Source organism: Coptis chinensis, chromosome 5, assembly GCF_015680905.1.
Source record: "Coptis chinensis isolate HL-2020 chromosome 5, ASM1568090v1, whole genome shotgun sequence".
NCBI classification, from domain to species: domain Eukaryota; kingdom Viridiplantae; phylum Streptophyta; class Magnoliopsida; order Ranunculales; family Ranunculaceae; genus Coptis; species Coptis chinensis.
In genome coordinates, this window is record NC_141460.1 from 90,397,966 (window position 1) to 90,469,196 (window position 71,231).

At 36.7% G+C, this 71,231-nt stretch overlaps 4 protein-coding genes and 1 pseudogene across 7 annotated transcripts; 4 read left to right on the forward strand and 1 right to left on the reverse strand.

Moving 5' to 3' along the window:
• Positions 1–9,316: 9,316 nt before the first annotated feature.
• On the forward strand, positions 9,317–19,788 carry LOC147499959 (putative ion channel POLLUX-like 2). Its single transcript, XM_086561704.1, has 24 exons — positions 9,317–9,651; positions 9,718–9,785; positions 10,025–10,134; positions 11,171–11,466; positions 11,724–11,795; positions 11,893–11,968; positions 12,049–12,147; positions 12,237–12,391; positions 12,489–12,593; positions 13,033–13,119; positions 13,774–13,858; positions 13,981–14,128; positions 14,286–14,362; positions 14,450–14,530; positions 15,162–15,350; positions 15,443–15,556; positions 16,953–17,045; positions 17,130–17,256; positions 17,321–17,397; positions 18,396–18,443; positions 18,544–18,613; positions 18,716–18,789; positions 19,278–19,388; positions 19,509–19,788. The coding sequence occupies exons 1-24, from the start codon at positions 9,557–9,559 to the stop codon at positions 19,599–19,601; spliced, it is 2,550 nt and encodes an 849-aa protein (XP_086417830.1). The 5' UTR covers positions 9,317–9,556; the 3' UTR covers positions 19,602–19,788.
• Positions 19,789–28,702: 8,914 nt separating this feature from the next.
• On the forward strand, positions 28,703–44,723 carry LOC147499960 (putative ion channel POLLUX-like 2). The gene is made up of 25 exons (XM_086561705.1): positions 28,703–29,057; positions 29,124–29,191; positions 32,967–33,076; positions 34,500–34,795; positions 35,134–35,205; positions 35,379–35,454; positions 35,550–35,648; positions 35,734–35,888; positions 35,987–36,091; positions 36,824–36,910; positions 37,657–37,741; positions 37,857–38,002; positions 38,258–38,259; positions 39,379–39,455; positions 39,543–39,623; positions 40,205–40,393; positions 40,486–40,599; positions 41,977–42,069; positions 42,154–42,280; positions 42,345–42,421; positions 43,420–43,467; positions 43,566–43,635; positions 43,772–43,845; positions 44,334–44,444; positions 44,566–44,723. Exons 1-25 carry the CDS (start codon positions 28,963–28,965, stop codon positions 44,656–44,658), a joined length of 2,550 nt encoding a protein of 849 aa, XP_086417831.1. The 5' UTR covers positions 28,703–28,962; the 3' UTR covers positions 44,659–44,723.
• A 783-nt stretch (positions 44,724–45,506) lies between these two features.
• LOC147499961 (putative ion channel POLLUX-like 2) lies at positions 45,507–56,880 on the forward strand. 4 transcript variants are annotated; one of them, XM_086561706.1, is made up of 24 exons: positions 45,507–45,711; positions 45,778–45,836; positions 45,999–46,189; positions 46,344–46,639; positions 47,119–47,190; positions 47,364–47,439; positions 47,535–47,633; positions 47,719–47,873; positions 47,972–48,076; positions 48,805–48,891; positions 49,638–49,722; positions 49,838–49,985; positions 51,354–51,430; positions 51,519–51,599; positions 52,287–52,496; positions 52,574–52,684; positions 54,060–54,152; positions 54,237–54,363; positions 54,428–54,504; positions 55,523–55,570; positions 55,671–55,740; positions 55,877–55,950; positions 56,397–56,507; positions 56,603–56,880. In XM_086561706.1, exons 1-24 carry the CDS (start codon positions 45,617–45,619, stop codon positions 56,684–56,686), a joined length of 2,631 nt encoding a protein of 876 aa, XP_086417832.1. In that variant the 5' UTR covers positions 45,507–45,616; the 3' UTR covers positions 56,687–56,880. The 4 variants fall into 4 exon arrangements, with proteins under 4 accessions (XP_086417832.1, XP_086417833.1, XP_086417834.1 ...); XM_086561707.1 differs by having other exon boundaries at positions 45,508–45,711; positions 52,287–52,481; XM_086561708.1 differs by having other exon boundaries at positions 45,508–45,711; positions 45,999–46,108.
• Positions 56,881–57,271: 391 nt separating this feature from the next.
• Positions 57,272–59,007, reverse strand: LOC147499962 (putative E3 ubiquitin-protein ligase ARI7 pseudogene; annotated as a pseudogene).
• Positions 59,008–66,032: 7,025 nt separating this feature from the next.
• LOC147499963 (uncharacterized) lies at positions 66,033–70,651 on the forward strand. Its single transcript, XM_086561710.1, has 8 exons — positions 66,033–66,366; positions 66,453–66,582; positions 66,655–66,779; positions 67,015–67,153; positions 68,103–68,208; positions 69,061–69,124; positions 69,211–69,498; positions 70,218–70,651. Exons 1-8 carry the CDS (start codon positions 66,172–66,174, stop codon positions 70,221–70,223), a joined length of 1,053 nt encoding a protein of 350 aa, XP_086417836.1. The 5' UTR covers positions 66,033–66,171; the 3' UTR covers positions 70,224–70,651.
• The last annotated feature ends 580 nt before the right edge of the window (positions 70,652–71,231 follow it).

The following is a 71,231-nucleotide window of genomic DNA, read 5'->3' on the forward strand; positions in this document are numbered from 1 at the left end:
TTAGTATTGGACTTTGATGGTGAATTGAGTTCACATAAATATATTGAATGAATACCTTACATGATTTAGTATTATTATGAGTTGCTACTTAAATAAATGGTAGTATTTATAAAGGCTTGAGATATTCCATATGGTGTAGTGCAATATATGATTGACACGTGAAATAATAAGTTTTGAGATTTGATATAGAGATACTTGGATATCATGCAATGAATAGTATTGGCACGTGATAATGTGGATTTTATTATAACGAGAAACGTTGAGCTTCAATACAATTAAGTATACTGGCATGAGATAGAACAAGAATTATTATTGAGATTTTCCAAATATGGTGGCTTAGTGCAATAATTTATTTGGCACGTGATAGAGTGAAATGGTTATGAGATAGTAATGTATGACACCTGAATAAATTACGTAACAAAAATCCTAGAACCTAACTACCACAACTCATGTGATTTGGCCCTAGTGATGGGCGTATGTGATACGATTGGCCCTTCGGGTGTTTCAGTGAATCTGCATGGCCCTTCTGGCGTAAGTAATTTGATTGACCCTTCTGGCGTTTCAGTGAATCTGAATGGCCCTTCTGGCGTAGCCGAATAGTGGCTTGATTATTCTGTTCGCAAAATTAGAAGTAGACGCACGATATTTTATGCCGAATAGTGGCAGTACTTACATAATGGCTTTTGTGTGAGGGTTAGTGTAACGCCCGTATTTAAAATACGTATTTAGTTATTAATTTATTAATTAAATTATTTATTTAAAAAATTCGCTGGATTGGATTTGGGATACGTGGGCTTGATTTATGGGCCCGAGTCTGTATTGGGCTTGGATTTCAAACCCAAATATATAATCACTTTTTCTAGAGAATAAGGTTTTGAGAAAATAAAATAAAATAAAAATGGAGGCGGCTCGTTTGCTCGAGCGTTGGAGCGTGACAATTCGGACGATGAGGGATTCATCGAGTTTTAATACAGGTGAGTAGTTAGTTTTCTACCTCACCGGTATACAGAAACAGATTTACGGTCCCATGTTTTCATTCAATTTTACTGTCCATTCTTCTTCGTCATGTATCGTATTATTAAACTGGCTAAATATTAGTATATTGTTTTGGTTATCTTTGAAAATGTCCGAACTGTTGGAACTCGGAAGAAGTCGCCAATGGCGGCGCGAGACAGAGAAGTCGCCTCGGTATGTTGTTTGAACTTTTATTATGTTTTGTATGTGGTGTGTTGGTTGGACGTCGGGATTGAAAATTGGGGGTGGACTGTTGAAGCTTTGAACAGGGGTTAATGGAGGCGCGAGCTCATATTGTTTTCTTTAATTTATCTTTGTTGTTGTTTTGTTGGGTTTGGTGTTGATTGAATTGTGATTAGGGAAGGGGCTGTAATGCCGTCGAGATTAATTGGTGTGGAGATTAGTTGGAGAGGAGTGGGGCAGTTCATGCTCTGCTGAAGCTCTGTAAAAAGTGCTAATGGCGGTTAGAGGAAATCGCACAGTAGATTAGAGTAGGTGAAGTGTTATTGTTTTGGTTGTTGTTAGGAAGTGTCGGGTATGTGTTTTGACGTCGGGAGGAGGGTTGTCGAAGCTTGTAGAAGCCATTAATGGCGGCAAGAAATTTCTAGATCTAGGTTTGATGAAGATGAGGGATTAAGGAGGTGAGGTTTTTGGCTTTGTTAAAGTTGTAGGGGTTGTTATGGGGATTGAAACCGTTAGGTTGAAATGGGCGGAGGAGTAGAGGTTGGGGTGGTCGATTTTGGCAGCTGGTGGTGGCTGTGAAGGAGATGACAGAGGGAGAGATCCAGTGCTCCCCATCTCACTAGTACAAGTCTATTTCGGTTGGGCTTTGGGCCTAAACATTTTGTTTGGTTGGGCCAAAACTCTAATTTTATGTTAGGCCGATTCTATTTCTTGTTGGGGGCCAGTTTTAATTGTGTTTTGGTTGGGCCGGTTCTGATTTCCGTTTTTGGGCCTAAACACTAATTAGTGGTTGGGCCGGATTAATCTTGTGTTTTGGGCCAGTTCAGTTTAAGTTTTTGGGCCAGTTTCTAATATTGCTTGGGGCCAGTCCAGAGGACTTAAAAATAGAGATTCAAATGGGTCTTTCAACATTTAGACTTTCGGGTTCTAAGGTTTGGGTTTGGGCTCGGCTAGTTGGGTCCGAACCATTTTCTTAGTCATGAGCCCATGAGCTATGCACATTTCCCTTAGCCATGAACTATGGTTATGACCCTGAACCTGTCGAACATGGAAACGACAGTTTGACTTTGACCATGATGTGTTGACTGTTGACCGTTGACTTTGACCGTTGACCGTTGACTGTGGAATGTGGACTTTTTCCAGATTTTCACATATTTAAGAATATGGACAAATGTAGTAATAAAATGTTATCGAAATTGTATAACCTTGTTTGTCATTATCTAATTAAGATTTGACGTGAGTATGTAGTACGTAAAACATATAAATATTTGGCACATAATAATAGGGGAATTCTGATAATAAGACTTAGATATATATGTTTTTATGAGAATTAAATTATATACGGACTTAGATTCATGGACTTTAGATTTTTTTGGGATTTGATTGTGGACTGTGGACTGTGGACTGTTTAATTGTGCTACGTTTTATGTTGTAAATTGTATGGACAAATCAAATGCTAAAATGCTGTGGAAGCTTGTATAAATTTGGTTGTCATTATCTAAGAAAGATTTGACGTTGATATTGTGTATATTTTGACACGTGACGAGATAGAAACTTTATGAGATATAATATTCCTAAAACGCTATAAAAATGTATGCGATACGTTTGAAGCCATTGTGACATTATATAATATGTTGGGTTATATATATTAAAGGCAATAGTTTTTGAGAAATAAATGTATAAACGCTCCATTATTTTATCTGTGAGATGCTACTAGGAGGTAGTAGAGTATTTGTGGATATTTCCCACGGGAGTGTGGCGTAGTGCAATAATATATTGGCACGTGAAAGAATGAAAGTGGTTATGAGATATAATTGAGATATTTCTAAATATTGTGGCTTAGTGCAATAAGGTATTTGACCTGCACGTGATATAGTGGAATTATTCTGAGATATAAAGGTATGACACCTAAATAAATTACATAACGAAAATCCTAGAACCTAGCTACCACAACTCATGTGATTTGCCTTTGTGATGGGCGTATGTGATATGATTGGCCCTTCGGGCGTTTCAGTGAATCTGAATGGCCCTTCTGGCGTAAGTAATGTGATTGGCCCTTCTGGCATTTCAGTAAAGCTGAATGGCCCTTCTGGCATAGCCGAATGGTGGCTTGATTATTCCATTCGCAAAATTAGAACGAGACGCGCGATATTTTATGCCGAATAGTGGCAGTACTTACATAATGGCTTTCGTGTGAGGGTTACCTGGTGTGCGGCATCCCGCTCAGGGAGGCATGTGGATGTATATGTTCGGCGTTGGGAAGCGATTGTGGTGGCCAGGGAAACTAGGTAAGACATAGATACGACGTGATTTTAGGGACACGCAAAGAAAACCTGAAATAATCTAATTATGGTAATATGTTGGTTAATAATATACCTTTAAATATATGATTGTATATGGCTTTGCAGAAGAGTGGGTCAAACTAATTACTTGGGCAGAGACGACCCACTCTATAATTGAGCATGAAATGCAGTACGGATATAATATGCTTGGTTGGTTATTTGTTTAGTTAGAACCTAAGGCGCCTCGATGGAGGAATTACATGCCTTATTTATTATGCGTATAGTTTGTTGTGTGGTTAGTGGGAAGTTAAAGGCCTCGATTGGAGGAACTACCTGCCTTAATTATTATACTTAAGGATGTTGTATTAGTCGTTGGAAGTTAAGGCGCCTCGGTGGATGAACTAACTGCCTTATGGATTGTGTATATATTTGTATAAGTATATGTTGTATTTTAGAGCTAATCACACCAAAGATTTTTATAATGTCAATCCCAATTTGCATGTTTGCTTATCGGGTGTGTTCATTAAATGAACATAGTTGATAAGTCTTGACAGGTTTAGTGTTGAAGAAGGTTGGCTGCTGCTTGTGGTTTGCGTTAGCGTCACATTTCAAGATAAGTTTTGTTTTCCCTTGAGGTGATATAGATTTTCAATCTAGACAATGTTTTACGTATTTTCATTTATAATTTTAATTAAAGAGTTATTGAAAAGAGATTTGTAACCTAATCTTATTTGTGAATTTTTGTAATGAAGAGGACTTTTGTTTAATTGAAATTTTTATTGGTTTTTGATTATCCGCATATTTAAACTGTTTATGGGTTTTTGGGAGTTGAGAGTGCGTCACACCACGAAGATCGAAGAGTCGGGGACAAATAACGTTTTCAATTCATCGAAATTGGGTGTGGCCGATTACTGGTGTCGCGCATCCCGCCGGTAGTAGTTACGCACGGAGTGGTTCATTATGTAAGGGGAGGCATGTGGATGTACATGTTCAGCATTGGGTAGCGATTGTGGTAGCTAGGGAAACTAGGTAAGACATAGATATGACGTGATTTTAGGGATACGCAAAGAAACTCTTAAATAATATAATTATGATAATATGTTGGTTAATGATATATCTTTAAATATATGATTGTATATGGTTTTGCAGAAGGGCGGGTCAAACTAATTACTTGTGAAGAGACGACCCACTCTGTAACTGAGCATTAAATGCGGTAAGTATATAATATGCTTGACTGGTTATTAGTTTAGTCAGAACCTAAGGCGCCTCGGTGGAGGAACTAAATGCCTTTGTACTATTGTTGGGAAGCTAAGGCGTCTCAGTGGAGGAACTACCTGCCTTAATTATTGTACTTAAGGATGTTGTATTAGTTGTTGGAAGTTAATGCGCCTCGGTGGAGGAACTAACTACCTTTTGGATTGTGTATGTATATGTATAAGTATATGTTGTATTTTAGAGCTACTCACACCAGCATTTTTATAATGCTGACCCGATTTGCATGTTTGCTTATCGGGTGTGTTCATTAAATGAACATAGTTGATAAGTTTTGATAGGTTTAGTGTTGAAGAAGGTTGGTTGCTGCTTTTGGTTTGCGTTAGCGTCGCATTTCAAGATAAATTTTGTTTTCCCTTGAGGTGAAATAGATTTTCAGTTGAGACTGTTATTTGTAGTTTCATTTGTAACTTTAAATAAAGAGTTATTGAAAAGAGATTTGTAACCTAGTCTTATTTGTGAATTTTTGTAATGAAGAGGACTTTTGTTTAATTTAAAATTTTTATTGATTTTTAATTATCCGCATATTTAAACTGTTTATGGGTTTTTGGGAGTTAAGAGTGCATCACACCTCGAAAATCGAAGAGTCGGGAACAAATATTGTTTTTCCGAATTCTGTCGAAATTCGGGGTGTGACATGATGATTGCATGAGGAAGCTTGGATGTGGGTAGTGGTCAAATACTCCCAAGCTTTAACATGTTAGCGTGTAGTTGGATTGTGTACATTTGTTAAGTGAAACACGCTAAACCAGTCTCAGAAATATTGACTTCCAATGAACACCAAAAAAGTGTGAAAGAAACCGATAGTATAACTCAGTCGGTTCAGTTCGGTTGGTGTAACATACAAACTGATAGGACCGGTTTGGTCATCTATTTAGTCTTAAACCCGACCCGAACTGACCCGTGCACACCTTTACTACCTAGTACTCAATGGACAAAACTCGCTAAATTAAACTACCAAGTACCAATAAGGCAACAACATTTGGTTTATGCTTTTATATTATCGAGATCATGGAGCCAACAAAAATATTTTGATATGTTGTGACAGACACATAGCGGAAACAAGTATTCAATAACATGATCAAACACAAATGTGTAGTGTGACCTTTAATCAAGACAAGTGTTCTAACTATACCCAAACACAAACGTAATATCTCTTTCAACTAGCAAGGTATAAACAAGTAAAGAGATGTAACAAAGAACACACACCACAAGACAAATATTTAAAGTGGTTCGGCAATATGTTTGCATTGTTAAATTGCATGTTAGTGGTGATGCTAGGAGAGTTGTTATATTGAGATATTGAAATAAACCAAGAAGAAGGACAATGGAGAAGAATAGAGATTGATTAGGGTTAGAGTGATTGAGTTGTTGTTCTCTACCCAGAGTTACATATTTATATTAACCTAAAATATAATAATAGAAACTACTAGATATGGATGTCACTTATAGAAACGTGGGACTTTACATATATGATATATTCTAATACTCCCCCTCAAGCTGTAATGCCACAAACTATGCAAATTATAGCTTGAATGGCAGAAAGAAAATATAAGAATACAGCTCCCCCTTTCACATAGCCTTTAGTTGAAGAACTCAAACAATTGTTGAGATGATGAGACGTTCTGGAAAGTGAAACTGTCGATGTAGACAATGGCCTAACTTGAATACTGAAGTTGTACCACATGCACAAACTGGAAACAGAACACCTGTGAGATGACTGCAACCTAAAAGATGAATCTTAGTAGTGTAGTGATGATTTGACTGCAACTTGAGAGATTGATGAAAACTGAATAGGGCAGTGATGATGTGACTACAACCTGAGAGATTAATAGAAAGCTTGTGCTTTTTAGCCAAAGAGCTCAACAAGAGATAATAAGAGTCAATGAAACACCTAAGTATCGGGCACCACTGTGGCATAAAAGGAATCAAAACCTGAAAAGCTGAACCATCAATGATAGCAGCATATAATAAGCTCCTCAATAAGAAGGCTAAAACATAAAGCCGGTGAAACACCATAGAACTCATAACCATGACATGAAAGGAAGTCAAACCCTTATAAAGGAAATAACTTATCAACCAACCAATAATCAGGAATTCTACTAAATCATATTAGTTGAGACGAGAAGAAATCGCCAGGAATGAAAAAGACCAAATGAAACGATGACGATGAACAGAGAAAGATAGAAAGAATAATTCCTCGTGAGATAGAGGACGTGTTCCCCTATAATACTTCAAACAAACAACTTGAAACATATAACAAATACTTTGAACTGAAAAAAACACAAACTTAGGTTACTGGAGGTCAGGGCGCAGGCGCGCTCTGAGATAGCGTAAAGTAGGCGGCGCGCCAATGGAGAATAATGACAGCAACTACGAGGTATAGAGATGAGGGCGTGCGGGCTTAGCAGAAGGCTTAGACTGAGCGCGTATGCGCCTTCCACTAGAAACGAACTTTGAATACTGAAGAGGGTGTGCACGCCTGTACGAAGACAATCTTGAGCGCGTGTGTGCCTTGATCAATATGGAGACAGAGAGATTACCTAGCTTTCGAACCATGGAGAATAATGACACAGAGAGATTGCGGAACCTTGAATACTGACTTCGAACTATGGAGAATAATGAGACGAGAGATTGCGAAACCTTGAACATGACAATGAACAATACTTGTGAACAGTAATGATAAATATTGGTTATGAACAGTGATGATGAATAGTACCGTGAACAGTGCCGGTGAACAGTAAATCCATCTAGAGAAAGATTGAAACTTGAATCGAGATAGAAGAATTTCTTCTTGTGAGAAAGATTGAAACTTGACTTGAATTGAATACTGAAAATTGAAAAAAAAAAATTGATTTTGATTTTGATTGTTGGTGAGGTATTCCTCTCCTAGCATATTACTTAACTTTGATTTGAACTTGACGCTCTGATACTATGTTAAATTGCATATTAGTGGTGATGCTAGGAGAGTTGTTACATTGAGATATTGAGAGAAACCAAGAAGAAGAACAATAGAGAAGAAGATTAATTAGGGTTAGAGTGATTGAGTTGTTATTCTCTATCTAGAGTTACATATTTATATATACTAATCTAAAATATGATAATAGAAACTACTAGATATGGATGTCCACACTTATAGAAACATAAGACTTTACATATAGGACATATTCTAATATACATCCACACGACGAGATCGATGATTTCATTAGATGAACAAGAAGATTACAAGAGGAGCTATTTGATTGTACACAACAATCAACTCTCAATTACTTACGAAGAATGAATCACTCACAAAAAATGCTCTCTCAAATCTCTCTTTTCTTTTCTCTTGAAGTTTAGTAGGTTACTTAAAAAATGAGGAGAAAATGGATGGAAAAAGTAGTTGGCCAAAAGTTTCGACAAATTTCAACCTGCCCGTGACATATCGCAAAACACTGGAACTTTGCGCACTTTGCAGTTTGCAGAAGTTGGGTCAGTGAATATGCCTTGGTGTACGCGCCTCATGTTTAGGCGTGCCCAACCCAATTCCCATTTTCCAACATGTTACCCAAAAAAAACATGATATTTATGTGTAAATTAGATTTTTCATGACTGGAAGACACAAGGTGTCTGTCAGTCTGTAGTCTGTACCTACAACGATGAGTGCCATACATATATGCTTTAGATCGGGTTGCATTGATTTTATATTGCGGAATATCTTCCATATGGTACACATTTAAAATGTGTTGGGTCAAGTACGGACCACTTACATCTCGCTTGCTTCGTGTCTTCATCAACTAATTACGTTCTCTCATTTCTTATCCAGTACGATTTTCCCTTTTCAGTTCCATGTATGATGACTGATGTATCAAACTCTTCTCTAAAGCTTGAAAGTGAATATTTCAGCAGTACACAATAAAGTTGAGCTTTACCGAAAAAAAACACGTAAGAAAGTTGAGATTACTTCTTTGAGATTGCATTGATTGGGAAACTTCAATTCGAGGACAACATGTGTTGTGTACGTTCTTGCTTGGAAAGTTGTAACTCAATGGTTAAATGCCCTATATCATATTGTCTAATAGCACTGTAACAGTAGTGTAATGCAAAGTAGATTTTATAAACTTAATTTCAACTGGAAATTAACAAATACATACAAACTCATGTGGACACTAAAGGTAGAAAGACAAAAAAATATCAACTTCACCCACCCAAACACTAACACTGGGGTTTATGAATGTATGAATGGTATGACAAATTAGATGAAATTTATCAAATGATTGCTGCTAATGGTAGCGGTTACAATGAATATTTAAGCTCTTAATAAAAAGAAAATACTTGTACTAGGAAGCTTTGATGCTATTAATCATTTAATTGTCATCTAAACAATCCTCCAATCTACAAAAATCCGTAAAGGCAGGTAAATAGGTTAGGTCATGAGTCTTGACACAGTGTTTGAAGTTAGAACTAATTAGTGATACCTAATTAGACAAATCAATTATTTTCGGCAGAGGTGCACCAGTGCAACTCTTTTAAGTACGAGAATTATGTCCTTTTTACATAGGTGCAACCGTGCAAACTAACTCTATTTCGACTTGGAGTGAAACAGAGAGATTGATTAGCAAAAACAACAAACGAGAGTGAGAGTGAAGCAGAGAGATTCAGGATCACACATTCACACGTGGGTCAGAGTTAGAAACCAGAAAACAGACGGAACGAACTTTTTCTCTTCATTATGAACGAAACAAAACAGTCTCTCCACTCTCCACTCTCCACTCTCACTCATCTTCTTACATTTCTTCATTTCAGAGTCAAGAAAAAGAGAGAAGATGATTCAACACTTGTGTACAACTCATTCCTGGACTGCCCCTCGTATTTCAACTTCCAATACAAAACCTTGTTCACCTTCTTCTTCTTCTAAACGGTAATCTTGAAGCTTTCAATAGTTCTATATTGTAGATTTCTATTCATTTCTTTGTTTTGTTTCCAGAAAGTTCCTGCCACTCACTTGCTGGTTCATGAGGTCTCCAGTTCTGAGATGCAACACAGGCAACATAAGTGAGATTTCAGACTCTTTTTGAAATGCATAAAACTACAATATAAGATTTTGCACAGGGCATTATATATAATCATTTATGTTGAAAGTCTTGTGACATGATAGTGGCCTGACCACTTTAGTCCTATGTGGCTTATCCAGGGTTAACTATTTTTAGCGACTATAAATTTTGGTGACTGGTCTGTCTGTGTTTGTGACTTTATGTACATTGATCTGATAAACTGTAGTTATCTTTTGCCAGCAAACTTTGACATCCGTTCTTGGAAGACATGGTGTAGGACAGAGATCTTTTCAGTTTCAAATGCTACAGAAGCAGGATCATCTAAATTAGGCGTAGAAAATAGTCTAAAGGTGAACTACATTGCACTTGAAGGACATACGGTTATGAAACTGTATCCGAAATTTAAAAAGGATAATTTGATATAGCTTTTATTGTTGGGCTGATTTTGTATATTCTGTTTCACGGGTAAAATCTTATGCTAGTTTACTAAGAAATTTAGCAGCTTAGTATTGACCGTCGTTTGGAATTGCAGAAGTAGACACTGTAGATGGAGGTGGAAGTACTAACTAAAACCAAGAGAAAGAAAATGAAAGTAAAATGCCAAATTGATCAAAGTTTAAAAGTAAAGAACATGCTTGAGTTAACAGTACAGTAAATATCCATCTTTACTTAAATTTCTTTACATTCGTTGTTTCTGACGGCTAACAGGAATACCGGATAAGCAAGTATATATATACAATTATACAAGTATATATGAAAACTTACACCATCTCTGGGTGGTGTGGTAGTATCACCTCCCAAATTCTTCAAATTTGCTTATAAAACTTGAAATTTTGCGGAAATCCAACTCTAGGTGGAAGCAAATTCGGTCGCATCATCTGTTTAGCCGCATTCTTGTTCGCAAATTTAGGATTTCGGATGCGAATGCGGAGCTACAGTGATAATGTCGCGTGCTATTGCAAATGTCGTCCCAAAATTTTTTTTGACTTTGACCAACACATCGTGCCAGTGGCATTTTTTTTTTTTTTACTTTTTCAATTTGATGCGACAGTAGGAATGTCACATGAGTTTTTTTTTCCAACTTGGGCGACAGTGGTAATGTCGTATCACAGTATCAATATCTCACAAGGTAGTTCTATTCCAAATTTGCGGATGATATTTGCGACCACTTAGAGTTGGTCAAAATTTGCGACTAATTTCTCTAAATTTCGCATTCAAATTTGAAAGAAATACTACCACCACCTAGAGATGCTGTTAGCAGTGCTTTCCTATTAGATGGAGCATATCAATATATAATATGGCTGTGATCGGTGTCAGTCGTGTTACCAAGCTAGAAACAGAAATTGATAGCTCAATCCTAACAGCTTGTAGTATATTATTTTACAGCTTATGCAGGGTGGACAGGCTGGAATACTTATTGGATTTATGTCATCCTACTACCTATTCAAATTTACAGTGTTAAACTCTCTGCCTGCATTGACGAAGTTGGTTATGAGCTTACTTCCCGTAGTACCTGAAGCTTCTATGAGAGGAAGCTTGCCTTTTGCTTGTATATCTAATTCCATGAATAAATCTGTGCCTCTTCAACTGGATCTGTCCTTGCCATCATTTAAAGGTCTAAGATGGAATTTCGCACGTCTACTTTATTTAGTGAACAGACAACTTAACAGAAATATGTCCACGTAAGTATTTTGTTGACCCAGTCAAGAAAACTGGTGTGCGGTTTTGATTTTATTTCTTTTTGGTGAATCTTTTAATTGATTCAATTCTAGATTCTTCGGATCATAACTTACGGTATTTCCAAAGTACTTCCTGCTACTATTAGGCTAGTGTCAACTTTTTTGCGTGTACAGTTCTACTTCTTTTAACTTCAAGGCCTCTACTTATATATATATCCTTGTAGTAGACCTGATCATTATTCACATTGGTGTTCATTCAGGTTCTTTCTCGTGCTCTTCGTAGCATGCTCCTCATTTGTAATTATTGGAGGTATTCTATTTTACAAGTTCAGGTAATTAAATTTCATGTTTCATGTTTTAGTTTAATAGCCTTTTAGCGCATTTTCCCGAGATGGTGCATCTAGTTCTGGTATGTTTCTTCTAATTCAGGAATCAGTCACAACCACTTGAGGACTGCTTTTGGGACGCTTGGGCTTGCCTATGTGATTCATCCACTCACTTAGAAGTATGCATTATTAGGCATTCGTGATGTGTAAGTTGACATTACTTTTGTATTGATAATATCAACGTTTTCTTATACCACAGCAAAAGACACGTTTTGAACGTATTCTTGGTGTTGTCCTTGCTACATGGGGCATATTATTCTATTCTCGCTTACTCAGCACAATGACAGAACAGTTAAGGGTAATAACTAATCTATTACTACATTTCTCAAAAAAGAAGAAATGTTTCTCTAATAACTTTAGAATGACATCTTATGTTTACGTTGACAGAGTAACATGCAAAAGGTCAGGGAAGGAGTACTAATGGAAGTTATGGAAACTGATCATATTATCATATGTGGAGTAAATAGTCATCTAAGCTATGTAATGAAGCAGCTAAATAAGCATCACGAATTTTCAGTCCGTCTAGGTACTGCTAAAGCTAGGTAATAAGATCTTGATTCATATTATTATAGTGAATGAAATGCTTGAGCAAGTACCTTCCATGACTCAGTTTATTGAATTCTTTATTTAATAAAACAGGAGGCAAATGATTCTTCTCTTATCTGATATTCCAAGGAAGCAAATGGAGAAGATTGCAGACAGTGTTGCAAAAGATCTAAAGCATATTGATGTTCTTACCAAGAGGTTGTTCCATTTATCTATGTTGTAGTGTCTAATTCTGTGGTGCATGGGGTTTGGTGCTCCCACCAGGTGTATAACTTTGCTACTTTGGTTGCGTTTCATATCTACAATTCGTTTGTTGAAGAAGGGAGGACCTCACTTTTGCCCCGAGTCCATTGTCAGAATGTTATTAGATAAACTTTCTTTTATTCCGTAGGTTTTATTTTATTTTAATATCTTTCAGGGAAAACAATTTTTTTTTTATGTAAGTGACTTACATAGCAAGCAAGAGATGGAATTTTCAACCTTCCATCTCGCTCTCCCTTATCAAGTCACTAAGGGGAGCATGCCAACCCAAATCGACTGTCAATGCTTTTGTTAATCACTCTTTGTTCATTCTATTGGTCTCAGTTGTAGCAAATCTTGGTTCACTGTGTCTTACTCGGGTTTTTCGCTTTTTCAGTTGCAGCCTTAGCTTGACAAAATCCTTTGAAAGAGCAGCTGTTGATAAGGCGCGTTCTGTTATTATATTGCCTGCAAAGGGAGATCGGTCAGATTTGAATCTAGAACAGTTTCTTTTTGTGTCTACTTGAAGGGCTCTGGGCCTCGGCCTGAAGACTCTTAAACCAGTTTGAAAGTCATATATTAGTATTGTCTCTGCGAACCACAACTCCAATTAATAGAGGTGATTTTTTTAAATCAAAGTGTGGACTTCTCAAGGCCAGAGTGACAAATTTAGCCCTGTAAACTTGATGTAAGTGTTAAACTTAAAACAAATAATCTATCTTTTAGTTTTAGGCGATTTTAGAGTTGTGGAAAGGTACAGCAGCTTCATCCACAAAATAAAGCATCTTCCAATTGAATTTCAAACCAAACAAGTGATATGCTTCCTTGTGAAAAGTTAAACTAACATGCATATAACTAATATAAGTAATGAAGATGTTACTGATCTTAACAGGAGTAGGTTACATTTAAGTTCTCTCTCAAGTCTTCGAACTATATTTGGTGGTCATATTGTATCTTCAACATCTATGAAATTGATGTTGACATATATGCATTTCATTTTCTAATAGCTCTTCAAGCTCTTCCAGAACAGGCAGAGTTTCTTTATGCCCTTGGCCAGGACGATTTTCACACTTTTATGAATTATTGGGGTTAAATATTTTCATAAACTTTTCTTCATTTATGATTCTCTATGATTCAGGTATGAAGTTGATACAGATGCATTTCTCTCTGTATTGGCCCTTCAGTCTTTCCCAGAAATGGCAGCTATTCCCACCATTGTTGAGGTATGCTACTGAGGGTATGACACTTATGTCCCTTCTTTCACCAATCTACAAAAAAAAGGTTATCTATACTTTTCAGTTTTCATGGATGGAACCAAAATAATGTGTTAAAATTCTACTTGTAGGTTTCAAACTCCAGTACATGTGAGCTTTTGAAATCAATTTCAGGGTTGAAGGTTGAGCCAGTTGAAAATGTTGCATCAAAGTTATTTGTTCAATGCTCTCGGCAAAAGGGGCTCATAAATATCTACAGACATTTGCTTAATTATCGAAGTATGATATCCATTCCAGATGTGGCCAATATGGTTGGCAGTCAATGTCATGATGAGTTTTTGTACACTTCCGATTACTAACAATGTTTCTCGAATTTAGTCATCTCCCATCTGTAATATCTGCAAATTTTCTAATGCTTGATTTTTACTTTCTTCAGAGAATGTATTCAATCTTTGTGGCTTTCCTTCTCTAGCAGGACTTAAATATAAGACTATAAGACTTGGTTTCAAGGAGGTTTGTTCCTTCGTAATCTAGTCACTAAAGAGAAGGGATATTTGGTTTTATTGGACTGATACTTCTTTTATATTTGTTAACTTGCAGGCTGTTGTTTGTGGTCTTTATAGAAGTGGGAAGATATACTTCCATCCAAATGATGAGGAAGTACTGGAGCAAACTGATAAAGCAAGTTATTTTAAATTCTCTAGCAATATTTTAGCATCAGACTGCTCTAATTACAGACAAAAGTAGTACTGGTAGATTGAATTTTGAGGATATGCATAGTTTCAAAGTTATTGGTTGGATTATAATAAAATCCGGTTGCAAGGTTTGAAATATTACTACAGGTTGTGCATTTTCTTTTTTGAAAGCTATTTTGAGTAGCATGCTCAGGCTGCACAAAAGCCTCTCTTATCTGCGTAATATACTCTGTGGGAAACATGTCAGGTTATCCATATTACCTAAGGCTGCAACTTTCTGCGTTTTAAAGCTATGTTAGCTTAGATGAATGAGCATCCTGATTGTTCTGTCTATATGTGTCAATATGTATTTCAATGATTGTGCAAGTCTTCCCTTAGTATATTTGCACTGACAAAAGAGAATGCTATAATTGCTAAAATTCATGAATTGGAAGACATATTTCAATGCCAGCATCTTTGTGTCCAATATGAAACGCATTTTAGGCGAGGTAGCTTGTAAGAGAAAAGATTGGAAAAATTAGTTTCATGATAGTGGTTCCTCCCCCCTCCCCCCCTTAGAAAGTGAATGGAGCTCCTAATTATTCTATTCCTGAAACTGTTTCAATTGTTTCACATAGGTTTTGTTCATTGCACCTGTAGATGGGAAAAGAAACCCACAGGTTGTGTTTTCCAACGTTGTAGATGGTGAAACTTTAACCTCTTCAGATCCTTTAATCTTAGAAGATCACTCTGCTGAACATATCATGGAATTGAAAAGGGCACGGGTTGTTAACACTGTTCGGCGACCTCTAAAATCAGGTTCAAAGGTATTACTTCATTATGTACGTACTGACTCAGTTATCGTATGCTTGGAAGATATGTAAAGTAATATTTTCTTATAAATTGTGCGTGTATGTAGGCATCAGATTTGAGTTTTGGACCGAAAGAGCGCATACTTATGCTTGGATGGCGCCCAGATGTTATTGAAATGATCCGTGAATATGAAAATTATGTTGGACCTGGAAGCATACTGGTATGGTCTTAAAGGCGCTAAATAATCTTCTTGTTGTGTCCTGTAGCACCCCTGTATAAGCATTTGCACCTGTACATCACAAGGCTTTTAGTTTGATCTATGAGTGCTATGAGGAAGAGGAACAGGAACAGGAACACAAGTTGTTTACCTGTTTTGTAAATTTATTTACATCTTATGCATTAGAAGCTCTTGATCACTTTATATATGGAGAAAGCATCTGTGTCTATTGCTCTATTATCCACATGTCCACTTCTGCTCTCCCGGTTTAGTTTTCTTTAACCAGATTTCGTGTTAGCTGGTGTTATAAGGTGGTCATTGAAGAACAAAAATACCATTCTTGGCTACTTGCAACTAAGTAGTGAAAGTAGTCCTATGGAAAGGGAAATTACATACGATCCGGCGTTACTGTGTTACTATGTGCATACAATAGCTGCTCTCCTTTGGGTGATGGTCCTATAAACTTAAATCATCAATCGCTTTTATCTTTTTGTTGCTAGGTTTTGATATCATAATATTGTTATTGGTACTGTGTGTCACTATATCGTTGTATTTAATAATATGTAAGTTATGGTCGTTGTAGAACCAAAAATATTTGGCGACATTCAGATGCTGAAATTTGGAAGGCAGTGGGGTAGTAGTGTCGACAAACAGCAGAGGAGAATTCTGGAGCTAAATGGATGATAGGGAGAAGAGGATGGAGGAGAGTAGATATGTCATATGTGAGCGGAAGGTAGGAAGGAGTTTGAGGATATTGATGATGATGAAGATAAAGCCAAGCTTGATCTCAAATATCCAACGAGGAATTCTAGGAGGAGAGGATTGACTTTGAATAATGTGGAAGCTGGAAAGATGGTGGAGGGAGGAACAGCATGGTGGAAGCAGCGGGAGGCCTGCTGTCTGTACCATGGATCTGTGCTGCATTAATGCTTCTCCTTATTGTTTTTCTTGTTTCTTTGTGATCTTTCTTGTTGCTGGGTTGGGTAGGTTAATAGATTAATCAGGGATTATTGGGTTTATGGTCCTAGAAGATCAGTTTCTGGGATAATAATCTTGCTGTTGATGCAATTTGAACAATCATGTGTTCATATCAATATATAATCTTATCTTTTTCCGATAAAAAATGGTGAAGGACTAAATCTTAAACCTAGAACTTTTTGTTCATTATTTTGAAGACTAGAGCTATAACAATCATAAGACCTAGTGGCTAGTGTTCTAGTTCATGGAGAAAAGTTTTTGGAGAGGAGTTTTAGTAAACTTCATTAAGTTTTTTTATGGGGACGGTTATAGGAACTCCACCTTATGTAGTTCTGAAAGAACTCCACCACCAAAAAAGTGGACTTAATAGTGTATGCATGAAGTATTCTCATGTTGTTTTGGTTACATCTGTAATTTGCAGGAAATTTTATCTGATGAGCCTTTGGAAGAGAGAGTCAAGGCTACTAAGCTTGTGGGTCAAGATAAACTGAAAAACATACGGGTCTCTCATAGGGTATTGTCTTTGTTGTACCTTTTTATGTCACTAACAAATTCATTAAATTGTAGTCCTTTAGTTCAGCTCTTACATTTTGGGCAGATTGGGAACCGCATGAGCTATGATGTCTTGAAAGAAGCGATACTGGATATCCAAAATTCTTTCAAGAAACAGGAGGAAGTCCCATTCTCCATTGCTGTCATATCAGATACGGAGTGGCTCCATGGAGGTAATTATTTTGAGGATTTTTTGTAGTCTGGAAGTAGCTTTGGATTGACATATTCTTTTTGCAGATCCATCAAGAGGAGACAAGCAGGCTGCATATTCTCTTCTTCTCGCTGAAAATATATGCAATAAATATGGTGTGAAGGTACATGTTTCATTTTAAGTGGTGTCAATCATCTTTCCAAAGTATAGCTCATGCCAAGTACATGCTAATTAAAGGCTCGATGCATAACTATGTCTCTCAACAGTCATATAACTATGATCCTCGATTATCTCAAAATCTATTAGTTTGTGTATTAAGTTGAGAAATTTAGTATAGTCCCACAAAAGATGTTAAAAGGCCTGCAGTATAGTCTAAAATGTTCATGGGCCTCTCCACTCATCACCAATTGGTTTTGTGTTGGATTTTGGGGTTGCTCCATTCCAGTCGGTTTTGATTTGGATCATCCAAATATAGGATGGTATAATAGCAGGATATTGTGTTAGGCCAATAGCCGTCGTACATAATCTCACAAAATTAAGTTAATCCACGTGTTTGGCTCAATTTATGCCACATGTGAGGGACGTGTTGAGATGCAGTCCCACGTCATTCTTTTAAAACGTTGCATCACAGTATTTAAAGTAGTGGGGAAGCTCCATTAATTTCGAATTGGTTTAAAGTTGGATGCTCCAAATTTAAGACTGATTTGTCTTAAAATGACATTTTTTTTTGGACATACTGTGGTGCTACGTATCCTAGCACACCATATATAGACTGAATTCTTTACCTTTTACATAGCCATGCGAATTAGTTAGTTCAAAGCTTCCCCTTCTATATAGAATTTATGCACCAGATTGAAATATAATAAAGAAAATGAAAATAAATGATACCCTCCTACTTCTAAGACTTTCCAGATCTCAGTAAACTATGTTTCGCCTAATTCTCTAAAGTTCTACATTTCAAAGTCCTTTAGGTCTTCACACTTTCACAGTAAGCTTGGTGCAGCAACCACCACAACACAAAACTAAATTTGTTTAATAATATTAAATGAAAAGAGGGTCGCAACCTTGTAGCTTTGGTTTTTAAAAGGTGGACACATTTATTTGTTAGCATGTACGTATCTGTGTCTTTCATGTAGTAAATTTGCAAATCAATGACTGCAGGTTGAAAACTTAGTTGCTGAAATTGTTGACACTAAATTGGGAAAACAAGTAATTCTTCCCCCTATCCAATTAAGTTTCGAAAGAGATATATTTATTTCCATGTTTATGGTATTAATAAAATCTGTATCTTCTATTGCAATGGAAACAGATTACAAGGATTAAGCCATCCCTGACGTACATTGCGGCAGAGGAAGTAATGGGCCTCATCACTGCTCAAGGTCTTAATTTTATTACTGTTTTCCTGGGATACACATAGAAAATTGCTTCGAAATTAGACGTGAGAAGCCAGATTTAAACTAAAATTACTTGTTATGTGACAGTGGCAGAGAATTGTGAGCTGAATAAGGTCTGGAAAGATATTCTTGATGCAGAGGGAGATGAAATTTATGTCAAGGTGAACTTTTTCACAATGTGATTGTTGCATAAATATTTTAAAAGTGAATGCGTAAATTCAATGAGATTTTCCTCAGTATGTAAACATAGAAAATGATCATACTGGGTCATGTAGCAACTAACAATTGTAGGTACTTTGGCAAGTTTTATTCTGAGATGAAATACTTATATGGATCTCCATCTTTAATTTTTTTCCTTCGTCTCACAAAATGAGGTGATAGCAAACTACTTTGCGTGATACTAGCTGTAATACTGATTTCAGGAGCTGCACTTAGTATGTTATATTGATAAACCTAATATTTCTCTTGAACACAATAGGCAGAAGTAAAGAGAGTTAAGATTATTCTTTCTAACCAAACAATCCATATTTAATAATCTTGTCAGCATACAAGCTCCAACACTTGTATCCACGTATGTGCCTTAGGTAGCTAACAGTCCCACGTGTTACTGATGCCTTGCAATAGTTGATGTATCTGTTTTTGCTTACAGGATATTTGCCTTTATATGAAAGAAGGGGAAAATCCATCATTTTTGGAATTCTCCGAGCGAGCAAATTTGAGGCGAGAAGTTGCCATAGGTTATGTGAAAAACAACAAGAAGGTAGACTTTCTGTTCCTTATTTTAGTTTTTTTTCCCTTTTTTTTTATCAAAAAGACAGCTCTCAATCTGATCTCTATTCAATTGACATGCTTGTGTGCTCATTCACCCTTATTGTGACAGGTCATAAATCCAAATCCCAAAACGCAGCCCCTCTCCCTTGAAATGTCTGATTCACTAATTGTAATATCAGAATTTCAATATTATTCGGCATAAAGCTGCATTCAATTCATGTACTATAACTTCTTGTCCAGGACCCTTCAAGCTTATTTGAGTGTACGATCCTTCTTCATTTTCTGTTATGTAGAAACTTCTTGTCCATAAAAGGGAAAAGAAGCTGTAGATACTAGAAAAATGATACAAAACTAATAATAGTCCGCAGGTCTTCCACAGCCAAACAAAAGTATTGTCTTTCTTTCAGGTGCACTGTGAGAGGTTCACCATAAAAAAAAAAAAGAAAATACGTAAGGTGGAGAGAGTTAACTGTGCAAGTTTATCCACATGAAAAAAATGGAAAAAGATACTGGTAACCAATGTTTGATAAACTTAATAAATAGAATTAGGAGTTGTGACTTCTTTGAAGGTGCATGTCAAAGCTACATCTATTCTGTGTTAGCTGCAAATAAAATCTTATGAATGAAAAGAGGTGCTTAGAGGTTGATCAGCTCAGACATGAAACTGAGATTCAGAACATTCAAATTGTAATCTATGATTTCATTAGATTAATAAGAAGATTACAAGAGGAGCTATTTGATTGTACACAACAATAAACTCTCAATCACTCACGAAGAATAAGTCACTCGCAAATAATACTCTCTCAAATCTCTCTTTTCTTTTCTCTTGAAGTTTAGTAGGTTACTTAAAAAATAAGGGGTGGAAAAAGTAGTTGGCCAAAAGTTTCGACAAATTTCAACCACCCCGTGACATATCGCAAAAAACTGGAACTTTGCACACTTTGCAGTTTGCACCATGGCTGAAAATATCGGTCGATTTATCAAAAATTGTCGATATATATCGTTTTTTCAGCAATCCGACTTTGAAAATTTTGAAATATTGGCTCTGAAAATTTAATATTTTTTAAACCGATATAAAGATATATATTGATGATATATTTCGACATATTCGATATATATCATTTGACTTGGTTGGATAGTTTGACTTTTGACCGATTTTGTTGACCGTTGACCGATATATATCATTTTATATCAGCGATATTTCTAATATATCTCGATTTTTTTTTTTTTTGAATATTATCACCAAAATAGATAAAAACGATATATCGATCCGACATATCGATATATCCGATATATATATATTTTTTTGGCCCTCCGATATATCCTAATATCCCAAAAATTGGGCCTTGGTTTGCACAAGTTGGGTCAGTGAATATGCATTGGCTTACGCGCCTCATGTTTAGGCGTACCCAACCCAATTCCCATTTTCCAACATGTTACCCAAAAAAAACCATGATATTTGTGTGTAAATTAGATTTTTCATTACTAGAAGACACAAGGTGTTTGTCAATCTGTACCTACAACGAGCTCTACTGTGGTAACAACACTACTGCGAGCGAGCTCTACTGCGGCTGAAAGGAGGCTCACTCTCTCTCTCTTTCTCTCTTCCTTTCTTTTCTTCCCCCCACATCTTATTTTCAAATTCAAATCTCTGTTGTAATTTAATTCTTAATACTGTTTGAGTTTGAGTGAATCTGGATTATTGGGTTTGGGGCGTGTGAGTGTACATCTAGAAAACTTTCTTTTTCTGCAACCCCCCCTGATTATCTAACATATCCATATAGTTTATCTACTCTAAAGGAGGGATACCTTCTGGTATTTTAGACATTGTATTCCTGGTTTGATGGAGGAGGTTACTGGGGAAAAGGCCAGCCCAGAGGAACCAGGAGATTATAATAAAGCAAAGATGGAACAGCTGCAGGAGGACATGAAAACCCTGTTTAGCTCAAAAGAGAAAATGAGAGTGGTGATTGGCAGCAAGAACAAGAAAGAGGCAATTACAGAGAAGATGACTCTATTGGGGAAGCTGTATGGTGGAAAAAATATTTATCTTCAGGAGCTTGCAGAAGAGCTGCATAGATGTTGGCAGACAAGGGGTAAAACAGAGATAGAAGTAGTTTCTAAAGGGGTTTACAATATGAGTTTTGAAAAAGAGGAGGAATACAGACATGTCAGGAAGAATGGCCCTTGGGTGATACAAGGTTTCATTATGTCCATGAAAACGGCAAAACATGATGATGCTCTGGAGGAGGAACATTTGTTCGACCTGGTGGATTTTTGGATTCAGATTTATGGGCTTCCGAAGGAGAGGATAAATGAGGAAAATGTAACCATAGTAGGTCTGAACCTTGGTAAAGTAAAGAAGGTGGATCTCTGTTGTTCATCGGAATTCAACAAGCCGGTAGCAAGGGTGAGAGTCCGACTGGACATAAAAGAAAGACTGCTAAAAGGCATAGAGTTATGCACGGAAGTAGGGGAAGTGATCCCAGTCACCTTTAAATATGAAAAACTTGATATATTTTGCTACTTCTGTGGGTGCATTGGCCATGATTTGCACTACTGTAACCTCAGGGAGAAATTCAATATGGAGGTTAGAAAGATTGGTGGATCGACAAGGGATATAAAAAACAATTTCTCATTCATGATGAGAGCCAATGTGTTCTATAATGGGGCTGCCACATCTTGCCCCAACTCTGTGACCATCTCAGGTACCCCTCAAAAACCCAGGTTGGACCAGATCCCAGCCAGGTTTAGAGGGTCGCCGGTACGGAAATTTTGGCAAGGGAAGGGCTGCTGGCTACACCACCAAGGAAGTCAAGTGGGGCCTCTGGAGATGAGAAAAGGACCAGAAGCTCAGAGAAAAGAGGAACTGGGTTGGCAGAGGTCAGAACGGCTAACTCAGAGCATGTGGGTATTGTGCATAGTAATGTTGGGACGCCAAATCAAAATGTGGACATGTCAGCTTTGGAAGGCCCAAATGGTGATGGGCCAGAACCAGCAGGAAAGAGCTTTGGAGCAGGCTACAGAGGTGCAGGCCCAAGGAGATCAGATGGTGATGGACTATGACTCAGAGGGTTGTGGGGGAGCTATTGTGGTTTAGGGCCCAAGCCTCTTAGAGACGGACCTGGATCAGGACATGGCCCAGAAGGAGGAAGAGTCTGACACAGGAAATAAATTTGTTTTGGGGGTTCTAGAAGATGCTGATGAGGAACAAGGGGAGCTAGGTCTGGAAAAGGAGTTCTTGGGAACACAAATCACTCTTGAGGCAGAGCACGCATCGCCGAAAAATCTTTCCCCCCTTTCCAAGGAAATCAACCTGCATCGCGAGTATTCCAAGGTAGTGGTGAATAATGATGATACTGAAGAGTCTGGTTTTGGAAAAGAAAACTTTAGGTTCTCTGGGATTCCAACACGTGGAAAGGGGCTCAGAACCTTGGTTTTTAGAGGATCAAGTAAAGGAGGGATCAGAAGAGGTTTTAGAACTAGATCAGAAAAAAGCTCTGGTGTGGGAATAAAAAGAAAGCTGAACACAAAGGTGGAACAACAGTGGCTTATTATGGCGGATAGAGGTGATGGGAGACAAAGGTTAAGGTTGGCAGCTCTACAGTCTAAGAGAGTGAAAAGAGAGGCTGATGACTTGAGGGCTAGAGGATTGGGGCATTTACTTATTCCTGAAGAAGCTCCTGTGATTGAGATATCAAGTGATAATGTTGTTTCTGATGAGCAAACTAGTTCAGACCACACTCTGGATCCAAGTGAACCATCAGAAGAATATGGACCAGAAGTACCAGAGGATCAGATACCTTCTGATGCTTTCACGGAGTGGGGGGAAGACTATTTTTTTGATGGTAGTAATCGGAATTTGGGGGACAATGTTGGGATGGGTCAGGAAGAGGTGTCTATAGGGACTGCTCCTTTGGATCTGATTCAAGGAAGTCTTGAAGGGGGGTTATGAGTCTGAGGATAGTATCTCTTTGCCTCTGGTCTTACAACCAACGCCTTTGGCAATGGATGACTCTCTGGTGGTGAGTAGAAAACAGGCAAGAGACAAGCAGATACGCTTGAGTGAAGAGGAAAAAGGTCCAAAAGTAGCAGCTAGTGGGTACTGTGGGGATGTTAGTGCTAGTAGTGTTAGTGGTGAGTCTACAAGCAGTGGAGGTCTGTGTGGTCCTCCTCCAGGGTTCGCGGCAGCTGTCCCCAAACAGCAGCCTAGTCAGAAATGATTCACGCCTAGAATTGCCGGGGAATTAGTTCCTCCTCGGCGATTCAACAACTAAAGGACTTGATAGGTAGATATGACCCTGATATTGTTTGTCTTTCAGAAACTAAAGTAGGCAGTGAAAGTATTAGTAGGATCGGTAGAATGATCAAGTACAAGGGGTGTTTCAGTGTCCCAGCGGTGGGGCGCAGTGGTGGTTTGGCTGTACTCTGGAAGGAGGATGTGGACTTGATCATCATGGGAGCTTTTCAGAACCAGGTGACAGGTAAACTAAATAATTATCTTAGTAATGAGTCTTGGTTTTTCTCCTTTGTGTATGGAGAACCTTTAGCTTGCAATAGACATAGAGTTTGGTCTGAGCTTAGGGATGTAGCTTCTCTGATCCCTGGGCCTTGGTGTTTGTTTGGGGATTTTAATGCTATTACATCTTTGGATGAAAAGATAGGGGGTAGAAGCAGTTTTAATAAAAGTATGGTCAAGTTCAACGAGCTGATTGATGACCTGGGGCTTATTGATATGGGGTTTAAGGGGGCCTAAGTTTACTTGGAATAATAATAGAGCCCCACAAGACCATATTTATGAAAGGTTAGATAGAGCCATGGCTAATGATGCTTGGCTTCTTTTGTTTTCTCATATGCAAGTCAATAATGTTGTGAATGCTACCTCTGATCATCTCTCCATTAATATTAATCTTAATACTAAAGATGCTAAAAAGTCTGAGCATGATAAACCCTTTAGATTTTTTAATATGTGGTTCTCGGATAAGTCCTGCATGTCTGTCATTGACACTACCTGGAATTCAATAACTCACAACATGCCGGATATGAATGTTATTCTTAAGCATAAGGTGACTCAACAACACCTTGGCATTTGGAATAAAAAAGTGTTTGGAAACATCTTCACCAATGTAAAAAGAGTGAATAAAGAGCTGGAGGAGGTGTTGAAAAACCCTTTTCTCCAGCCAACTATGAGAGAGCAAAGAAATTAAAATCTGACCTATTTGATTGGCTGAATAAATAAGAGAGCTTTTGGAAACAAAAATCCACCACCCATTGGTTGAAAGAAGGAGGAAGAAACACCAGATTCTTCCATCTGTCAACTATATATAGGAAGACGGAAGAACAGGATTGAGAAATTACTCAAACCTGATGGTAGCTGGAGTATGGGTAGTGCTGAAGTGGGGGAAAACATCAATACTTACTTCAGAGAGCTCTTTAGCTCTGACCATCCCACAAAGAATGACAGAATTCTCAATCTGTTCCATCCCTGCATCTCTGAGAAGGAGAATAGCATTCTGACTGGTGTGCCAACCAATGAAGACATCTGGAGAGTGGTTAGGAAGATGGGTCGTTTGAAGGCTCCTGGGCCTGATGGGTTTCAAGGGTGTTTCTATCAACAGGCTTGGGAGATAGTAGGGCCTAGTATCTCTGCCTTTGTGAAGGATTTCTTCATTAAAGGGATTTTGAATCCTACCTTTAATGAAACCTTTATTGCTCTCATTCCCAAGATGAGCAACCCTGAGGCTGTGGCTAATTTTAGACCTATTAGCCTCTGTAACTTCTGCTATAAGGTGATCTCTAAAATCCTTGCCAATAGGCTTAAAGGTCACCTGAATAAGATTGTCTCCCCTTTCCAGGGGGCTTTTATAAAAGGGAGAAACATTGGGGATAACACTGGTTTGGCCTGTGAATTGTTCCATCAAATGAAACACATGAAGGCTAGGAATAAAGGTTGGGTAGCCTTGAAAATGGACATGGCAAAAGCCTATGATAGGGCTGAGTGGTCTCTTATTGACAGTATTTTTGAGAGGCTGGGTTTTAATGTTAAATGGAGAAGCATGATTCAGCAATGCTTGTCTACTGTGACTTTTCAAGTTCTTCTTAATGGCAGCCCTCTCAACAAAATCAGTCCTACCAGAGGCCTCAGACAAGGGGACCCCCTGTCCCCTTACCTTTTTATTATCATGTCTAAGGCCTTGTCTAGGATGATTGCCAAGGCTGAGATGGAAGAGAAGATCCATGGGATCAAGATTAGAAGATCCTCTCCTTCTATTACTCATCTGCTATATGTGGATGATCTGATTCTTTTTACTAAAGGCAATCTTGAGGATGGAGGCTACCTCAAGAATATCCTCCAAGAGTACTGTGATGCTTCTGGTCAGAGCATCAATTTAGACAAGTCTAGTATGTTCTTTAGTAGAAATATTAATTTTAGAAATAAAATAAAGTTGAAAATTTTTTGAAGATGAAGGCTTTTGACCCAAAAGACAAGTATCTGGGGATTCATATCATGCTTTCACAAAAAAAGGCTGAGGACTTTGATTACCTTGTGGATAAAATACACAATAAGATCAAAAGTTGGAAGGCTAATGTCCTCTCACAAGCTGGTAGAGCTACCATGATCCAATCTGTGGTGCAAGCCACTCCCTTGTATGTTATGGCCACCTACATGCTCCCTGAGTCTACTTGTCAAAAGATAGACAGAGCATGTAGGAATTTCTTTTGGCATGACACTGAGGAATCAAAAAGTGTCCATACCATTGGGTGGGACAACTTATGTAAACCCAAGTCCCAAGGAGGATTAGGGTTCAGGAAGATGAAAGATATGAACCTAGCTATGCTATCCAAGCTGCCTTGGAAAGCAGCTACTGACATACACTCCATTTGGACAAAAACTCTAGCTAGCATATATGGAAAAAACTGGATTGGGGACATTTGGAAACCTCCTTGATATACCTCCTACTTTTGGAAAGGCATACATAAAACTTTTAATATGATAAGTGGAGGCTTGATCTGGGGGATACATAGTGGAACCTCCACTTCTATCCTAGATGATCATTGGTTCTGTATGAATGAAAAACCTAGGACTCTAAGGGAGTTAGGAGTGGAAAATTCCAACCTAAATAATCTCCATGTGGCTGATTTGTTTAAAGTGGATGGGTCTGGGTGGGATGAGGCTAAGCTTGTAGCCTGTCTCCCACCCCATCTGGTTATGAGAATAAAAGAAGTTATTGTGAGACCTTTGGGTCTTGGCAAGGATAAGATGGTGTGGAGTGAGGACAAGGCTGGGAAGTTTACTGTAAAATCTGCTTACAAATTTATTAGAAAGGAGAAAGAGGTAGGGCAGAGTTCTAGTTTCAATTCCCTGGACCTCTAAGCTCCTCCGAAAAAACAAACTACCAAAGAATGTTCAATTGTTCCTGTGGAAGGCATACATGTATGTCTTACCTATGGGGAACATGCTGGAAATGAGGAGAATGAAAGGGGACTTTGCTTACCCTCTGTGTTTTAAGACAACAGAGAATGATACACACTTGTTTTTTGAATGTGAGTGGTCTAGGGCCATGTGGTTCACCTCAGCTCTAGGGTTGAGAATGGAGAACCAAGGGAATAATAACAGCAAAGCTTGGGTCACTAAATTCATCAGGTGGTGCCACAGCAAGGACCAAGTGGAAGTGCAGGCTGACATCAAAGCTTGTTATCTAATGTACAACATATGGATAACAAGGAATGAAGCTAAGTTTGAACATAAGAGGCCTAATAGAGAAATAACTATAAGAAAAAGTGATATGGAGGCAGAGAAATGCTATGCAGGAGTGGCTGCAGAATGTCTGGAGAACAAGATCCCAAGTCTCCCTAGTTTCTTTTTAAAGCAAGATAAGAATTCTTCTCTAGATGCTCTATTTCCTATCATCTCTAATGACTGCATTATCATCAGGTTTGATGCTTCCTACAAGGCCACAAATCGATCGGATGGGTCAGCACCGCACCATTAAATGGGACAATGAAGGAAGGCAAGGTGGTAGGCAGTTATAGAAGAAGATATAAAGCTAGGTCGCCAGAAGAAGTTTGAAATGGAGGCAAAGAGGTGGCTATTTTGCTAGCAAAAGCTAAAGGGTGGAAGGAAGTGCTGATAGAAGGAGACTGTGCTGAGGTTATCAAAGCTCTGAACAGTCCATCATGCTCTTGGGCTTATGCATGTTTGAGGGATTATGTGATAAACCTAAGCTCCTCTTTTTTGTTTTGTAAGTATAGTTGGATCAGTAGGGTGGGTAACAGTGAGGCACATGAGCTTGCAAAATGGATCTACTATCAGCAGCTTGTGAGTCAACTACCACAATGTCTAGTGTCAAACAATGATGTGCCGATTATGATCTAGTTTTCTATGATATATATATAAGATATTATCGGAAAAAAAAAAGTCTGTACCTACAACGAGAAGTGCCATACATATATGCCTTAGATCGGGTTGCAATGTTGCATTGACTTTATATTGCAGAATATCTTCCATATGGTACACATTTAAAATGTGTTGTGTCAAGTATGGACCACTTACATCTCGCTTGCTTCGTGTCTTCATTAACTAATTACGTTCTCTCATTTCTTATCCAGTACGATTTTCCCTTTTCAGTTCCATGTATGATGTATCAAACTCTTCTCTAAAGCTTGAAAGTGAATATTTCAGTGCAGTACACAATAAAGTTGAGCTTTACCGAAAAAAAAACACGTAAGAAAGTTTGAGATTATTTCTTTGAGATTGGATTGATTGGGAAACTTCAAATTCAAGGACCACATGTGTTATGTATGTTCTTGCTTGCAAAGTTGTAACTCAATGGTTAAATGCCCTGTATCGTATTGTCTAATAGCACTATAACAGTAGTATAATGCAAAGTAGATTTTATAAACTTAATTTCAACTGGAAATTAACAAATACATACAAACTCATGTGGACACTAAAAGTAGAAAGACAAAAAGTATCAACTTCACCGACCCAAACACTAACACTGGGGTTTATGAATATATGAATGGTATGATAGATTAGATGATAATTATCAAATGATTGCTGCTAATGGTAGCGGTTACAATGAATATTTAAGCTCTTAATAAAAAGAAAATACCTGTACTAGGAAGCTTTGATGCTATTAATCATTTAATTGTCATCTAAACAATCCTCCAATCTACACAAATCCGTGAGGCAGGTAAATAGTGATACCCTAATTAGACAAATCAATTATTTTCGGCAGAGGTGCACCAGTGCAACTCTTTTAAGTACGAGAATTATGTCCTTTTTACATAGGTGCAACCGTGCAAACTAACTCTATTTCGACTTCGAGTGAAACAGAGAGATTGATTAGCGAAAACAAAAAACGAGAGCGAAGCAGAGAGATTCATGATCACACATTCAGACGTGGGTCAGAGTTAGAAACCAGAAAACAGAGACGGAACGAACTTTTTCTCTTCATTATGAACGAAACAAAACAGTCTCTCCACTCTCCACTCTCCACTCTCCACTCTCACTCATCTTCTTACATTTCTTCATTTCAGAGTCAAGAAAAAGAGAGAAGATGATTCAACACTTGTGTACAACTCATTCCTGGACTGCCCCTCGTATTTCAACTTCCAATACAAAACCTTGTTCACCTTCTTCTTCTTCTAAACGGTAATCTTGAAGCTTTCAATAGTTCTATATTGTAGATTTCTATTCATTTCTTTGTTTTGTTTTCAGAAAGTTCCTGCCACTTACTTGGTGGTTCATGAGGTCTCCAGTTCTGAGATGCAGCACAGGCAACATAAGTGAGATTTCAGACTCTTTTTGAAATGCATAAAACTACAATATAAGATTTTGCACAAGGCATTATATATAATCATTTATGTTGAAAGTCTTGTGACATGATAGTGGCCTGCCCACTTTAGTCCTATGTGGCTTGTGTCAGGGTTAACTATTTTTAGTGACTATAAATTTTGGTGACTGGCCTGTGTTAGTGACTTTATGTACATTGTGTTGTAAAGTGATAAAAGAAAATAATAGAAGACAAAGACAGAATAACAGGTAATAACCAAGGCGCGGATTAGGCTGTCCTTAAGGAAAGATTTCGCCCCTTCCAATGGTGCAGAAAGGCAACAGGCGCCTTCCCTCACAGATTCAATGGTTAACAAAAGAAGACTTTGACTTTGCACTAGAATAGACTACCCTCTAGAGCAAAGAATATAACTCTCTCCTGGGCTTTGTGAGAATAGAATAGAAGAAGAAGAATAAGACAAGTACTGGTTTCTGTATATAGTGGATAGAAGAAGAAGAAGAATAAGACAAGTACTGGTTTCTGTATATAGTGGATAGAAGGTTGTCGATTTCTGTAATCTCTATGCGTCTGGTCTGTAAAGGATTTTCTGGTGTCTCGAGTTCTAACTCCTATCTCTCTCTACATCTGTGATCTCTCCCTTTATGGACAAACAAGTTTAGACAATTGGTAAGCCGCTACCCACTAGACAATAAGCCCAAGCCCAAGCCCAAGCCCGAACCCGCCGAGTGCGGGCGCGCGTGTGGTTTTGGGTGAGTCATCCCTCCTAACACAAAAGCCTTTGTACCCTAAGGGCACGCCCTTATGATGGAGGGATTTCTCATATACCTCACTTGCTAGTGGTGGTTCACCAATGTGGGACTAAACACAATACACTAAAGTGGAGAGAACACACATAGTTCATTTCCTCCACTTTGCACACACACACACAAGTATTTTGAAATACTCTTAGAGATTCCAACAATCCCCCACTATTTCAAAATACTAATAGTCCCCCACTATTTTGGAATAGGATATTACAAAAAGAAAAAAATATAACGGTTAACGAAATGCCGTTAGAGAGAATCGAAAAAACAATGCATAAGATAATCGGTGCTTTTCGCTTGAAACCAAAACCATAGGATAACATGTTTTATAATACGTGAAAGTGGTGGATTAAAAAATCTTTGAACCAACATTCCTTTGTAGTAAAATAGAGCACATGCACCCACATTGTTCTTTCATTATATGTCCGTTTTCGTGTGTCAAGCGCTTTTGGCCCTGATACCTCAGTGTTCCTTGAATGCTCTAGAGTACTTGCCTGAATACTCATAAGAACCGACCCAGTTCTACATTCACGTAGGTGGATATCCATCAAGTGTACAGAGCAGTTTAGAATACACTATCTCATAAAAAAAATAATGGACTATGGATTCCATTAAGAGTAAGATAACTCATCATTTCTCATTGCAATTCAAGTTATACAAAGTATACAATAATGCTATCTAGTCATAGGTGGGACGTCTCAAAGAAAGACAATAGCATACCAGAGAGACGAGGTGACTTGTTTTTCCCTTTGAACCTACTTCATGGGATCTCCAATCACATAGGTGGAGTTGCCGTCAGTTGTCAAGTACATTCAACATGAAAAGACTACTGTTATTACAATAACCTTTACCAACAAAACCCTCATTCTTTGTCAGAACAAACTTGTCACTCTCAAAAGTCACTTTGACCTTTTTTCCCAAAGAAGGACCACGTAAATCGATTCTCGAAATCTCTCGTGAACATGAAGAACATTACTAAGTGAAAAGGGTTTTCCCCGGTTAACTTCGAAGAATCTTGTCCGTTCTTTCAACAGAAACGGACCTAGAGTCACCCATATAGACCTTTTCATCTTTCACTAGTATGTAGTCCGGTAGGCTTCAACATTACCACGACGTGGTGGGTGACACCGAGAATCTAGTATTGATTCTTCTTCCCAAAGGGCCATGAACACTTGTGACACCACAACAAAGAATAATATCATCTCCCTCAACTAGATTAGCATTGGGAAGATCATCGTCTTTTCTTTGTATGCGACCGAAAAGCCCTATGTCGGGTTTACCACAAACATAACAATTTCCATTGCCCGCATACCACTCTTTTTAAAGAAGTGCCTTTGACTTTGAAATTCTTATTTTTGTTGTATTTCCGCTTTTAGAGGTTTTGTTAGATTTGTTTGGGATTACTTTCAATGATATTGGCTTTAGAATGGAATTCCTTAGACAACACCTCATCCCGAAGTCTTGTTCTTTTCTCTATGTGAATGTGAATGATCACATCCTCGAGGGTCATCGCTGCTTATGCTTCATACTATTTTTATAGTGTTTCCAAGACTCCTGGGGAGTTTCTCAATCAAACATCCAAAGAACAAAGGTTTTGGGTAAATTAATATTCTCAGTTTTCAAATCATTAATCAGCACATGATAATCATGGATTTGAGACGTTACATCTCTATCCTCTCTCAAATGGAACTTTAGAAAAGTCCCAATAGCATATTTCTGAGTACCAACATCCTCTATTATGTATTTCTTGTTCAAACTCTCCCATATATCATGTGCATTCTTATTTAAACAATAAATATCAAAAATTTCATTGGACAAGGTACTCAAAATAGCATGACGACATACCTTATTCCCATTGAGCCAAGCAGTTTGATTTCTTTCGAAATCATTAGAACCCTCCATGGGTGCTGTATCAGTGAGATACTTTGCATAGTTGAGTACATCTAGGGCTATGAACACCCTTTCTCTCCATTGCTTGAAGTGTGAACCGTTGAAGGATTCAATCTTTGACACATTGGGTAAGTTGCGAGCATTCAGTAGAGGTGCAACATCTCTCATAGACGAAGTAACTTCCATGACTCCAGAATTGGTTTATTTGATCGGCGTGGTGTCAACAGGTGTAGACATCTTGATCTTTCCTTAAGATTGTTGTAAAGTGATAAAAGAAAACAATAGAAGACAAGGACAGAATAACAGGTAATAACCAAGGCGCGGATTAGGCTGTCTTTAAGGAAAGATTTCGCCCCTTCTAATGGTGCAGAAAGGCAACAGTGGCGTCTTCCTCACAGGATTCAATGGTTAATAGCAGCCTGACTTTGCATTAGAATAGACTACCCTCAGAACGAAGAATATAACTCTCTCAAGGCCGACAAGAATAAAGAAGAAGAATAAGACAAGTACTGGTTTCTGTATATGGTGGATAGAAGGTTGTCGATTTCTGTAATCTCTATGCGTCTGGTCTGTAAAGGATTTTCTGGTGTCTCGAGTTCTAACTCCTATCTCTCTCTACGTCTGTGATCTCTCCCTCTATGGACACATCAGTGTTTATATAGAGGTATGATCGGTTACCAGATGGGAGAAGGACACCTCTAACTCTAGCCGAAACTTGCTGCAAAAGCAAAACAAGTTTAGACAATTGGTAAGCCACTACCCACTAGACAATAAGCCCCGAGCCGAACCCGAATCCGGTCGGGGCGGGGGGGGCGCGTGTGTGGCTTTGGGTGAGTCCTCCCTCTTAACACAAAAGCCTTTGTACCCTAAGGGCACCCCCTTATGATGGAGAGATTTCTCATATACCTCACTTGCTAGTGGTGGTTCACCAATGTGGGACTAAACACAATGCACTAAAGTGGAGAGAACACACATAGTTCATCTCCTCCACTTTGCACACACACACAAGTATTTTGAAATACTCTTGGAGATTCCAACACATTGTTCTAATAAACTATAGTTATCTTTTGCCAGCAAACTTTGACATCCGTTCTTGGAGGACATGGTGTAGGACAGAGATCTTTTCAGTTTCAAATGCTACAGAAGCAGGATCATCTAAATTAGGCGTAGAAAATAGTCTAAAGGTGAACTACATTGCACTTGAAGGACATACGGTTATGAAAATGTATCCTAAATTTAAGAAGGATAATTTGATATAGCTTTTATTGTTGGGTTGATTTTGTATATTCTGTTTCACGGGTAAAATCTTATGCTAGTTTACTAAGAAATTCAGCAGCTTAGTATTGACCGTCGTTTGGTATTGCAGAAGTAGATGGAGGTGGAATTAGTAACTAAAACCAAGAGAAAGAAAATGAAAGTAAAATGCCAAATTGATCAAAGTATAAAAGTAAAGAACACGTTTGAGTTGACAGTACAGTAAATATCCATCTTTACTTAAATTTCTTTACATTCGTTGTTTCTGATGGTTTACTTAAATTTCTTTACATTCGTTTAACAGGATAAGCAAGTATATATATACAATTATAGATATAACCATAGTACAAAATATCCCGATATATCGCGATATTTGGGGATATCTATCCAGATTTCAGAAAAAGATATATAAATATCACGATATGTACAGAGATATATACGACTGCAAATATCAGTAATATTTCGATGATATTTTGCGATATTTTGCGATATTTTATATATATAACAATTTTATTTAATATTTACCATTATATTTCAAATAAATATAAATAGTGTATCATGATATATGAAGAAATATCCACAATATCTACGATATTTGTCGATATTTTGAATATATTCACGATATTTGCATGTGGAACAATGTCAAATATCCCCAAAGAGGGGGATATATCCACGATACATATCCAGAAATTGAATATCGATAAATACCTATATCCGGATATTTTGTACTATGGATATAACTATATGAAAATTTAGAGCATTTCTAGGTGGTAGTATCACCTCCCAAAATTTTCAAATTTGCTTTCAAAACTCGGAATTTCGCAGAAATGCAAATCCTGTCTACCCGCAACTTTGGGATTTTCGGATGCGGAACCACAGTGGTAATGTCACACGCCATTGCAAATGTCGTCCCAATTTTTTTTTTTGACTTTGACCAGCACACCGCGTTAGTGGTATTGTCCCGCGACATTAGCAGCGTGAGTTATTTTTTTTTACTTTTTCAATTTAGTGCGATAGTGGAAATGTCGCATGAGTTTTTTTTTTCAACTTGGGGCGACAGTGGTAATGTCGCGCGGCAGTTTCAATGTCGTGCAATGTAGCCCTATTCCAAATTTGTGAATGATATTTGCGACCACTTAGAATTGGTCAAAATTTGCAACCAATTTCTCTAAATTTTGCCTTCAAATTTGAAATAAATACTACCACCACCTAGAGATGTTCTTAGTAGTGATTTCGTATTAGTAGTAGCAGATCAATATATAATATGGCTGTGATCGGTGTCAGTCGTGTTACCAAGCTAGAAACAGAAATTGATAGCTCAATCCTAGCAGCTTGTAGTATATTATTTTACAGCTTATGCAGGGTGGACAGGCTGGAATACTTATTGGATTTATGTCATCCTACTACCTATTCAAATTTACAGTGTTAAACTCTCTGCCTGCATTGACGAAGATGGTTGTGAGCTTACTTCCCGTAGTACTTGAAGGTTCTATGAAAGGAAGCTTGCCTTTTGCTTGTATATCTAATTCCGTGAATAAACCTGTGCCTCTTCAACTGGATCTGTCCTTGCCACCATTTCAAGGTGTTAGATGGAATTTCGCGCGCCTATTTTATTTAGTGAACAGTCAACTTGACAGAAATATCGCCACGTAAGTGACAGTCAATTCAGTATTGTTTGTATTAACCTTCATATTTTGTTGATCTAGTCAAGAACTGGTGTGCGGTTCTGATTGTTTTTTTCTCTGAGTGGGTATTACCATAACCTTGAAGGACATGTTGTTTTTTTCTACTTGGGGAGGCTGGTCCTATGCAATTTTGCTTCTACATTGTAAATCTCTTTTTGGTTAATTGTGCTCTTAAGTCCTCCACATAGTTATTTGAATCTTTTATAAAAAGATAATTATCCTATGCTCTCTTTTAACTCCAAGGCCTCTACTTATATATATCCTTCTAGTAGACCTGATCATTCACATTGGTGTTCATTCAGGTTCTTTCTCGTGCTCTTCGTAGCATGCTTCTCATTTGTAATTATTGGAGGTTTTCTATTTTACAAGTTCAGGTAATTATCTTTCATATGACATAACTGACAACAAGAGGATTTTAGTTTACTTGCCCTTTAGCACATTTCCCCTTTTCTGATTTCTCTTCTTTCATTGTCTCTACACCGAGATGGTGCATCTAGTTCTGGTATGTTTCTTCTAATTAGGAAAGTTTCTTTGTCAAATAACTCAGGAATCATTCACAACCACTTGAGGACTGCTTTTGGGAAGCTTGGGCCTGCCTATGTTCATCATCGACTCACTTAAAAGTATGCATTGTTATAACAGGAAGATGTTGGCATTCGTGATTTGTAAGTTGACATTACTTTTCTATTGATAATATCACCGTTTTCTTATACCGCAGCAAAGGACACGTGTTGAACGTATTCTTGGTTTTGTCCTTGCTATATGGGGCATATTATTCTATTCCCGCTTACTCAGCACAATGACAGAACAGTTCAGGGTAATAAGCTTTTATTAGTACATTTCTCAAAAAAGAATTGTTTCTCTAATAACTTTAGAATGACATCTTATGTTTACGATGACAGAGTAATATGCAAAAGGTCAGGGAAGGAGTACAAATGCAAGTTATGGAAACAGATCATATTATCATATGTGGAGTAAATAGTCATCTAAGCTATGTACTGATGCAGCTAAATAAGTATCACGAATTTTCAGTCCGTCTAGGTACTGCCAAAGCTAGGTAATAAGATCTTGATTCATATATTATAGTGAATGAATTGCTTGACCAAGTACCTTCCATGATTCAGTTTTTTAAATTCTTTGCATTTTATACCACAGGAGGCAAAGGATTCTTCTCTTATCTGATATTCCAAGGAAGCAGATGGACAAGATTGCAGACAATGTCGCGAAAGATTTAAAGCATATTGATGTTCTTACCAAGAGGTAAGGGTGGAATTTGAGCTAATCAAGCCGAACTTCACTATTCTCAAGCTTGGCTCGTTTATTAAGCGAGCTTTGAAAAAAGCTCAAGCTTGGCTCATATAATATATGAACGAGCCCGAGCTGAGCCTAGCCCGAGTAGTTTGCTTATCGAGACGAGCTTCATCAAGCTCGTTTGTTACATGAGCTATAATATAGGCTCAAGCTTGGCTCATTTATTAAATGAACGAGTTCGAGTCGAGCTAAACGAGCCGAGCCCGAGCCGCTCGACTCAAATTCCACCCTTACCAAGAGGTTGCTCCATTTATCTCTGTTGTAGTGCCTAATTCTGTGGTGCATGGGGTTTGTTGCTCCCACCAGGTGTATAACTTTTCTACTTTGGTAGCGTTTCATATCTACAATTCGTCTGAAGAAGGGAGGACCTCATTCTACCCCGAGTTCATTGTCAGAACATTATTAGATAAACTTTGTTTTATTCAGTAGTTTTTTTTTTTTTTTTTTTTTAATATCTTTAAAGGCAAACAAAATTTCATTGATGTAAGTGACTTGCACAGCAAGCAAGAGATGGAATTTATAAACTTCCATCTCACTCTCCCTTAGCAAGTCACTAAGGGGAGCATGACAACCCAAATCGATTGTAAATGCTTTTGTTAATCACTCTTTGTTCATTCTATTGGTCTCAGTTGTAGCAAATCTTGGTTCACTGTGTCTTACTCGTTTTTTTGGCTTCTTCAGTTGCAGCCTTAGCTTGACAAAATCCTTTGAAAGAGCAGCTGCTGATAAGGCACGTTCTGTTATTATATTGCCTGCAAAGGGAGATAGGTAAGATTTGAACCTAGAACAGTTTCTTTTTGTGTTTACTTGAAGGGCTCTGGGCCTCTGCCTGAAGACTCTTAAACCAGTTTGAAAGTCATATATTAGTATTGTCTCTGCGAACCACAACTCCAATTAATAGAGGTGATTATTTTTAATCAAAGTGTGGACTTCTCAAGGCTAGAGTGACAATTTTAACCCTGTGAACTTGATGGAAGTCTTAAACTTAAAACAAATTATCTATCTTTTAGTTTTAGGTGATTTTAGAAGTGTGGAAAGGTACAGCAGCTTCAGCCACAAAATAAAGCGTCTTCCAATTGAATAGTTAACTTCTATATAGAGCGAGTATGCGAACAAGTGGTTATGTACAATTTCAAACCAAACAAATGATATGCTTCCTTGCGAAAAGTTAAACTAACATGTATATAACTAATATAAGTAATGAAGATGTTACTGAATCTTAACAGGAGTAGGTTACATTTAAGTTCTCTCTCAAATCTTCGAACTATATTTGGTGGTCATATTGTATCTTCATCCAAACCGTGGTCTTCCACACGTACTGTGAGTTTTTAACATCTATGAAATTGATGTTGACATGAATGCATTTCATTTTCTATTAGCTCTTCAAGCTCTTCCAGAATAGGCAGAGTTTCTTTATTACCCTTGGCCAGGACGATTTTCACTCATCTTTTATGAATTATTGAGGTTAAATAGTTTCATAAAAAAAAAATCGTTTATGATTCTCTATGATTCAGGTATGAAGTTGATACAGATGCATTTCTCTCTGTATTGGCCCTTCAGCCTCTCCCAGAAATGGCTGCTATTCCCACCATTGTTGAGGTATGCTACTAAGGGTATGGCACTTATGTCCCTTCTTTCACTGATCTACAAAAAAAAAGTTGTCTATACTTTTCATGGATGGAACCAAAATAATGTGTCTAAATTCTAATTGTAGGTTTCAAACTCCAGTACATGTGAGCTTTTGAAATCCATTTCAGGGTTGAAGGTTGAGCCAGTTGAAAACGTTGCATCGAAGTTATTTGTTCAATGCTCTCGGCAAAAGGGGCTCATAAAGATCTACAGACATTTGCTTAATTATCGGCATGATATCCATTCCAGATCAGGCAACTTTTAGATTGTAATTATTCTGTTTGTCTTAATGAGCACTAGATTTCATGGGTAACTAGGATACACTTCTGCTTGTTTAACTTTTATGTACTTGTGAATTTTATATTATTTTTCCAATTTATCTCATTTATATACCTATGAAGCACGTATACTAAGTACATCTCCACTTTCCAGTACAACATTTGACATAATGTTGGTGAAGAGTCATATTCTTTATGAGATCTTGAGGAGTACTTGCAGTAGATATATATGCTTCTAGATATTGTGTTGTAGTTAATTTTTGGCAAAATGTAATATGCTTCTAAATCTTGAGCTAATATTGAGCTGGCTTGTTGAGTTGGAAACTCTTGCTGTGCTACACTTTTTCAGATTGGCAGAATCTGACCTCTAAATTCTGTGAGATGAGCGTGTTAAGGGGTGCCGACCTGGTTGTGATGCCTTTGTTTGGATGCCGATTTTATGTACACCCTGTCTTGGATGTATGGTTATATACTTATATGATTTCTCCACCAATAAAATTTTCAATTAAAGAAGCACTTCTGTAAATCAGAGTTTCAGTTTTTCATATATGTTATTTTGTTTGATGGGTGAAATTTATGAGGGTGGTGGGGTGATTTTGATGTTGAACCAGGTCTGTGGCAATACCCACGAAACTTTTGAGTAGTCTATCTGGACCTAATACTCTAAGAGACTCAGATCTGTCCAGAGTCCAGACAGTTAAGCTGACTACACTATACATTGAAAAAACAAGAACAAAATAAAATATGGCGCCATTCATTCAATCGATAATATTCATTTGAAGTAGTTCTACATTTTGCTTTCATTCCTAGAATTCAGACACAACACAACTTGTTACGTTCACTTAATGGGAGCAGTGCTGTTTCTAATCGTTGAAGCTTTTATTGTATTGTGTTGGCTAGAAAGGTTTCTGAACAGGCACTGTGCATGCTTAAAAACACTCGTTTACCGGAATGTCCTCGCTAAACGCTTTAGAAACCAGTCCAAATGCCACACTCCGTTAATGTGGATTACATAAAGGTAATCCATCTGTAACCACTCAATAAGTCCAATCCCAGACTGCAACCAACGTAGCAAGGAGATAATTTTACTTGCTATAGAAGCTGTCTCAACTCTAGACGTGAAAATGATACTGTCAGTAAATGGTTACTGTACGATGTATTCATCCTATTTTGATCTATCTTTTGTGTAAGGTGTGGCCAATATGGTCGGCAGTCAATGTCATGATGAGTTTTTGTACACTTGAGATTACTAACAATGTTTCTCTCATCTAGTCATTTCATCTGTAATATCTGCGAATTTTCTAATGCTTGATTTTTTACTTTCTTCAGAGAATGTATTCCATCTTTGTGGCTTTCCTTATTTAGCAGGACTTAAATATAAGACTATAAGACTTGGTTTCAAGGAGGTTTGTTCCTTCGTAATCTAGTCACTAAAGAGAAGCGATATTTTGTTTTATTGAACTGATACTTCTTTTATATTTGTTAACTTGCAGGCTGTTGTTTGTGGTCTTTATAGAAGTGGGAAGATATACTTCCATCCAAATGATGAGGAAGTACTGGAGCAAACTGATAAAGCAAGTTATTTTAAATTCTCTAGCAATATTTTAGCATCAGACTGCTCTAATTACACAGACAAAAGTAGTACTGGTAGATTGAATTTTGAGGATATGCATAGTTTCAAAGTTATTGGTTGGATTATAATAACATTCAGTTGCAAGGTTTGAAATATTACTACAGGTTGTGCATTTTTTTTTGAAAGCTATTTTGAGTAGCATGCTCAGGCTGCACAAAAGCCTCTCTTGTCTATATGTATTTCAATGATTGTATTTCAATCATTGAATGAGCATCCTGATTGGTCTGTCTATATGTGTCAATATGTATTTCAATGATTGTGCAAGTCTTCCCTTAATATATTTGCACTGACAAAAGAGAATGCTATAATTGCTAAAATTCATGAATTGGAAGACATATTTCAATGCCAGCATCTTTGTGTCCGATATGAAACGCATTTTAGGCGAGATAGCTTGTAAGAGAAAAGATTGGAAAAATTAGTTTCATGATAGTGGTTCCTCAGCCCCCCACCCCCCCCTCCCTAGAAAGTGAATGGAGCTCCTAATTATTCGATTCCTGAAACTGTTTCAATTGTTTCACATAGGTTTTGTTCATTGCACCTGTAGATGGGAAAAGAAACCCACAGGTTGTGTTTTCCAACGTTGTAGATGGTGAAACTTTAACCTCTTCAGAGCCTTTAATCTTAGAAGATCACTCTGCTGAACATATCATGGAATTGAAAAGAGCACGGGTTGTTAACACAGTTCGGCGACCTCTAAAATCAGGTTTAAAGGTATTACTTCATTATGTATGTACTGACTCAGTTATCATATGCTTGGAAGATATGTAAAGTAATATTTTCCTATAAATTGTGCGTGTATGTAGGCATCAGATTTGAGTTTTGGACCGAAAGAGCACATACTTATGCTTGGATGGCGTCCAGATGTTATTGAAATGATCCGTGAATATGAAAATTATGTTGGACCTGGAAGCATACTGGTATGGTCTTAAAGGCACTAAATAATCTTCTTGTTGTGTCCTGTAGCACCCCTGTATAAGCATTTGCACCTGTACGTCACAAGGCTTTTAGTTTGATCTATGAGTGATATAAGGAAGAGGAAGAGGAACAGGGACAGGAACACAAGTTGTTTACCTGTTTTGTAAATTTATTTACATCTTATGCATTAGAAGCTCTTGATCACTTTATATATGGAGAAAGCATCTGTGTCTAATGCTCTATTATCCACATGTCCACTTCTGCTCTCCCGGTTTAGTTTTCTTTAACCAGATTTCGTGTTAGCTGGTGTTATAAGGTGGTCATTGAAGAACAAAAATACCATTCTTGGCTACTTGCAACTAAGTAGTGAAAGTAGTCCTATGGAAAAGGGAAATTACATACGATCCGGCATTACTGTGTTACTATGTGCGTACAGTAGCTGCTCTCCTTTGGGTGATGGTCCTATAAACTTAAATTATCAATCGCTTTTACCTTTTTGTTGCTAGGTTTTGATATCATAATATTGTTATTGGTACTGTGTGTCACTATATTGTCATATTTAATAATATGTAAGTTATGGTCGTTGTAGAACCAAAAATATTTGGCGACATTCAGATGCTGAAATTTGGAAGGCAGTGGGGTAGTAGTGTCGACAAACAGCAGAGGAGAATTCTGGAATTAAATGGATGATAGGGAGAAGAGGATGGAGGAGAGTAGATATGTCATATGTGGGCGGAAGGTAGGAAGGAGTTTGATGATATTGAGGATGACGAAGATTAAGCCAAGCTTGATCTCAAATATCCAGCGAGGAATTCTAGGAGGAGAGGATTGACTTTGAATAATGTGGAAGCTGGAAAGATGGTGGAGGGAGGAACAGCGTGGTGGAAGCAGCGGGAGGCCTGGTGTCTGTACCATGGATCTGTGCTGCATTAATGCTTCTCCTTATTGCTTTTCTTGTTTCTTTGTGATCTTTCTTGTTGCTGGGTTGGGTAGGTTAATAGGTTAATCAGGGATTATTGGGTTTATGGTCCTAGAAGATCAGTTTCTGGGATAATAATCTTGCGTTCATATCAATATATAATCTTATCTTTTTCTGATAAAAAATGGTGAAGGACTAAATCTTAAACCTAGAACTTTTTGTTCATTATTTTGAAGACTAGAACTATAACAATCATAAGACCTAGTGGCTAGTGTTCTAGTTCATGGAGAAAAGTTTTTGGAGAGGAGTTTTAGTAAACTTCATTAAGTTTTTTTATGGGGACGGTTATAGGAACTCCACCTTATGTAGTTCTGAAAGAACTCCACCACCAAAAAAGTGGACTTAATAGTGTATGCATGAAGTATTCTCATGTTGTTTTGGTTACATCTGTAATTTGCAGGAAATTTTATCTGATGAGCCTTTGGAAGAGAGAGTCAAGGCTACTAAGCTTGTGGGTCAAGATAAACTGAAAAACATACGGGTCTCTCATAGGGTATTGTCTTTGTTGTACCTTTTTATGTCACTAACAAATTCATTAAACTGTAGTCCTTTAGTTCAGCTCTTACATTTTGGGCAGATTGGGAACCGCATGAGCTATGATGTCTTGAAGGAAGCGATACTGGATATCCAAAATTCTTTCAAGAAACAGGAGGAAGTCCCCTTCTCCATTGCTGTCATATCAGATACGAAGTGGCTTCATGAAGGTAATTATTTTGAGGATTTTTTGTAGTCTGGAAGTAGCCTTGGATTGACATATTCTTTTTGCAGATCCATCAAGAGGAGACAAGCAGGCTGCATATTCTCTTCTTCTTGCTGAAAATATATGCAATAAATATGGCGTGAAGGTACATGTTTCATTTTAAATGGTGTCAATCATCATTCCAAAGTATAGCTCATGCCAAGTACATGCTAATTAAAGGCTCGATGCATAACTATGTCTCTCAACAGTCATATAACTATGATCCTCGATTATCTCAAAATCTATTAGTTTGTGTATTAAGTTGAGAAATTTAGTATAGTCCCACAAAAGATGTTAAAAGCCCTGCAGTATAGTCTAAAATGTTCATGGGATTCTCCACTCATCACCAATTGGTTTTGTGTTGGATTTTGGGGTTGCTCCATTCCAGTCGGTTTTGATTTGGATCATCCAAATATAGGATGGTATAATAGCAGGATATTGTGTTAGGCCAATAGCCGTCATACATAATCCCACAAAATTAAGTTAATCCACGTGTTTGGCTCAATTTATGCCACATGTGAGGGACATGTTGAGATGCAGTCCCACGTCATTCTTTTAAAACGTTGCATCACAATATTTAAAGTAGTAGGGAAGCTCCATTAATTTCGAATTGGTTTTAAGTTGGATGCTCCAAATGTAAGACTGATTTGTCTTAAAAGGACATTTTTTTTTGGACATACTGTGGTGCTACATATCCTAGCGCACCATATATAGACTGAATTCTTTACCTTTTACATAGCCATGCGAATTAGTTAGTTCAATGCTTCCCCTTCTATATAGAATTTATGCACCAGATTGAAATATAATAAAGAAAATGAAAATAAATGATACCCTACTACTTCTAAGACTTTCCAGATCTCAGTAAACTATGTTTCGCCTAATTCTCTGAAGTTCTACATTTCAAAGTCCTTTAGGTCTTCACACTTTCACAGTAAGCTTGGTGCAGCAACCACCACAACACAAAACGAAATTTGTTTAATAATATTAAATGAAAAGAGGGTCGCAACCTTGTAGCTTTGGTTTTTAAAAGGTGGACACATTTATTTGTTAGCATGTACGTATCTTTGTCTTTCATGTAGTAAATTTGCAAATCAATGACTGCAGGTTGAAAACTTAGTTGCTGAAATTGCTGACACTAAATTGGGAAAACAAGTAATTCTTCCCCATCCAATTAAGTTTTGAAAGTGATATATTTATTTCCATGTTTATGGTATTAATAAAATCTGTATCTTCTATTGCAATGGAAACAGATTACAAGGATTAAGCCATCCCTGACGTACATTGCGGCAGAGGAAGTAATGGGCCTCATCACTGCTCAAGGTCTTAATTTTATTACTGTTTTCCGGGGATACACATAGAAAATTGCATACATAACTTTGTCTTTATCTGGGTATGTATGCCTCGAAATTAGACGTGAGAAGCCAGATTTAAACTAAAATTACTTGTTATGTGACAGTGGCAGAGAATTGTGAGCTGAATAAGGTCTGGAAAGATATACTCGATGCAGAGGGAGATGAAATTTATGTCAAGGTGAACTCTATCACAATGTGGTTGTTGCATAAATATTTTAAAAGTGAATGCGTAAATTCAATGAGATTTTTCTCAGTATGTAAACATAGAAAATGATCGTACTGGGTCATGTAGCAACTAACAATTGTAGGGACTTTGACAAGTTTTATTCTGAGATGAAATACTTATATGGATCTCCATCTTTAATTTATTTCCTTCGTCTCACAAAATGAGTTGATAGCAAACTACTTTGCGTGATACTAGCTGTAATACTGATTTCAGGAGCTGCACTTAGTATGTTATATTGATAAACCTAATATTTCTCTTGAACACAATAGGCAGAAGTAAAGAGAGTTAAGATTATTCTTTCGAACCAAACAATCAATATTTAATAATCTTGTCAGCATACAAGCTCCAACACTTGTATCCACGTATGTGCCTTAGGTAGCTAACAGTCCCACATGTTACTGATGCCTTGCATAGTTGCATGTATCTGTTTTTGCTTACAGGATATTTGCCTTTATATGAAAGAAGGGGAAAATCCATCATTTTTGGAATTCTCCGAGCGAGCAAATTTGAGGCGAGAAGTTGCCATAGGTTATGTGAAAAACAACAAGAAGGTAGACTTTCTGTTCCTTATTTTAGTTTTTTTTCCTCTGTTTTTTTTATCAAAAGATAGCTCTCAATCTGATCTCTATTCAATTGACATGCTTGTGTTCTCATTCACCCTTGTTGTGACAGGTCATAAATCCAGCTCCCAAAACGCAGCCCCTCTCCCTTGAAATGTCTGATTCACTAATTGTAATATCAGAATTTCAATATTATTCGGCATGAAGCTGCATTCGAATTCATGTACTATAACTTCTTGTCCAGGGACCCATCAAGCTTATTTGAGTGTACGATCCTTCTTCATTTTCTGTCATGTAGAAACTTCTTGTCCATAAAAGGGAAAAGATGCTGTAGATACTAGAAAAATGATACGAAACTAATAATAGTCTGCAGGTCTTCCACAGCCAAACAAAAGTATTGTCTTTCTAGGTGCACTGTGAGAGGTTCACCATAAAAAAAAAGAGAGAATACGTAAGGTGGAGAGAGTTAACTGTGCAAGTTTATCCACATGAAAAAAATGGAAAAAGATACTGGTAACCAATGTTGTGACTTCTTTGAAGGTGCATGTCAAAGCTACATCTATTCTGTGTTAGCTTCAAATAAAATCTTATGAATGAAAAGAGGTGTTTAGAGGTTGATCAGCTCAGACATGAAACTGAGATTCAGAACATTCAAATTGTAATCTACTTGAGTAAACAAACAAAAAGTAAAAGATATAATGATAGGTAAAAAACGTATTATCCAAAAAAAGTATGTGCGCATTATTATCCAAAAACTGAGATCACTTGTCCTAAAGACGTTCAGGGGCAATTTGCTGATGTAAATGAATCTAAATGGATTATGATAGTTTGTCTACAAAAATAATCCGTAAATGGCAGGTGAATAGGCGAGATCAATCATTAGTGAGGTACCAAATTGGGCAAATCAATTATGGCTAACCGTAGGAGAATTCTTTCCTTTCTACTACGTAGGTGCAACCGTGCAAACTAATTATTACTATTTCGAGTGAAACACAGGTCACACGTGGGCCTGACTGACTGAGTTAGAAGAACCAAAAACAGGCAGAAAAGTTAGAAACTAAAAACTTTCTTCCTCCACTACAAAACATTACAATCTCTCCACTCTCACTTGTCTTCTTACATTTCTTCATTTCAGACTCAAGATAAAAAAAAACAGAGAGAAGATGATTCAACACTGGTGTGCAACTCATTCCTGGACTGCCCCTCGTATTTCAACTTCCAATACAAAAACTTGTCCACTTTCTTCTTATTCTAAACGGTAATCTCCAAGCTTTCAATATTTTTATATCGTAAATTTCTATTCATTGCTTTGTTTTGCTTCCAGAAACTTCCTTCCACTCACTTGCTGGTTCATGAGGTCTCCAGTGCTGAGATGCAACAGAGGTGACATTCCATATTCCATTGTAATATTTAAGACTTTGCGCAAGGCATTATAATCATTTATGTTTCAGGTGTGTCACGGTTCATCATTTTTTGCGACTATAAAATTTTGGCTTGTGTGGTTTGTGTGCATTGTTCTGATAAACTGTAGTTATCATTTGCCAGCAAACTTTGACTTCGGTTCTCAGAGGACATGGTGTAAGACAGAGATCTTTTCAGTTTCAAATGCTACAGAAGCAGGATCATCTAAATTGGGCGTAGAAAATAGTCTAAAGGTGAACAGCATTGCACTTGAAGGACATACGGTTATGAAAATCTTTGGCAATTTGTTCCTGCACAATGTTGGTCTGTTGGATGTGGGTTGATTGATTTGTATTTTTAGTAGTGTTTTCATATTAGCAGGAGCAGACCAATATGAAAAATGGTTGTGATCGGTGTCAGTCGTGTTACCAAGCTAGAAACAGGAATTTATAGCTCAATTTTAATAGCATGTAGCATATTATTTTGCAGCTTATGCAGGGTCGACATGCCGGACTACTTATTGGATTTATGTCATCCTACTACCTATTCAGATTTACGGTGTTAAACTCTCTGCATGCATTGATGAAGATGGTTGAGAGCTTACTTCCCGTAGTACTTGAAGCTTCTATGAAAGGAAGCTTGCCTTTTGCTTGTATATCTAATTCTGTGAATAAACCTGTGCCTCTTCAACTGGATCTGTCCTTGCCACCATTTCAAGGTGTTAGATGGAATTTCGCGCGCCTATTTTATTTAGTGAACAGTCAACTTGACAGAAATATCGCCACGTAAGTGACAGTCAATTCAGTATTGTTTGTATTAACCTTCATATTTTGTTGATCTAGTCAAGAACTGGTGTGCGGTTCTGATTTTTTTTTTTTCTGAGTGGGTATTACCATAACCTTGAAGGATATGTTGCTTTTTGTACTTGGGGAGGCTGGTCCTATGCAATTTTGCTTCTACATTGTAAATCTCTTTTTGGTTAATTGTGCTCTTAAGTCCTCCACATAGTTATTTGAATCTTTTAGAAAAAGATAAAATTTTTGGCTTGATTCAAGTTTTTAAATTCTAAGCTAGGAAATTTGTGATTCTTCGGATCGTAACTTACACAATTTTCAAAGTGTTTCCTGCTACGATTAGGCTAGTGTTAGCTTTTTTGCGTGTACAGCTCTACTTACTAGTATTTCATGCTCTCTTTTAACTCCAAGGCCTCTACTTATATATGTCCTTCTAGTAGACCTGATCATTCACATTGGTGTTCATTCAGGTTCTTTCTCGTGCTCTTCGTAGCATGCTTCTCATTTGTAATTATTGGAGGTTTTCTATTTTACAAGTTCAGGTAATTATCTTTCATATGACATAACTGACAACAAGAGGATTTTAGTTTACTTGCCCTTTAGCACATTTCCCCTTTTCTGATTTCTCTTCTTTCATTGTCTCTACACCGAGATGGTGCATCTAGTTCTGGTATGTTTCTTCTAATTAGGAAAGTTTCTTTGTCAAATAACTCAGGAATCATTCACAACCACTTGAGGACTGCTTTTGGGAAGCTTGGGCCTGCCTATGTTCATCATCGACTCACTTAAAAGTATGCATTGTTATAACAGGAAGATGTTGGCATTCGTGATTTGTAAGTTGACATTACTTTTCTATTGATAATATCACCGTTTTCTTATACCGCAGCAAAGGACACGTGTTGAACGTATTCTTGGTTTTGTCCTTGCTATATGGGGCATATTATTCTATTCCCGCTTACTCAGCACAATGACAGAACAGTTCAGGGTAATAAGCTTTTATTAGTACATTTCTCAAAAAAGAATTGTTTCTCTAATAACTTTAGAATGACATCTTATGTTTACGATGACAGAGTAATATGCAAAAGGTCAGGGAAGGAGTACAAATGCAAGTTATGGAAACAGATCATATTATCATATGTGGAGTAAATAGTCATCTAAGCTATGTACTGAAGCAGCTAAATAAGTATCACGAATTTTCAGTCCGTCTAGGTACTGCCAAAGCTAGGTAATAAGATCTTGATTCATATATTATAGTGAATGAATTGCTTGACCAAGTATCTTCCATGATTCAGTTTTTTAAATTCTTTGCATTTTATACAACAGGAGGCAAAGGATTCTTCTCTTATCTGATATTCCAAGGAAGCAGATGGACAAGATTGCAGACAATGTCGCGAAAGATCTAAAGCATATTGATGTTCTTACCAAGAGGTAAGGGTGGAATTCGAGCTAATCAAGCCGAACTTCACTATTCTCAAGCTTGGCTCGTTTATTAAGTGAGCTTTGAAAAAAGCTCAAGCTTGGCTCATATAATATATGAACGAGCCCGAGCTGAGCCTAGCCCGAGTAGTTTGCTTATCGAGCCGAGCTTCATCAAGCTTGTTTGTTACATGAGCTATAATATAGGCTCAAGCTTGGCTCATTTATTAAATGAACGAGTTCGAGTCGAGCTAAACGAGCCGAGCCCGAGCACGACTCAAATTCCAATTCCCCCTTACCAAGAGGTTGCTCCATTTATCTCTGTTGTAGTGCCTAATTCTGTGGTGCATGGGGTTTGGTGCTCCCACCAGGTGTATAACTTTTCTACTTTGGTAGCGTTTCATATCTACAATTCGTCTGAAGAAGGGAGGACCTCATTCTACCCCAAGTTCATTGTCAGAACATTATTAAATAAACTTTGTTTTATTCAGTAGTTTTTTTTTTTTTTTAATATCTTTAAAGGCAAACAAAATTTCATTGATGTAAGTGACTTGCACAGCAAGCAAGAGATGGAATTTACAAACTTCCATCTCACTCTCCCTTAGCAAGTCACTAAGGGGAGCATGACAACCCAAATCAATTGTAAATGCTTTTGTTAATCACTCTTTGTTCATTCTATTGGTCTCAGTTGTAGCAAATCTTGGTTCACTGTGTCTTACTCGTTTTTTTGGCTTCTTCAGTTGCAGCCTTAGCTTGACAAAATCCTTTGAAAGAGCAGCTGCTGATAAGGCACGTTCTGTTATTATATTGCCTGCAAAGGGAGATAGGTAAGATTTGAACCTAGAACAATTTCTTTTTGTGTTTACTTGAAGGGCTCTGGGCCTCTGCCTGAAGACTCTTAAACCAGTTTGAAAGTCATATATTAGTATTGTCTCTGCGAACCACAACTCCAGTTAATAGAGGTGATTATTTTTAATCAAAGTGTGGACTTCTCAAGGCAAGAGTGACAATTTTAACCCTGTGAACTTGATGGAAGTCTTAAACTTAAAACAAATTATCTATCTTTTAGTTTTAGGTGATTTTAGAAGTGTGGAAAGGTACAGCAGCTTCAGCCACAAAATAAAGCGTCTTCCAATTGAATAGTTAACTTCTATATAGAGCTAGTATGCGAACAAGTGGTTATGTACAATTTCAAACCAAACAAATGATATGCTTCCTTGCGAAAAGTTAAACTAACATGTATATAACTAATATAAGTAATGAAGATGTTACTGAATCTTAACAGGAGTAGGTTACATTTAAGTTCTCTCTCAAATCTTCGAACTATATTTGGTGGTCATATTGTATCTTCATCCAAACCGTGGTCTTCAACATGTACTGTGAGTTTTTAACATCTATGAAATTGATGTTGACATGAATGCATTTCATTTTCTATTAGCTCTTCAAGCTCTTCCAGAATAGGCAGAGTTTCTTTATTACCCTTGGCCAGGACGATTTTCACTCATCTTTTATGAATTATTGAGGTTAAATAGTTTCATAAAAAAAAAATCGTTTATGATTCTCTATGATTCAGGTATGAAGTTGATACAGATGCATTTCTCTCTGTATTGGCCCTTCAGCCTCTCCCAGAAATGGCTGCTATTCCCACCATTGTTGAGGTATGCTACTAAGGGTATGGCACTTATGTCCCTTCTTTCACTGATCTACAAAAAAAAAGTTGTCTATACTTTTCATGGATGGAACCAAAATAATGTGTCTAAATTCTAATTGTAGGTTTCAAACTCCAGTACATGTGAGCTTTTGAAATCCATTTCAGGGTTGAAGGTTGAGCCAGTTGAAAACGTTGCATCGAAGTTATTTGTTCAATGCTCTCGGCAAAAGGGGCTCATAAAGATCTACAGACATTTGCTTAATTATCGAAGTATGATATCCATTCCAGATCAGGCAACTTTTAGATTGTAATTATCCTGTTTGTCTTAATGAGCACTAGATTTCATGGGTAACTAGGATACACTTCTGCTTGTTTAACTTTTATGTACTTGTGAATTTTATATTATTTTTCCAATTTATCTCATTTATATACCTATGAAGCACGTATACTAAGTACATCTCCACTTTCCAGTACAACATTTGACATACGTTGGTGAAGAGTCATATTCTTTATGAGATCTTGAGGAGTACTTGCAGTAGATATATATGCTTCTAGATATTGTGTTGTAGTTAATTTTTGGCAAAATGTAATATGCTTCTAAATCTTGAGCTAATATTGAGCTGGCTTGTTGAGTTGGAAACTCTTGCTGTGCTACACTTTTTCAGATTGGCAGAATCTGACCTCTAAATTCTGTGAGATGAGCGTGTTAAGGGGTGCCGACCTGGTTGTGATGCCTTTGTTTGGATGCCGATTTTATGTACACCCTGTCTTGGATGTATGGTTATATACTTATATGATTTCTCCACCAATAAAATTTTCAATTAAAGAAGCACTTCTGTAAATCAGAGTTTCAGTTTTTCATATATGTTATTTTGTTTGATGGGTGAAATTTATGAGGGTGGTGGGGTGATTTTGATGTTGAACCAGGTCTGTGGCAATACCCACGAAACTTTTGAGTAGTCTATCTGGACCTAATACTCTAAGAGACTCAGATCTGTCCAGACAGTTAAGCTGACTACACTATACATTGAAAAAACAAGAACAAAATAAAATATGGCGCCATTCATTCAATCGATAATATTCATTTGAAGTAGTTCTACATTTTGCTTTCATTCCTAGAATTCAGACACAACACAACTTGTTACGTTCACTTAATGGGAGCAGTGCTGTTTCTAATCGTTGAAGCTTTTATTGTATTGTGTTGGCTAGAAAGGTTTCTGAACAGGCACTGTGCATGCTTAAAAACACTCGTTTACCGGAATGTCCTCGCTAAACGCTTTAGAAACCAGTCCAAATGCCACACTCCGTTAATGTGGATTACATAAAGGTAATCCATCTGTAACCACTCAATAAGTCCAATCCCAGACTGCAACCAACGTAGCAAGGAGATAATTTTACTTGTTATAGAAGCTGTCTCAACTCTAGACGTGAAAATGATACTGTCAGTAAATGGTTACTGTACGATGTATTCATCCTATTTTGATCTATCTTTTGTGTAAGGTGTGGCCAATATGGTCGGCAGTCAATGTCATGATGAGTTTTTGTACACTTGAGATTACTAACAATGTTTCTCTCATCTAGTCATTTCATCTGTAATATCTGCGAATTTTCTAATGCTTGATTTTTTACTTTCTTCAGAGAATGTATTCAATCTTTGTGGCTTTCCTTATCTAGCAGGACTTAAATATAAGACTATAAGACTTGGTTTCAAGGAGGTTTGTTCCTTCGTAATCTAGTCACTGAATACAAAGCGATTTTTGGTTTTATTTGACTGATACTTCTTTTATATTTGTTCACTTGCAGGCTGTTGTTTGTGGTCTTTATAGAAGTGGGAAAATATACTTCCACCCAAATGATGAGGAAGTACTGGAGCAAACTGATAAAGCAAGTTATTTTGAATTCTCTAGCAATATTTTAGCATCAGACTGCTCTAATTACACAGACAAAAGTAGTACCGGTAGATTGAATTTTGAGGATATGCATAGTTTCAAAGTTATTGGTTGGATTATAATAAAACCCCGTTGCAAGGTTTGAAAGATTACTAAAGTTTGTGCATGCTTTTTCTTTTTCTTTTTTTTTGAAAGCTATTTTGCGTAGCATGCTCAAGCTGCACAAAAGCATCCCTTATCTGCGTAATATGCTCTGTGGGATGTGTGGCATAAACATGTGAGGTTATCAATAGTACCTAAGGCTGCAACTTTCTGCATTTTAAAGCTATGTTAGCTTAGACGCATGAGCATCCTGATTGTTCTGTCTATATATGTCAATATGTATTTCAATGATTGTGCAAGTCTTCCCTTAATATATTTACACTGACAAAAGAGAATGCTGTAGCTGTCGAATAAATTTGTTAATTGCTAAAATTCATGAATTGGAAGACATTTTGATGCCAGCATCTTTGTGTCTGATATGAAATGCATTTTAGGCGAGATAGCTTGTAAGAGAAAATATTGGAAAGATGAGTTTCATGATAGTGGTTCCTCTCCCCCCCCCCCATCTTGGAAATTGAATGGAGTTCCCAATGAATATCAATTATTCGGTTCCTGAAACTGCTTCAATCTTTTCACATAGGTTTTGTTCATTGCACCTGTAGATGGGAAAAGAAAGCCACAGATTGTGTTTTCCAACGTTGTAGATGGAGAAACTCTTACCTCTTCAGATCCTTTAATCTTAGAAAGTACTGATTACTCTGCTGAACATGTCATGGAATTGAAAAAGGAACGGGTAGTTAACACTGTTCAGCAACCTCTAAAATCAGGTTCAAAGGTATTACTTCATTATGTACGTACTGACTCATTTATCGTATGCTTGGAAGATATGTGAAGGAATTTTTTCTTATAAATTGTGCGTGTATGTAGGCATCAGATTTGAGTTTTGGACCAGAGCGCATACTTATGCTTGGATGGCGCCCAGATGTTAATGAAATGATCCGTGAATATGAAAATTATCTTGGACCTGGAAGCATACTGGTATGGTCTTAAAGTCACTAAATGATCTTCTTGTTGTGTCCTGTGAGCATTTGCACCTCTACATCACAAGGCTTAGTTTGATTTATGAGTGATATGAGGAACGCAAGTTTGTTTACCTGTTTCGTAAATTTATTTACATCTTATGTGTTAGAAGCTCTTGATCACTTTATATATGGAAAAAGCATCTGTGTCTATTGCTCTATTATCCACATGTCCACTTCTGCTCTTCTGGTTTAGTTTTCTTTCACCAGATTTCGTGTTAGCTAGTGTTATAAGGTGGTCATTGAAGAACAAAAATACCATACTTGCAACGAAGTAGTGAAAGTACTCCTATGAAAAAGGGAAATTACATACTATCCAGTGTTTCTGTGCTACTATGTGCATACAGTAGCTGCTCTCCTTTGGGTGATGTTCCTGCGAACTTAAATCATTAATTGCTATTATCTTATTGTGGCTAGGTTTTGAGATCATAATATTGTTATTGGTACTGTGTCACTATATTGTCGTATTTAATAGTAGGTAAGTTTTTATGGTCATTGTAGAAACAAAAATATTTGGCGACATTCAGATGCTGAAATTTGGAAGGCAGTGGGGTAGTAGTGTCGACGAACAGCAGAGGAGAATTCTGGAATTAAATGGATGATAGGGAGAAGAGGCTGGAGGAGGAAAGAGTAGATATGTGGGCGGAAGGTAGGAAGGAGTTTGATGATATTGAGGATGACGAAGATTAAGCCAAATATCCAGCGAGGAATTTGAGGAGGGGATTGATTTTGAATAATGTGGAAGCTGGAAAAATGGTGGAGGGAGGAACAGAGTGGTGGAAGCAGCGGGATGAGAGATGGGGGGGGGTTATGTTCCTGGTGTCAGTACCATGGATTTGTGCTGCATTAATGCTTGCCCTTATTGCTGTTCTTGTTTCTTTGTGATCTTTCTTGTTGCTGGGTTGGTTAGTATAATGGGTTAATCAGGGATTATTGGGTTTACGGTCCTAGAAGATTAGTTTCTGGGATAATTTTCTTGCTGTTGATGTAGTTTGAACGATCATGTGTTCATATCAATACATAATCTTTTTCCAATAAAAAAAAGTTGAAGAACTAAATCTTAAACCTAGAACATTTTGTTCATAGTTTTTTCTTCCTTATTTTGAAGACTAGAGCTATAACAATCATAAGACCTAATGTTCTAGTTCATGGAGAAAAGTTTTTGGAGAGGAGTTTTAGTAAACTTCATTAAGTTGTTTTTCTGGGGACGGTTATAGGAACTCCACCTTATGTAGATTTTGAAAGAACTCCACCACCAAAAAAGTGGACTTAATATTCTAATCTGTATGCATAAAGTATTCTCATGTTGTTTTGGTTACATTTGTAATTTGCAGGAAATTTTATCTGATGAGCCGTTGGAAGAGAGAGTCAAGGCTACTATGCTTGTGGGTCAAGATAAACTGAAAAACATACGGGTCTCTCATAGGGTATTGTCTTTGTTGTACCTTTTTATGTCACTAACAAATTCATTAAATTGTAGTCCTTTAGTTCAGCTCTTACATTTTGGGCAGATTGGGAACCCCATGAGCTATGATGTCTTGAAGGAAGCCATACTGGATATCCAAAATTCTTTCAAGAAGCAGGAGGAAGTTCCCTTCTCCATTGCTGTCATATCAGATACGAAGTGGCTTCTTGGAGGTAATTATTTTGAGTATTTTTTGTAGTCTGGAAGGAGCCTTGGATTGACATATTCTTTTTGCAGATCCATCTAGAGCAGACAAGCAGGCTGCATATTCTCTTCTTCTCGCTGAAAATATATGCAATAAATATGGTGTGAAGGTACATGTTTCATTTTAAGCGGTGTCAATCATCATTCCAAAGTATAGCTCATGCCAAGTACATGCTAATTAAAGGCTCGATGCATAACTATGTATCTCAACAATCATATAACTATGATCCTGGATTATCTCAAAATATATTAGTATGTGTATTAAGTTGAGAAATTTAGTATAGTCCCACAAAAGATGTTAAAAGCCCTGCAGTATATAGTATAAAATGTTCATGGGCCTCTCCACTCATCACCAATTGGTTGTGTGTTGGATTCTGTGGTTACTCCATTCCAGTTTGTTTTGATTTGGATCCTCCAAATTTAGGATGGTATAATATCAGGATATTGTGTTTGGCCCAATAGCCATTGTACACAAAGTCACAAAATCAAGTTAATCCACGTGTTTGGCTCAAGTTATGCCACATGTGAGGGGCACATTGAGATGCAGTCCCATATTGTTCTTTTAAAGCGTTGCATCACAATATTTAAAGTCCTGGGGAGCTCCATTAATTTCGAATTGGTTTTAAGTTGGATGCTCCAAATTTAAGAATGATTTGTCTTAAAACGTAAAAAAGATCAAACAATAGCTGGATATATATATAGATGACATACTGTGGTGCGACATGTCCTAGCACATAGCCATATATAGATCGGACTCTTTATTTTGTACATAGCCATGTTAGTTCAAAGCTTCCCCTTCTATATAGAGAATATGCACCAGATTGAAATGTAATGAAGAAAAAGAAAAAAATACCCCACTACTTCTAACACTTTCCACATCTCATTAAATTATATTTCGTTTTATTCTCTTAAGTTCCATGTTTCAAAGTCTTTTAGGTCTTCACAGTAAGCTTAGTGCAGCAACCACTGCCTCACAGAAAACAAATTTGTAATATAATTTTAATTGCAAAAGAGAGTCAGTGGGTCACAAACTTGTAGCTTATGGTTTTTAAAAGGAGACACATTCATGTGTTAGCATGTAAGTATCTGTGTCTTTTATGTAGTAAATTTGCGAATCAATGACTGCAGGTTGAAAACTTAGTTGCTGAAATTGTTGACACAAAATTGGGAAAACAAGTAATTCTTTCCCTATCCAATTAAGTTTCGAAAGAGATATATTTATTTCCATGTTTATGGTATTAATAAAATCTGTATCTTTCTATTGCAATGGAAACAGATTACAAGGATTAAGCCATCCCTGACATACATTGCGGCAGAGGAAGTAATGGGCCTCGTCACTGCTCAAGGTCTTAAATTTATTAGTGTTTTCCGGGGATACACATAGAAAATTGCGTATATAACTTTGTTGGTATCTGGGTATATATGCATCCAAATTAGACGTACGAAGTCAGATTTAAACTAAAATTACTTGTTATATGACAGTGGCAGAGAATTGTGAGCTGAATAAGGTCTGGAAAGATATTCTCAATGCAGAGGGAGATGAAATTTATGTCAAGGTGAACTCTATCACAATGTGGTTGTTGCATAAATATTTTAAAAGTGAATGAGATTTTTATCAGTATGTAAACATAGAAAACGATTGCACTGGGTCATGTAACAACTGTAGATATTTTGGCAAGTTTTATTTTGAGATGAAATACTTATATGGATCTACATCTTTAATTTGTTTCCTTTATCTCACAAAATGAGTTGAATCCAAACTACTTTGCGCGATATTAGTTGTAATAATGATTTCAGGAGCTGCACTTGGTATGTGATATAGATAAACCTAATATTTCTCTTTTTCACAATAGGCAGAAGTAAAAGAGAGTTAAGATTGTTCTTTCTACCAAAAAATCTATATTTAATAGTCTTGTAAGCACACAAGCTCCAACACTTGCCTTAGGTAGCTAACAATCCCACATGTTACTGATGCCTTGCAAGTATCTGTTTTTCCTTGCAGGATATCTGCCTTTATATGAAAGAAGGGGAAAATCCATCATTTTTGGAGTTCTCCGAGCGAGCAAATTTGAGGCGAGAAGTTGCCATAGGTTATGTGAAAAACAACAAGAAGGTAGACTTTCTACTTGTTAATTTAGTTTTTTCCCTTTTATCAAAAGACAGCTCTCGATCTGATCTCTATTCAATTGACATGCTTTGTCGTGACAGGTTATAAATCCAACTCCCAAAACGCAGCCCCTCTCCCTTGAAATGTTTGATTCACTAATTGTAATATCAGAACTTCAATTGTAACGGCCTAATTAGTATATATAAACTATAAAATGTATGTCTCATTTATCCTTTTTTTTTTCATCGATGTATGCCTCATTTGTTATTTGTCAGAAGCTGCATACGAGCCATGTAATAACTTCTTGACCAGGGACCCATCAAGCTTATTTGCGGGTATGATCCTTCCCTGTGAAGCTTAATTTTTCGTCATGTAGAAACTTCTTGTCCAGAAAAGGGAAACGAAGCTGTAGATACTAGAAAAATCACACGAAGCTCATGAATAATAGTCCGGCGGTCTTCAACAGCCAAACAAAAGTATTGTCTTTCTTTTGGACAGTGTTGCTTCTATTCTAGTTGAACTGTGAGAATACCGAAGGTGTAGAGAGTTTAACTGTGCAAGTTTATCCGCATGAAAAATGGAAAAAAGATACTGGTAAACAATGTTTGATAAACTTCGAAGGAATTGTGAGCTGCAAATAAAATCATATGTAAGAACAGAGCTTAGAGGTTGATCAGCTCAGACTTGAAACTAAGATTAAAGACATTCAAATTTTCATATGCTTGAGGAAACAAACCAAAAAAACTAAGGAAATAATGATATATGGACAAAACGATATGCACACTTAAAATTAAAATTTGAGATCACATGTCCTAAAAGTTCAGGGGAAATTTACTGAAGTAAACGAAGCACAAGGTTGGAAAAACAGAGGGACTCTGCAACCCGAACTGACTTGTTTACGCGAAGTAGGAAAATAACACGTTTACTGGGGAATAATCCGCGGCAGGATGCACATCTTGCAATCGGCGGCAGACATTTGATTGAAATAGGTGCAGTGTGTGCAAGACCACCATCTATCAGTGTCTACATCACTCAGGCCATTCTCCAGTGCTTGAACCAGGTTTTCAAAGTAATCCTTGGTCACGCGGGTCAGACCAGCTAGCTTTATACGAAATGCGTCGAAACCTTTTATATGCTCAGCATTAAGGTACACTTGTAAATCCTTCTCTGCACACTCATGAAGACGTTCTAACCCAGACTCAGCTTGTCCCTGAAGGAACTCAAACAGCTGCCTTTTAACATCTTCATCTTCGGGTAGATAATATCCATACGCATAGGTCCACTTGAGAACGCGCCTGCATTCAATTATCTGTAGCCAGGCATCTGTTATAAACGTGAGCTGTGTTTCTGGTGTGCATTGTTTGTTACTTAGATTCTCCATATGTTCAGTTTGCATTATATTTAAATCCACAATTGCCTTCTTCCTGGAAGAATGGTTGGCTGCCCATCTTTCATAGTAATGACTATATCTATCTAACAACTTTTTAGCCATCTTTCTTTTCCTCTCAATTTCTTTATTCTTTCCTGTCCCATCATAACGATTGCATGTAGGGTGGTTTGACCAATCACTAAGGCACAACCAGCAAAATTGGAATTTACAAGGATATCTGCAGGTCATATGACTGCAACCCTGGTTTTTCTGAATAGGCCGCTTGCATTTTGGACATGCCTTGGAGTTGGCTAATATCCAATTCACATTTTCAGACTCATCCTTATTCTTCAAGGTCCATTTAGACACAGTGCTGCAGTCCACTGGACGATGAGCATCCTCAGTACAATTCCAACAGAAACTGAATGTGCAATTGCATGAAACATCATAGCTCTCAGTATCAACTGCCAATTCAACAGCATAACCACAGCCTGCCCCAGGGCACCATTTCATTGTTTGATTTCCTTCAACGTAGGATCCAATAAAATAACGGGAATATTTCTCCTTACCGTCCTCCGAAACCAACCTATTGATCATATCTTCTCCAACGGTAGCACCACATGGGGGATCAGGACATCGCAACATCAAACATCCAGAGCCATCTTTGATTGATGTGCTAATATAACTGTTCCAGCATGACACACAAAACAGATGACCACACCCAGCAGCAGGCATCCTACTACGAGTATACTCTTCAAAACAAATCGCACAAGTCACTTTATTAGAACTTTGATAATGAACTATCGGTTTCTCAAACAATCCAGCAGCTGTTCGGACTTTTTCTTCATCAGCAAACCAATCATCTTGCAACTTGTTAACACTCCACTTATAGTGAAGCAACAGAATGGTAGCCGAAACTCTCGTTATCGAAAGCAGACTTGAAATCTTAGTAATATCATCCTCTTGACGTTGTTGTATATCATCCTTGTTCAATACAATATACTTCTTCCGATGAATTGTTGTGGTCTCATTTGAATCCTCATTATAAACTCCATTACCATCATCATCATCATCATCATCATCATACTCATACTCATACTCATAGGAGAAGTCATCCATGTTGTCTTCAGAATCCATCTTTACAAATCAAAGAATGAAAGCAAACCTATATTTATCTAGGAAAAAATAAGAGAGGATTACGGCTCATAAACATTAGTGGTTTACTAGAAGTAGTTACCTACTAGTTCTAGGACTCTAGGTAAAAGGTAACTTTTTTTTCCTTGGAAATTTACTTATAAATCAATCAATCAATATATCTAAGGGTGTCTCTTTTTTCCGAAAACCCAAATTTTCCAAATTCCAATTCCATATTTTTCCGAATTTGGTAATGATATTTGTGTTTTAATATCCGAAATTCCAATATCCAATTTTTCCGAAAAATAATTGGGTTGGAATGGATATATTTTCAAAATCCGATCTGATCCGATTTGATTCCCAATTAATTTCCAAATTTTTAACATATCTAGTCTATTTCATATAGTTACTAAATTAAAACTACATATAGTCTACTATCTATATACTAAAGCAGAGACCTTTAAAGGAGGATTTTCTCTCTCCTATGTGGCACTCTAATATGAGAGTTAGCCTTTTCTCTATCTTGTGGTACTCTAATATGAAATATAGTCCAATTATTATATATTAGATCAAATAAAAAAAATTACTAAAAAATAGGTGATTTGTATAAACTAATTCCCTATTACAAATCATACAATTTTAGTGTCTATGATAAAGTACCGACTTATTTTGAATATATCCTTAAAACGGCCTCAAAATATAGTTAAAAACAATTATACAAAAAATAACATCACAAAATATATAATAGAAAATGAAAAAAAAATAACGGTAAAGTAATAATGACAAATATTTTAAAATATGTATAATACTGAATGAAACTAACGTCAAAAAACAATTAATGGAAAACCAAAAACTGGATGCAAATGTATCGAATTAACCTCAAATAATATTTAACGGAAAATCGGAAACTGGATGCAAATGCAAGTATTATACTAATCTTAAAAAGTAATTAATAGAAAATCGGAATATGGATACAACTGCATTAAACTAACCTCAAAGAATAATTAACGGAAAATCAAAATGTGGATGCAAATACATCAAACTAGCATCAAAAAATAATTGTCGGAAAATCGGAAACTGGATGCAAATGTATTGAGCTAACCCTCAAAGATTAAATTAACGGAAATCGAACCGATGATTCTTGAACTAACCTAAAAAAAAATTATTTATAAATTGGAAACATAATGCAAATCGTGGAACTAATGTTAAAAAAATAATTAACGGAAATGGGGATGCAACTGTAATCTAAAAATACACTTGGATACAAAACCTCAAGAAATAATTAACAAGAAATTGGGCGGTTGCAAATTCATTGAACTAACCTCAAACAATAATTAACGGAAATCGAAACTAGATGCAAATGCAACTTTATCAAATAATAAACGAAAATCTAAAACTGGATGCAAATGCATTAAACTAATCTCACATAATAATTAAAGAGAAATCGAAAAAGCATGCAAATGTATTGAACTAACCTCGAAGAACAATTACCAAAAATTGGAAATTGGATGCAAATGTATTGAACTACCGAAAAGAATAATTAACGAGAAATAATAAACCTGGATGCAAGGCTTGAACCGATATCAAAAATAAATAACGGAATTGGAAATTAGATGCAAAAAATTTAACTAACCTCAAAATATAAATAACGTTCGTAAACTGGATGTAAATACATTGAACTAACTTCAAAACATAGTTGGGTTATATGTTGTGGGAATGTCTCGATAAGTATAGTTTTACACTTAAAATGGTGTTTATCTTATCTCTTTTCCATATGATTGGGAACTCCTTCTATTCAAAGTAGAAAGTAGTCCAATATATATGAACTTCACCTTATTAGGCAATATCACAAAACTTCAATCAAACTTCATTATTAAACAACAAAATGAAGTTGAAGAGTTTTATCAAAGGTGAGTTCATCCGTTTTTAATGAGAGTGAGGTTTTCAATAAAAATCTGGTTGAGTGATTAATATAATGTTAATATATATAATAGTTACGTTTTGCAAATATTTTTCATAATAATTAATATAACAACACCTGTTCTTAATCTTTGAAGATTCCACATAGTGAGCCATGCATAATTTAAATAATAATTAGCGAGAATTGGGAACTGGATAATCTTCGATGATCTCACATAGTAAATTAAGCATAATTTACTTTTTATGTCATGTTTGCAATGACACTACAGATGGATCAGTAGAAATTGGTATTACACACCATATTGGATAATTATAAGGAAATCAAAAATTGGATTCAAATACATAACTAAGCTCAAAGAGTGATTAACGGGAAATCGGAAACTTTATACAAATTGCATTAAACTAACGACAAAAAATAATTAATGGGAAATTAGGAATTGGATGCAAATCCTTGAAAAATATTTAATGGAAAATCGGAAATGGTATGCAAATACATCAAACAAATCTAATAAAACTATTATACAAGCTAGATCGAGTTTAAGATAATTTGAAAATTACGGATTAATATTCTAAACCACAAAGTGAAGAGGCTATCTCAATTTGATCCCTTAGTTTCCAAGTACTTATGCACCATAATTGTTGCTCATTAACGTATTTCGGTTTATTTTCAATAAAAATGTATTCTTATTCAAAAATTTGCCGCTAAATCACCATAAATCTAAGAAAACTATTATACAAGCTAGATCGAGTTTAAGATAATTCTATTTGAAAATTACGGATTAATATCCTAAACCACAAAGTGAATAGGCTATCTCAATTTGATCTCTTAGTTTCCAAGTACTTATGCACCATAATCGCTGCTCATTAACATATTTCGGTTTATTTTCAATAAAAATATATTCTGATTCGAAAATTTGCTGCTAAATCACTATAAATCTAAAAAAACTATTATATAAGCTAGATCGAGTTTAAGATAATTCTATTTGAAAATTACGGATTAATATCCTAAACCACAAAGTGAAGAGGCTATCTCAATTTGATCCCTTAGTTTCCAAGTTCTTATGTACCATAATTATTGGTCATTAACGTATTTCGATTTATTTTCAATAAAAATATATTCTGATTCGATAATTTGTTAGTTTTCAAAGACACAAAATATTTAATAGATCCCGGGCGTATGCCCGGGTCCAAAATCTAGTCTACACTATATGATAGACCAATCAAAATCTTGTTAAAGACCTTGTTTTGCATTTGTATTACTCAAAACAATTCTAACTACTTTTTGTCTTGATTTTATTACGTTTTATTGATGTATTAAGCAAAAGAAAGATAACATAGATCATAGTGGCACACATTAACATGTATACCATGATACTAAAGATTTCATAAAAGCATCACAATAGGTACATATATATAAGTTTCAAATATGACTTTGAATAGAAATCAACTGAACAAATTTATTTCAACACAACAGTAAAAATATACCTCTATTATTTCCAATATGACTTTGATCAGAAACTAAACTAATTATTTTCATACATACTCTTTGATTACATGGCAGATATTAAAAGTTGTGGATTATATTTTCTCTGTTTTGGAGATGTTTAATATGCATTAATATAAATCAAACACTCAAAAAAACTATCTTATGATACAAGATAGACTAGAAACTAAGATATTTATAAGATTACTGTAACAAGACATAACAAAAATATGACAGACTATAGACTAAATTTCCGTAAGAAATTGTTTCTCATTGTCCCCGGAGAGATATGGCTAACTTGAGATAGTTCATCTAATATGTTAGGATGGCAAGAATGAGAAATGAATTGTTAGAGGCTTACAGAGAGAGTGAGGCGGTACCTTTTCAAAGATAAGGGGAGTGCTTTCCTGAATCTAGAGATCTAGACTTCCTGAGAAAATAAGAGGAAGTATGTATTGGATGTTACCAATATGGCTAATTTGAGAGATAGTTCATCTAAACTATTAGGAAGACAAGAATGAGAAATGAATGGTTAGAGGAGACAAAGAGAGAGACGGTACCTTTCAGCTGAAGGGGAGTGCTTTCATGAATAAGGAAATCTAGACTTCCTAAAAAAAATAAGAGGAAGAAGATATTGGATGTTACCAATTGTTTGTCTATATAAGAAGACACTATACTCTTAGACTAATCCATATCAAATATTTGCAATATGATCAAAAAGCACAAAGACAATATAACACTGCTATTTTTTACCTTCCAAGACAAAAGAAAGACACAAAAATTGAAAAAAAAACGAAAGATCAGATATGTTGTCTTCTTTAATCAACAAAGCAACCAAACTTAATAAAATGCAATTTTTGTATTCCCCTCCCCCCCTCACAAAGAATGTATATCAATTCAACCACACAAAACAAGAAAGACAACCATTATCATAATACCTCCTTAATCCCATATCATGAGTTTGACTATTCTTCTTAAGGGGGTCAAACAGTGATCTTCCGCGCTCCTTATGCGTTCTAAGAAAAGATTGTAGTCCTACTTTTACAAACCAAATAAAAACCCTAGCAAAAATAGAGAAAATTGCTAGCGTCCTGACCATTAAAGGGGTAGGACCATTCTCACCCGCTAAATGTCGAAATAAAATGCGTGTTGACCTATTCCATACGTTTACAATTTTAATTAGTGAAACTCATAAAGAAAGCTTGAGGGTTTTAGCCAGTGGCGGGAAACGAGACAACCTGATGGAAAAAGGTAATTTGTATACTTTGTCTGCTTCTTCTCTCCCCTCATTTTCCCTGGTATACATTATAGAAAAATTTAAATGGTAGTTTCACTTGGGATCGCTATGGCACAAGCGTAGTGCAGTGGATATCAAAACAACCCCAGCAAGCAAGCACCACTTACAAAGATAAAAAGATTGAACATTTTAGTCATCAAATATTTCAAATTAGTAGCTACTACCATAAGGATTTAACTTGGATGATGGCACTCTCATTTTTATTTGATAATTGTTTGGGTTTTCCTCCGTCTCTCCTAGCCTTGAGTGTCCCCATTGAATTTCATCGAGATTGAGTCATATTTAATTAGGAACAATTTATTGCAGTCATTGTTCTTGTTTTGGTTGAGCAAAAAAATGTTAGCAATGATGTACTTTATTGTTTTGAATCAATGTTTTGCTTATCAGGTATCTAGTTAGCAAGTTTATTTTCAATTTATCATCAATGAAATAGAATTTAGATAATTTACTAAATTTGTTAATCTTATCTATATTGAACAAAGTATATGGATTACGTCGACGCCATGGATAGTCCAAGACACTTGAGTTTTGAACAAACAATAATGGATGATGCAATATACATTGATGGAAACGTGGTTGTGGAGAAGTCCATCTTCAATGACAAAGATTAGAAGTGAAGAGACTAATGTTTACATGGAAGAAGCAAATTGACAAGGAGTTCAGCGAAAATGAGAATGCAATAGTAGATCCCTATGTTGGTTTGGAATTTGAATCAAGAAGAAACTTATAAATATTACAATGACTATCACGAAGATTATTGGCTTTAGTATTAAATGAGACGGACACATGAAGCATTCAAACCGAACAATGATGTGATTGGTAGGACTTATGTGTGTTCTAAAGAAGACAAAAAACGTGCTGCAAAAGGAGTTGAAAACCCACGACCGAACACAAGGACAGATTGTAAGGCAATGATGAAGGTGAAGAGAATCACTAATGGAAAAGTGGATTTTGCTTGACATTGTTAAAGAGCATAATCATGAAGTGGAACCGGATAGTTCACGCTTTTTCAAATCACAAAAGAAGATTAACACACCGGAAAAGAATGTAATTAGAACTCTCTCATCAGTAGGAGTAGGTGTTCCGAAGATCATGACAACAAGGGTGAAGCAATCGGGTGGAGTAAAAAATCTGACTTTCACGGATAAGGATCTTAGAAATTTTCGTGACAAAGAAAAGAGAGAATCAATGTCAACTGGGGATGCGCAGATCATTTATGAATTTTTTCTGCGTACACGTACAAGTTTCAAATTCTCGCTTCTTTTATGCTATGGAGCTAGATGAAGGGAGACACTTGAGGAATGTTTTCTGGATAGATGCCAAGTCAAGGATGGTTTATGCACACTTTGGTGACGTTGTTACTTTTGACACTACATACTTGACTAACAAATATTCCATGAAAATTGCCCCATTCGTAGGAGTTAATCACCACTAAGGGTAGAATTTGAGCCGAGAGCTCAGAGCTTGGCTTGGGCTTGGCTCGTTTAAACTCGGCTTGAGCTCGCTTGTTTAACTATATGAGCCGAGCTCGAGCTCAAATTAAAACTCGTGTAACAAATGAGCTTGATGAAGCTCGCTCAGCTCAAATAGCATATTTATAGTGTAAAATAACCGAGCGGCTTGGGCTTGGCTCATTTAACTATATGAGCCGAGCTCGAGCTCAATTTAAAGCTCGTGTAATTAGCGAGTCGAGCTTGAGCATGGTAAAACTCGGCTTATTAGTTAGTTGATGTTTGTTACTTCAAATTTGAATATCTTGTAGGTACAACAACAACAACAACCACTGAGTGCTCTCGCAACTGAAAATGGTGATGACTACAACATAGCAGTAAGAATATATATATATATATATATATAACACTATCTATGAAACTAACTATTACGTTTGGTACTTGCAAATTCAGGGGCTTTTTTCGCTTAGAAAAAAGTTTGGATGGTGTAAATGACAATTAAGGACAAGTTCATGGGTGACTCTTAATCTCCTATTAAAAATGGAAATCACACTTCTAAATTAAAATAGGCTCCCAATTAAAAAATGGGTTTTAATTAAAATAATTTGTTGAGAAAATAAAACGAGTTTTTAAAACTTGATTAAAACAATTTGTTAAGAAATTAAAACGAATTAGCAACGAACGAAAACAGAAATCACAACTTATTAGAAAATTTATTAGAAATCACAATTTATTAGAAACTTAATTAAAATATATAGTTATGATTGTTGAGCAAATTTTTTAAAGATTCTGTAAATGTATTTATTTTAAACAATTAAAAGAGTCTGTTTTCTAGTGAGGCCATATTACTTGAGCCGCAGAGGAAAAATGTACACGTAATAAAAGAAGTAAACAAACAAACAAACACACATTTCAGCTGTCCACTCTTTTCTCTCTTCTCTGAAAAAAAAAAAAAAAAAAAAAACCCTAGAAATAAAAATTAGTCAAAATCAGAAGACTAATAATTTTAGAAGAAAATGGGACACGGAGGATATGAGAAGAAGAAGAAGAAGAAAGTTGGAGTTAATCCTCGTAATAGAACAAAAAGTATAGGGGCAGAAAAGAGACCCAAAAAATCATTATCTGTTAAAAAGAATGAGAAAGCAGCAAAACCAAAATCTGTTTCACTCAAAAACCAAATTCGCTCCACGGAACGTATGCTTCTTCGTAAGGTAAGTTTTTTAACTGTTAATTGGTTAAATTGATGCTTAGGTGTTTAAATTACATGATGCATTTACTTTTATTGATGGTTTTGAAGAGTTTACCTTTGGAAGTGAAAGAAGCTCAACAAAAGAAATTAGAAGAGCTGAAGAGACAGCAGGATATTCAAACGCGTTTGGCTAATGATCGGAGAATATTCTTACGAGATCGGAAGATTAAATTTTTTGGTACATTTCGATTTTGTTTTATATGCATTGTTTAATTAGTGCTTTTATCTGACTTCTGCTTATATTAATTAGAGAGGAGAAAAGTAGAGAGGAGAATAAGGCGTTTGGAGAAACTGCAACGAACATCTAACCACACCCAGGATGCCGATGTTTCTGAACAGCTTTCCAAACTGAAAGAAGATCTTCAATATGTTCGGGTAAGAAATACAATATTGTTATATAGAATTGCTTGCTTGGTGAATGTTATTCTGTATAGTTTGTTGGTATTGGAAAACTAAGCCGAGTTGGTTAGTCACTCTTGGTTTTCTTTGTTTGATTATGAGATACTTGGCGATTTAGTTAGGTGCATTGATGTTTGTTATGATGACATGCTTACTGAATCTGCTAATTATACATGGACGATAATTTTGATATTGTCTTTTAAAAATGCAGTTCTATCCCAAGAATGAAGAGTATGTATCTCTATTTGGTGGAGGTGATGATGCAGATACCATTGATAAGAGGAATCTATTGCGAGAGAAGATTAAGACAAATATTATGGCTGCAGCTGCTAATGGAAAGGATTTAGAAGGTAGACTAAAATATGTTTCTTGTCTGTCTCTTTTACATCCATTCAATCAAGACGTGATCTATTTGACTGAGAATATCTGCTGTTCTAGGTAGTAATGTTTACGCTGTTTTGTTGGTCCAGAAGGATTTGTGATTGTTAAGGATATAATGGTCTTGCATTGATTTTGAGATATTGTTTCTAATATATGCCATGATATCAATGCGAGACTGTAATCTCTTGTCACAAGTGGTGATCTAAAAGTGAAGCGTCTTAATGTAAAACTGTTTTTTTTGGTAAGCCTGTTTGTTTTAAACGAGATCAGTAACTCATTGGTGTGGTGGGGAGCCTCCTTTGAAACAAATACCAGTTAACCCGTCCAAAAAAAGTTTTCTTCCTTGCTCAGTTGCTCTACACCTCTGTTATTTTGACACTTTTTTTTTCTTGGATCGGAGATCTGATTTCTGAAAATGGACCAAAAGGAATATTTCTGGGATCTTTAATCAGAAAAACAAATGTCCTTTAAACTCTTGAGACACATTGATTGCACTTCACATGCATTCCTCTTTCAAGTCCTTTTTCAGTTTGTGTTGTTATCTGCCATTCCACAACTTTCAATATCCCTGTTTAAACAAACATCTATGATTCTTCTGCGTGCCTTTGCAGTAATCTCCATGTGGCGTGTGATACTTAATTGGCTTTCCTGTGACACCTGTGAAATATTCTGTGCCAAACAGTTTCTTGTCATAGGCATGCCTTTATTCTGTGCCAAATAGTTTATTCTGTGAGTCATGGGTATCATATCAGTTCTACGTGTTACAATGTAATTTCTTGTATTCAGGCAAACATCTATGATGACCCATAAAAGTACCAATACACATTTCTACAACACCTGTGGTCAAGTTTTACTGTTAATTGCAATATGTCTTTCTTGTGGCAATGACTTATGATATTCATTGGCGGTCTTTTACAGAGACAGGGAGTGAGGATGATGGTATTTTAGATATGAGTGGGGATGATTTCTTCTTGGCCGGAAGCTCAAGTGAGGAAGTGGATGCAGACGATGAATGGACAGCAAGGTGCAGTTTACTTATATTATTGTATATGCTATTAGCCAACCTAAAACTTCCTCAAAAGCTTATGTTTTAATGTATTTGCTAATAGCCTAATACCCACCCCAAAATTCTATTTATCTATTCATTTCAAATCCAAAGAGGTAAAATTGGATCAGAACATAAATAATTGTAATAGGTGAAAAGTGCGGAAGTAAACAAAGTACAAAATATCTTATTAGCCTTGAGGGTTGCACCTAAAATGTTTGAGGCACGCATTCTACTAACATTTTAGTCCTATTTCGTGTGTGAGGTAGGATACTAATATTATGTACTATATCATATTTTCATGTTGCATGCGTCTCAACAATTTAATATGAAGGCCAAATATTTTATGGCAGTGAACAGGAGTTAAAGATATCTATGTTATTAATCAGTCTTTCTTTTAGGCATAATTGAATGTGTCATTATGCAGCTGTAGTCCAATGTTGACGGTTAAAACTGAAACAGGTAGTATATAGAAGTAATAGAACTGTGAAGCAAGATGTTTAGGAAAATGGCAATAGAAAAGGAGCTGAGTGTACGTTTCTGTATTCCTGAATGTTTATATTTTCCTACATGAACATACATATAGTTAGCGCCTTTTCCCAATTTAGCTATCTTTACTGGTTATTAAAAAAAAGTTGTTTCCAAGTCTCAAACAATTTGGATTTGAATTTCTAGATTGGAGGATTAAGATTAGATTTTCTCTGCCACCTGTAAGTTTGGCTTGTGCATTTTCCCGTTACGCACTTATGCTTATATGTTGTGACTTGAAAGAATAATTTTAAATTCATTTCATGAAAGATGTTCATTGGCTTCATATCCATCTGTCTGCAGAGAACAAGCTTCAAGTGCTTCTGGAAAAGCAACATCTGGCATGTCTAGTGACGAAAAGAATCAGGTTGTTATCTAAGATAATTGGTCGTCTGTTATCAGAAGAAAAAGCAAGTTATTGACTTCATGTAATTTTTTGACATCTATTTACAGAGAATGGTTTCCGCCCGAGCCCTTATGCCTCCTCCACGGCCTCCAAAGAAATCAGTTAGAGGTCCATATCGTAATCAAACAGGCAATGAATGTTTATCAAGCAAGAAACCTGCAATAGAGAGAGTTCCTTTGTCTACATTCAAAAACAAACCACATGGTGTAGGTGGTTCATCCTTTCAAAATCAAGGACCCTCAAATTCAACTACTGGTCATAGTAGCAATCTGAGCTCGAACTCTGATGCTCACAAGCCTCGAAGAAAAAGGAGACCAAAGAAGAAGAAGCAACAGGTTTGAAACTTGACTGTACTTTTACCAAACATTGAACTTCTGTATTGGAAGCCACAGAACTGGGAATATTGTTTGAGTTTCGCATTTGAATCCTTAAATTGGTTTTTTCCTTACATGTATATGTATGTATATTTTTACTTTCTCCTTGAAAAATCCCTCAAGTAGTCTAGTAGGCCCAAGTCAAAGAAGAGGTGCAGCACAGACACATGCTCACTAGCAAATAGTAAAGACAGAAGGGGAATGATAGGTTTGGGAGTTAGTGAAATGCGTGGCATCATCATCAATTGTATAATCAAGGTTTTTTAAAGTATTGGAGAACATTGATAGCTATGCAAAACGATGTGAATTTCACAAATGTGTGAGGCGCCATTGCCCTTATATGAGCTGGTATATGAAATGCTAAACGCATGCATGTGGAAAGTTTCTCCCCGAGTGACACTCATACTTCTCTAGATACTTGTTTAAAATCCAGTTTCTTAAACCGCATAGGTGCTTAGTGTGACCACTCTTGTAGTAAAGCACTAAAGCATAGAGCTAGCACTTCTTTTGAATCTTGAACTGGAGAATTAGGATATTAATTAAATTCTGTCAATTGCGTAATCTTGTGAATACGTATAAAACATCCGTAGTCAAGGGTTTTAGAGGTCTCTTTTCCTCTCACACACATTTCCGTACGGGATATACTGTTCTCATTGTCTCTAAACCATCCCTTTCTACAGGCATAATTTGACGGACCCATCCATAACTGATGCGCTGTGCTGGATCTCCATAGAGATGTGTGGGAGTTTAGAACATGTGGTTCATTGTGGAGGAGTTTGCAGGAAGGGGTCTACCACATCAATGTAACCTGGTGGGTTCTGCCTGGCCCCAACTTAATTTGCTGAAAAAGAGAAGAATATTTGATTAGTGTCACTGAGAGTGGAATCTGCCTGTTGAAGTTATGTGTTTTTTTTACTGCAGATAGATGTATACTGAATTTAATCTTATAGAGGCTTCTGTAATCAAAATTATGACCATTGTCGCTCTTGTTTTGAAACGCAACGGAATAAGGTCGAATCATGTTGGCAAGAGGAGGCTAGGAGTTGAGTTATATATGTAACTGTAAAAAGAAACTCTTTTAATCAATAGACCGACGAGCGGTTGCAATTTCGGACGTCCAAGTGAGTTTCCTTGCTGTGGGAGATAGCAGCACTTTTTCTCTTCCTTTGGGGCTACTTTGCTGGCCATAACTTCACAAACCTCCTCCTCCCCTCTCTCCTCCCCCAAACCCTTTCCCCTAACACACACACACACACACACACACACACACACACCCGTTTCTAGTTTTCCTTTGGTTCTTACACAACGTTGTGTCCTTTCTTTGGCTTGGAGCCAAGGCCTGGCCTGAAGATAGTGGAGTATCTAACTCTGGTTGTGAGGTATTTTTGGGCTGGCAGCTGAACAGGGGAACCATGAGCATCTCAACTGAGATAGATATAGTCCAGAAAGAAGATAATAGCAACACCAATCAGATTGAGACCCTTCAACAGAACATGAAAAACCTGTTCTTTGGAAAGAAAAGGACTAAAGTTATAGAGCTCAACTGCATTAATATAGAGGAAATCGTCATTGAGGAGCTTACTCTGATTGGAAAGTTTCTTGGTAGATACCCACTAAAGCTGGAGGAGGTCGGAAAAGATATACATAGGATCTGGCAAACAAAAGGCAAAATAACTCTTGAGCGCCTGGATAGG

Coding starts and splice junctions, on each gene's coding strand:
- LOC147499959 (XM_086561704.1), top strand. CDS start 9,557: ATGATTCAACACTTGTGTACAACTCATTCCTGGACTGCCCCTCGTATT. Junction 14,363..14,449: donor TAAGACTTGGTTTCAAGGAG/GTTTGTTCCTTC, acceptor GTTAACTTGCAG/GCTGTTGTTTGTGGTCTTTA. Junction 17,257..17,320: donor TACGGAGTGGCTCCATGGAG/GTAATTATTTTG, acceptor TTCTTTTTGCAG/ATCCATCAAGAGGAGACAAG.
- LOC147499961 (XM_086561706.1), top strand. CDS start 45,617: ATGATTCAACACTGGTGTGCAACTCATTCCTGGACTGCCCCTCGTATT. Junction 47,874..47,971: donor CTAGGTACTGCCAAAGCTAG/GTAATAAGATCT, acceptor TTTATACAACAG/GAGGCAAAGGATTCTTCTCT. Junction 48,077..48,804: donor ATTGATGTTCTTACCAAGAG/GTAAGGGTGGAA, acceptor TGGCTTCTTCAG/TTGCAGCCTTAGCTTGACAA.
- LOC147499960 (XM_086561705.1), top strand. CDS start 28,963: ATGATTCAACACTTGTGTACAACTCATTCCTGGACTGCCCCTCGTATT. Junction 34,796..35,133: donor CTTGACAGAAATATCGCCAC/GTAAGTGACAGT, acceptor GTGTTCATTCAG/GTTCTTTCTCGTGCTCTTCG. Junction 43,636..43,771: donor GGGCCTCATCACTGCTCAAG/GTCTTAATTTTA, acceptor GTTATGTGACAG/TGGCAGAGAATTGTGAGCTG.
- LOC147499963 (XM_086561710.1), top strand. CDS start 66,172: ATGGGACACGGAGGATATGAGAAGAAGAAGAAGAAGAAAGTTGGAGTT. Junction 66,780..67,014: donor AAGATCTTCAATATGTTCGG/GTAAGAAATACA, acceptor TTAAAAATGCAG/TTCTATCCCAAGAATGAAGA. Junction 67,154..68,102: donor TAATGGAAAGGATTTAGAAG/GTAGACTAAAAT, acceptor GGTCTTTTACAG/AGACAGGGAGTGAGGATGAT.